Source organism: Thamnophis sirtalis, unplaced genomic scaffold (genome assembly GCF_051295495.1).
Source record: "Thamnophis sirtalis isolate CommonGarterSnake01/CBP01778 unplaced genomic scaffold, rThaSir2_p1.2 scaffold_13, whole genome shotgun sequence".
Classification (NCBI taxonomy): Eukaryota; Metazoa; Chordata; class Lepidosauria; order Squamata; family Natricidae; genus Thamnophis; species Thamnophis sirtalis.
In genome coordinates this window covers 17,632,325-17,704,249 of record NW_028261393.1, presented here as the reverse complement: position 1 = coordinate 17,704,249, position 71,925 = coordinate 17,632,325, and the positions used below count along the sequence as shown (strand labels likewise).

The window sequence follows — 71,925 nt, the reverse complement described above, 5'->3', positions numbered from 1 at the left end:
TGGCTGGCATGACTAAATGCCGAAGGCGCATAAAACGCTGTTACCTTCCCACCAAAGGTGGTGCCTCTTTTTCTACTTGCATTTTTTACATGCTTTCGAACTGCTAGGTTGGCAGAAGCTGGGACAATTAATGGGAGCTCACTCCATTACGCAGCGCTAGGGATTCGAACCGCCAAACTGCCAACCTTTCTAATGGACAAGCTCAGCGTCTTAGCCACTGAGTCACCATGACCTTTTCTCTCGGAAGAAAGAGGCAAGAGAAATCACTTCAAAAATCTTGCCAATAAAACTTTGAGCCAGTTGTTTTCCAAATATATTCTCATTAAAAGAACATGCACACATAGAAAGATGCTTAGATTGGAGAAAGTTTGTTTTGGATTTTGTAGAAAGCGTTTGGAGCTTGCCGCTCAGCTGAACAAGGTTCTCACATGAAGTCAGGGTCGGATGATCTCTAGCTTCAGTGATTCTATATTATAGATGCAGCATTATTTCATTTCATTTCATTTATTATATTTATATGCCGCCCTTTTCCCCCGAAGGGGACTCAGGGCGGCTGACAAATCAATCTGGGAAGGGGGGGTGGTACAGACAAAAAATAAAAAAAACAAACATGACAATACATAATTTAAAAACACACAACAGTCATACCATTCGAGACGGGGGCAACAGCTCTTTAGCCCCAGGCCTGTCGGAGGATGAAAAAATGCAAACTCAGACATTATCATACTAACGAGAAATTATTGCCTATGCTAATTATATTCCATGTAAAGGAGGAACCTGAACTTGATGGCATTCTGATTTCCCCTTGTTTTCCGGAGAAAAATACACCCTGTCTGCTCTCTAGTCTGTATATTCCCTCTCCTTGTGTTCTGACCGAGGCTTCCCAAGGGCCTGAAGCAAACTCCTCGTCCCGACAAAAACCCCTTTTATTAATTTGCTGTGAATTCTGCTCATTCACATCCAGCAAAGTCTTTCAAGGGAGGATTTACAGTCACAGACCTTATCTGGCTTGGAGAGCTGACAGGCCAATATCTGCAAAACTTGGCAAGGATTCTCAGAGAGTCACAAACCAATTAAGTGAACTAATTATCTTCTGCAACTCCACTCCCCTTTCGCTCCTCTTTTATTTCCGCTGTGAGGAGCCATTCATCGTCCACCTGTAGCCTTACTCTCAAGTTGACCCCTGTTCTTTAGCTGTTCCCTTTGTCAGGCAACTTTGTGCATTTGCACACTGGGAACAGGCTCCAGCTGTTCATCTGCCTCACAGATGTCTGACTCTGAAGGCAGCTGATAACTGGCATACGGCTCTGGCCCCCTTTCTGCCTCCGACACAGAGCCCTCATCAGAGCCTTCCTCAGACTCCATGACTGGCCCATATTCCTCCCCAACTTCCTAACTGTCCGAATTTGCTGCCAGCTCTGCTGGCTGCTGGTGGGCCACAACACCTTGTACAAAGTGGCTGAAAACAGACAAACTGCTTTCATAGCCACTTATTTCTAAACAACCAAGCAAAGAGCGCTCTGCAATGTCAGAGCGCCTATGGGTGCCAATAAATTTATTCCAAAAAGGTTCTTTTTCATCAAGACTAAAAACAACGGATGTTTGGAGGGAGGGAGGGAATGCAGAATTTGCTCATCCTTCCAGTGTCTCTTGTCTCTTTCTTCCCTTGGCTCACTTTTAGGAACAGTTGAGATGGAAGCTGCAACCTCACTTAAAGAAAACTGATTTCTACACAGTGGGGAGTGCAACTGGCAAGAATAAGAGAGGGGGCATTAGAATGGAGCAGTCATCAGCATTCCAAGTTAGTATCTAACTTAGTAAGTCCCCCGTTCCCCACCCAAAAGCAACTTCCACATAGTAAGCCCCCTGCCTTCCAACATACACACATTTTGGCTGAACTGGATACACACACACTAGACTACAAAAAACTATTGCAAATACAATGTAGATATGATAAAGACATGAAAATGTACGGCTTTTATAAAGGACAAACGGCCTTCGATCAGATATTGTTGAATTCTGATGAAAAACTAACTAAGAAAATATATAATTTCTTACTAAATTGGAAAATAGAGGATGAACAATTTTGAATTTGAATTTGAATTTACTTTATTTGTATGCTGCCCTTTTCCCTGAAGGGACTCAGGGCGGCTCACAATTCAAGGGATTGAATTGAATAAGTAAAAGACATAATGATGTAGTGGGCAAAATGTAACAATGGCAACTTATTATATAGAAAACTTACACAAAATGTTTTATAGATGGCAAAATGTTTTATAGATAACCTGCTAGGTTAGCTAAAACATTTAAAAACATGTCTAGCAAATGTTGGAAATGTAACCAAAAAATGAACACATATTTACCGTATGCGAATGGGGAATGGGCTTTTGCAAGAAACAATTTGTTCATTCAGTCATTTCCAGAGTGGAAAGTTCTGTTTGTGACTATAAGAGACTCTGTGCCAAGTTTTGCCTTGCTCTGTGTTTGGAAACTAGTTATCTGGCAGCTATCCAAGCGAGATAAGGTTCGTGTTGATAAATATTCTTCTGAAATACTGTTTGCTAAGCCTTGCTGACCGTGAATGAAAGGAATTCACAGACGTGTAAATAAAAGGGATTTTGCCAGGGCCAACTCTGTTTCTTGCCTTTTAAGGAAGCCTGGGTCAGAACACAGCTGTCATTTGACCTTCTCGGTGTTTCCTCCACAGCTCCAGTCCATTTTTAACTCAATCAAGGAGTGGGTTATTTGGTTTTTTTGCCAGTTTCTCCCTCCACATCACACGTTATGCTGTTCTGTTCGATTTTCAGAGAATTATTCTGCGGATGGGGTCTTAGGTCCTTTTTTTTCTTGCTTTCCAGCATCCAACAGATTGAAAAATAAATAAAAGCAAAGCAAATTCTATTTGATTAGCAATGCAAACCTGTGTTTGTTGAGCAAAGAATCCTGCTAGGAGGATGTGTAACTGCTTTGCCTGTAAATATACTTAAGGGGTTTATGTTCCGGTGTCAGATTTCCGTCACATTAAAAATGACAATTAAAAATGACAATGACAACGCTGTTACCTTCCTACCAAAGGTGGTTCCTATTTTTATACTTGCATTTTTTAGATGCTTTCGAACTGCTAGGTTGGCAGAAGCTGGGACAAGTAACAGGAGCTCACTCTGTTACGTGCAGTGATGGGTTGCCAATTTTTTGCTACTGGCTCAGGTGCGCTTGCATGCGTGCAACACTTCTGTGCATGCGCAGAAGCATCCGGGCAGGGGGGCGGAGCCTCCCACCGCCGCTACTACCAGTTCGCCCGATCCGGGCCGAAACGGGAGCAGCCCACTCTGGTTGCATGACACTAGGGATTTGAACCACCAAACTGCCAACCTTTCTGATCCACAAGCTCAGTGTCTTAGCCATTGAGCCATCCTGTCCCTCTAGAAAATACATACTTGGTTGGAAAAGATTATTAAGCAACATATAGATCTGAAACCAGAAATATTTTTGTTGGGTATAATGCTGGAGGGTTAAGATAAAGGGACTATATAGTTAGTTTTGCATGAACTGACAGCAGGAAGGGTTGTATTTGCACACTATTGGAAAAATGAGAACACTCTCATCCCATCAGATGAGAATGTAATTCGGAAAATATTAGATTGTGCAGAGATGGATAGATTGACTTTAAAAATAAAAGACAAAGAAGGCACAGAATATTACTAGATTTTATGAGTGGTTAGAGATAAGAGGTAGAAATTACAAGAATGATTATTGCTATGTATTAATTAAATATAAAGATGGTTTATAATTATAAACATGCCAATATAATTAACAGAATTATGAATAAGCTAATATAAAGAGAAATTGAGCCAAAACTATTCTGTTATATTATTACTATTGTTAGCATTATATGTGTTAATGTTTTGTTTTGTTCTCTCTTTGTTTTTCTTTTGTAAATGATATATCCTGACAACACTGCATTCAAAATATTTATGAATTATAAAAAAAGAAGATAAAATGGACTTTGATTGCAAGTTGGAGTACAAGTAATCCTCAACTTACAACCACAGTTGGGACCAGAATTTCTATTACTAAGCAAAGAAATTGATCAGTAAGTCATACTGGATTTTACAACCTTTTTTGGCCGCAGCTGTTAAGTGAATCACTGCAGTTGTTAAGTGAATCATGCGGTCGTTAGATGAACCTGGCGTTCCCCCCATTGACTTTGCTTGTGGAAACTGGCTGGGATGCTCACAAATGCCATCACGTGACCCTGGAAATCTGCAAACATCATAAATACATCTTGTGGCATGGAGAAGGTGCTGTGAAATCACAAGTGGAAGGACCAGTTGTAAGGCATTTCTTTTAGGGTTGTTGTAACTTGGAACGATCCCTAAACAAATGGTTGTAAGATGAGGATTACCTATATTTAAAACCAGCCTCTGTTGTGCTGAGGTTGAACATTTTGTAAATAAATGCAAAGATTACAAAATGTTGGGATGCCTCCAGCAAAACTGAACAAGTCTGACACCCTGGTATTTCTCTCCACCTGGAATAACAATAGCTAATAACTTAGCTATTTTTTCACCTTCATCAGCCAATCTGCTTTCAAAAAGGTCACCCAACCAGCGGCTGGTCTCAAATTTGAGTCTGGCTAGGCTAAAGAAAAGAAGAATTAGGGGGTGACATGATAGCTGTATTCCAGTATTTGGGTGGTTGCGACAAAGACAGGGTCAAATTATTCTCCAAAGCCTCAGAAGGCAAGACAATGGGTGGAAACTAATTGAGGAGAGAAGGAGAACCTGGAATTAAGGAGGAACTTCCTAACAGTGAGGGCAATTCACCAGTGGAACAGCTTTGCCTTCAGAAATTGTGGGTGCTCCATCACTGGAGGTTTTTAAAAAAGAAACTACAGTCACTTATCTGAAATAGTATAGTGTTCTGATCCCCTCCTCTGTCCAGTAACGAATGCCGAGACAAGCTTAACTGGAATGTACTTTAATTAGCAAAACACCAAAACCTCGGTGGCTGAAAGCCAAGCAGAACAAACAGATAAGGACCTTGGCAGCAACTCAGACAAACTCAGGCAGCAATAAACACACATAAAGCTTGACAGCAATCCAGCCTGCCAAGCTCACAGTACTGTCCTCCGACATTCAATCCTGCGTTGACTTCTACAAAGAGGGCTGTGTACACAAGTAACTTTTATAGTCTGGAGAGGAGCCTAATGACCACCAGCTGAGCGCAATTACCTCCTGTAATTGCGTACTTGTTCTTCAGCCGAGTAGCTCTTCAATGGTGTGCATCCAGGAACAACTCACTGCTGGTTTCTGGATCACTCTCCCTTGTCTCCTCCACACTGGTCCAAGGCTCAGGCACCACCTGGTGGCCAATCAGTCTCTCTGCGCCCTGCTCCAAATCGGAACCCTGTCCAGGGTCCTCCACATAGCAATAGCAGTAGACTTATATACTGCTTCATAGGGCTTTCAGCCCTCTCTAAGCGGTTTACAGAGAGTCAGCATATTGCCCCCAACAATCTGGGTCCTCATTTTACCCACCTCGGAAGGATGGAAGGCTGAGTTAACCCTGAGCCGGTGGGATTTGAACTGCTGAACTGCTGATCTAGCAGTAGCCTGCAGTGCTGCATTTAACCACTGCGCCACCTTGGCTCCAGGGCCAACTCATAGGGTCCCTCGCTGTTGGAGTCTGGTGGCAGCTCCAACGGCTCCTGCTGGGCCACAACAGTATAGGTTCTGCTTGAGCAGGGGGCTGGACTAGAAGATCTCCAAGGTCCCTTCCAGTTTCATTTCTGATTCTATTCTATTCTATTCTATTCTATTCTATTCTATTCTATTCTATTCTATTCTATTCTATTCTATTCTATTCTATTCTACTCTACATTAAGATCTTCCTGATGGATGTAAACCACTGCTTGAATCTCCCTTTTCTTAGAATTCATGGCTGTATCTTTCTTCTTCAGATTAGACTAAGGTGACCAGACGTCCCGCTTTCGGCGGGACAGTCACAATTTTTAATAATTTGTCCCGCGTCCTGGTTTTTTTTTAAAATCCTGATTTTTGTAGAAAGGGTGCCCCGCCCCCTTTTTGGCTCCACCACGTGGCTTCCTCTTGCAAACATTTTCACTCATTTTTCCAGGTCTAGCTATAGCGAGCTGGGTGGGCAACCCGCTTGCTGTTGAAGACGCGCTGGACGCGGCAGGGACCCGCGGCCGGGAGCAGAGCCAGCCACTGCTGCAGGGATCGGGTGCTGCTGGTTTCCTGCAGCGGCGGCAGCAGCAACAGCAACAGTTCCCAGTTGAGATCGGGCGCCCTTAGCATAGCAACCCTGCATTGCTCGTAATCTTGAGGCTCCACACAAAAGGGCCGAACGTGGAGGAAAGGAAGGTGCATCAGGCATCCAGATCACAGCGAAGAGGAGGAGGAGAAAGGGGAGGAAAAAGGTGAGGGTGAAGGGAATCAGGCAGAAGCAGCCACAGCAGCAACAACCATGCTGCCCGGGGTGGGCGTGTTCGGCACCAGCCTGACCTCCCGGGCCATCATCCCGCTTCTAAAGGATGAGGGCTTCCCAGTCAAGGCGCTCTGGGGTCGCACTCAGGAAGAGGCGGAAGAACTGGCCAAGGAGATGAGCGTCCCCTTCTACACCAGCTGGATAGACGAGGTCCTTCTGCACCAGGATGTGGATTTGGTCTGCATCAACCTGCCGCTTCCCCTCACCAGGCAAATCGCAGTGAAAACTCTGGGTGAGTCTCCGCGGAGAGCTTGGCGGGCAGCTGGCTGGACTTCCAAGAGGTGGGGGGGGGAGAAGGAGGCCGTGGAAGAAGCAGCAGCGCCTTGAAATGGAAAAAGGCCTGCTGCATTGCACACACACGCGGGCATTCAAGGAATCTGGAGGTTTTTTAAAAAAAAAAAATCCCGATCAACCCGATCGCTCCGGCTCTTCCCGCCCGGACGCCCACCGCCCAGGAGCCGCCCGAAGCTTTCCAAGAGGTGGGGGGGGGGGGAGAAGGAGGCTGTGGAAGAAGCGGCAGCTCCTTGAAATGGAAAAAGGCCTGCTTCCCCCGCCCCCCTCAATGGTGTCCCACATTACCAATTTTAAAATCTGGTCACTTTAGATGAGACCTTTCATGGTTTCTCATCTTTGGGAAAGTTCCAAAGCTGTTGTTTGTTGTGCCATCCCCATAATTGTTAATTTGCTGAATGGTAAATCAGAGAGGAGTAATTCAGAACCAAACAGGGCTACTTTCATCCCCCTTGTTCTCCTTTTGCTGCTCCAGAACAACCTTTGAATGTGATGCTGAACTATTTGCTTTAAGAATGACATACATACAAGATGTTTTATAGGTGGCATTTAGATCCTAAAAAATTAGCTTGAATGTATTCAAACTTACAACCGAAATGCTGGAGATGTGATTGTGTTGATGCTACGTATTATCATATATGGTGGACTTGTAAAAATGTCAAAGCATTTTGGATAAAAATATGGTGGATTATCCAAAATATTCTTAAAAAGAGGACAAAGTTTACTCCTCGGTTATTCTTGTTAGGTATAATTACATATTGTACAATTATAGAGACTAATTAGATTCTAAATTTAACAACGGCAGCAAGATTGTTGGTGGCGCAGTATTGGAAGAAGGAAGAATTGCCTACCATTCAAGAATGGACGTTAAAAGTAACAAATTTAGCAGAGATGGCTAAAATATCAGCAGATCTCAAGGACTATTCAGATGAGAAATACAAGCTGGAACAGAGAAGATGGATTGATTATATTCAAAATAAATATGGGACTAAGAAATTTCAGATAACTTATGAATGAACTAACAAGGAATGTTACAACTTATCTAAGGTTGGCTTTACAAAAGTGGAGTTAAAGTACAAGCGAGAGATGATGCTAAAGTTAATTAGTTTATTTTAGTGTATGGTTGCTAAATGTCTATACCCTGTATTTGCTCTAGGAGATTGGGGGGGGAGGGGGGATGTGGGATCAGGGGGAGGGAGGGAAGGGAAAAGGCATATAATTGTAAAACTCATTAAAACTTTTAATACAAAAAGAATGACATAAATCTGTTGCTGAAGATGATTATGAAACAAAGAGAAATCTTCAGGCTCCCTCACCTTACCAACACCAGGAACAAAATGAAGGCTATTTCTTCATTTGTTTCAAAAACGTACGGACAATCCTCAACTTACGACACAATTAGGGACAGAAATTCAATTGTTAAGCAAGGTGGTTGTTAAGTAAATCAGGCTCAACTTTACAACTCTTTTGCCATGGTTGTTAAGCAAATCAGTGCCATTATTAAGCAAATCACATGGTCCTTAAGCAAATTTAACTTCCCCTATTGACTTTCTTTGTTGGAAACCAGCTGGGAAAGTTGCAAATGGGAGTCACATGATCTGAGACGTTGGCAGCCATTATAACTACATGTTGGTTGCCTAGCACCAGAATCTTGATAATGTGGCTGTGGGGATGCTCTGATTATGATAGATCCCTTTTTAGTGCCATTGTAACTTTCAATGGTCCCTAACAAATGTAAGTTAGGGACCAAGGAATAACTTGTAAATAAATCAAGGACTATCTGTATATGGTTGCCTCTCTTACATATAATCACCCTACGCAGCTCACAATAACATCCAACCAAAAACAGAATAAATATGGCCAACCAAAAAGCCACAATAGCAGCCTGTATGGCAACACAATATCCCACTAATTCTACACTTACACTTGCATTTGCTGGCCTATGGAGAGGCAAATGCCACCCGCATCACGACATTAATATGACATGGCTTATGTCTTGATCAGATATAATGTCTCACGTACTGTTTCTCAACCTTGGCAACTCGAAGACGTGTAGATTCAACACATTGTCAAGCTGCCAAGACTGAGAAAGAGTCTTCTGAGCTGTATCTTTGAAGCAACGGCATCGCAGCCCAAGCATCTCATTTTGATGGCAACCATGGCTTGTTTCAAAGACTTTTTGTAGGAAATACCTACTCAGCCATCGAATGGCTTTCGTGGTTCCTCTCTGTTGTGGCCTGCCAGCTGCCAGTGGAGTTGGCGGCAGACACGGACGATGAGGAGGTTGGGGAAGAACTCGGGCCAGTTCTAGGGCCTGGAGAAGGTTCTGATGGAGCCTTCAGCATTGGACCCTACCTTTAATGCAAGGCAGCAAACATATCCAACACATCTTCCTCCTCCTGTTTTCCCAACAACCCTGGGAGTCAGGTTACTTGCCATCTAAAGCAAAAGCAATAGCAGTTAGATTTATATACCGCTTCATAGGGCTTTCAGCCCTCTCTAAGCGGTTTACAGAGTCAGCATATTGCCCCCAACAACAATCCGGGTTCTCATTTCACCCACCTCGGAAGGATGGAAGGCTGAGTCAACCCTGAGCCGGTGAGATTTGAACAGCCAAACTGCAGAACTGCAGTCAGCTGAAGTAGCCTGCAGTGCTGCATTTAACCACTGCGCCACCTCGGCTCTCTATCTATTTCTAACCAATTATTTTTCACTTGCAAATAACATTTTCCCATCATTGTTGGTGAGCCCAGATTGAGTTTGGCCATCCCTAGATTTCGGTTTCCTCCTTCTCTAGAAGCCTGATCTCTGGGAGGAAAAAAGGATTTACTATCGTTATGGCCTGCCAGCTGCCAGCGGAGCTGACGATGAGGAGGTTGGGGAGGAACTTGGGCCAGTTCCCCAAAATCTGGGGAAGACTCTAATGGATGCTCTGTGTCGGATGCAGAGATAGTGTCTGGACCGTCCAACATTTCCCAGCCACCGGAAAGGCAGCCACCTTTGGAGGCTGCTATGAGTGAGGAGGAAGAACAGCTGGGGCCTCTTCGAGATGCATGTATGCCCAGAGCTGTTAGGAGAGGAGAACCATTTGAGGTCAAGGAGTTGACTTGGGAAACAAAGCACATGTGGATGCTGAATGGCCCCTTCCTGGCTGGGGAATAAATTGAAGGAAAGGGGAGTGGTGGTTGTTAAATGATGATGATGATGATGATTGATTGATTGCCTGTTCTTGCCTTAGCTTGTTTTGCTATCCACATGTTACCAGAACGTTGCATAATTATTACTGCAGAGTGAATCTTTCAGGCATCCTGATTTCAGTGCCAGCTAAAATTCCTAGGAATTACTGTCTTGACAAATCTGGAAGACATCTGGTTTGGAAAGCCCCATTCAATTATAATGAGGTTAAATTGTTGTGTTTGCTGTCATAGGAACATACTTTCACTATCCTTCCAAAATCTGTTAAACTAAAACAATTTGAATAACGGAAATATTTACAGCTCACTTATATTTATAAAATTAGCTTGCTTTCCTTTCCCAAATATAATTTTAAAAGGAGGGAAACTCTTCACAGTTAAAAAATAATGGATCGATGTCATTAATCCATTTGCTTTTTCTTACTGGGGAGCTCATCTATTTCATTTTCTGAGTCTTTTTCTTTGTACTGTTTTCATTCTTCATTTGTTTGCACTGCCTCTTTGCTTTTCCAGTGCTGTATCTGATTAGTTCAGGCCAAACACTTTCTTCCCCAATACACTAAAACTGTGGTGGCGAATCTATGGCACGTGTGCCGGAAGTGGCATGCAGAGCCATCTCTTGCCCGTTGCTCAGGGGTTGCTCACTGCCAGTTCTAACCTCTTCTATAGAAGAGGTTCCACAAATCTACACTGCTGTTTAGCACCGGTTCCAGCTCCCTCCCCTCACCCGTCTGCACATCATCAAGATGGAGAATGAGAGGAGGAATTCTGGGAGTTGAAGTCCACAAGTCTTAAAGCTGTCAAGTTTCAACACCTCTGGGGTTTTTTTCTAAAGGGTTAGGGGTGCAAGGGTCTTGTAACTTGACAGCTTTAAGACTTGCGTGCTTCAAATGCCAGAGTTTCTGAGGCAACATGACTGGAGGAGGAATTCTGGAGGAGGAATTCTGGGAGTTGAAGTCCACAAGTCTTAAAGCTGTCAAGTTTCAATACCCCTGGGTTTTTTTCCCTAAAGGGTTAGGGGTGCAAGGGTCTTGTAACGACAGTTTTAAGACTTGCACACTTCAATGTCAGAGTTTCTGAGCCAACGTTTTGGTTGCTAAGCAAGAATGTTGTTAAGTGAGTTTCACCACATTTTACCAGTTGGCCACGCCCACCCAGTCACATGGCCAGCAAGCCACTCCCACCTGGTCACATGGCTGGCAAGCCATTCCCACAATGCAGGCCACACCTACAGAAGAGGTTCTAAAAATTTTGAAACCCACCGCTGTTGTTCTTCCAGGTTCTGGTGCACCGGCCAGTTGGTCTTCACATGTGTGGGAGTGCCAGAAGAGCAGCTGCCCGGCACGTATGCGCATGCTGGGTAGATGACCTTTCAGTTTCCAGGATGCACATGCACACCGGCCACCTGGTCTTCCGGTTTCTGCCATGCATGCGCACATGAAGACCAGATGGCTGGTGCACATGTGTGTTCTGGAAACCGGAAGATCATCTTCCCAGCATGTGCATGTGCACCGAGCATCTGCTTTTCCGGTTTCTGGCCCACTCCTGTGTATGTGAAGACCAACTGGCCAGTGCAAAGGGAAGCAGAGTTGATGGACAGGAGAGGTGGGTCAGGGCTTCCTTCCCTCTCCACCCGGGCAGGCTTCTTGTGAGGTCCCAGCCCTCCAGCCGCAGCACCAATGCACATCCGTGGTCCTGAGTTCCTGGCCGGTTTGGGCACATGGATCAGTGAGGCAGTGTTTACTGGCTGGGTGGCCAGCAGCATTTGAAGCCTTTAAAGCAGTGGTTCTCAACCTGTGGGTCGGGACCCCTTTGGGGGTCGAACGACCCTTTCACAGGGGTCACCTAAGACCATTGGAAAACACATATTTTCGATGGTCTTAGGAACCGAGACACCAATTTTATGGTTGGGGGTCACCACAACATGTGGAACTATATTAAAGGGTCGCGGCATTGGGAAGGTTGAAAACTACTGCTTTAAAGACATAGATGTGCATTAATCAGAGCCTCACACAATATGCTATTCATATCCAGACATTCCTCTTTTCACTCATTTTGAAATTAATTTAAAATGAACAAAAAAGCCAGTGCCAGTGGGATTTGAACTAGATGGCATTGAGTTCATCGGGGCATTGAGCAACTACAGAAAGGTCCTTTTGGTTCATGCCCCAAAGATGCCAACACTTTTAGAAATACAACAACAATTCTTTTTTTTTAAAAAAGATCTAAAATATTTTTAGGGCAGGACTTAAATAGGGCCTCTGTTTCCAGGAAGAGGACAAGGAGGAAGGATATGTTGCAACAGGTTATATTTCTTTTGTTTTTATTTTTATTAGTCCCGAAGGGACATACCTCCTTCAGTGTGAGACACAACTCTACACTCTGTACTGTACTCAGCTTCTGGCAAGCTAAAGCTTCCCAAAGATCTTAGATGGTAACTACCTTCATAGCCAGATGCTAACTTAGAGGGAAATAAGTCTACAGCAGATCCCAGCATATAAATTTGGAAGTGGGGCTTCCCACGGGAGGAATTTCCAAATGCAGGAGAATAGCTTTGCTTGGGCTCTATAAGATGAAGCATGACTGAGGGGTCTTTAGTGCTCTCTGAGCTTGGTGGTTTTCTTGCAGATGTTTCATTACCCAAACTGGATAACATCATCAGTGCTAGTAAGGAGTGGGGTTTGCTCTCAGTTTATATCCCAGTAGTGGCTTGCCCTGTCAGTCTTGGCAAGTTTTTTGATTTGTTTACTATTGGCTTGCTCAGAGGTGGGTCCTACCAGTTTGCACCTATTCGGTAGAACCGGTTTGTCAAATCTACCAAACCGGTTAGGTGCCACCAGTGGACCTGGAAAGCAGGCCACACCTACAGAAGAGGTTCCAAAAATTTTTGAAACCCACCACTGGTCCTTGGATATGATTATTCTACACAATCATGCTCATATTTATAAAACTCAGTGCCTCTGTGAAAGGTAAGGACGACTACTGCGTTTGTGGGGCAACCAGAACATTGCGTGTGTTGAAGTTGTTTTAACGCAAACCAAAGATGCCTTTTAAAAAACAAGTTTGCATCATATTCTTATACATGCCAGTGCTGTGTGGGAGGTAATTTAAGGTGGTTCTGACAAGTGTCGTCGGCATCTTCATATCCGGTCACATGGGTGGCAAGCCACTCCCATCCGGTCACATGGGCGGCAAGCCACTCCCACAAAGGAGGCCACACCCACAGAGTAGGTTCGAACAATTTTTGAAACCCGCCACTGGGCTTGCTTGACAGTTCATTGATTAGGATGCTGTTTACTTTTTGATTGTGGGTCTGATGTTAATCTATGCTTGGTCTTGATTGCTGGTGGCGAAGTGTTTTGCTGTTTTTTGTTGCCTTTTTGGCTTGTTTATTATTTCCTTGCACAGTATGTACATGTTATTTATGTCTATGTGTCAATCGATGGCCAATTTGCCTGCCAGAAATTCTCTTAAGAGTTTTTGGACTTGGCTTGGTTTGGGTTGGTCAGAGTTTTCCAGTTGAAACTATCATAAATCCTGTCCATATGTTGTCAAATTTAAGAGTTTTCGTGTCTTCTGACTGCTAGTTGGCATTCATTCTGCCCAGTTATGGGATTCAAATTGTTTTACTACCAGTTCTGTGGGCGTGGCTTGATGGGCGTGGCTTGATGGGCATGGCAGAGAAAGGATACTGAAAAATCCCCATTCCCTCCCAATCAGCCAGGACTCAGGAGTCAGAGAATAGATGGGGGCAGGGCCAGTCAGAGGTGGTATTTGCAGGTTCTCTGAACTACTCAAAATTTCCGCTACTGGTTCTCCATAACTAGTCAGAACCCGCTGAATAGCAACTCTGATTCTGCCAGTCTTCTACCTGTTTGTCCTACCTAGTAGCTGTTGCAGAGTTTCCACTGGAATTGTTATTATGTTATTACTCTTGATCGCCTCCTGCAGGTTTAAATATGCAGAGCAGGCTTTGCTTTTTTTTTTTTTTTTTTTAAATGGATTGATCCTGGAAGAGTTTGCGGACAGGAGCTTTGACAAGGAAATCCAAAAAAAATCAGGAAGGCTGTTTGATTGAAGCTTCATCCTGCCTTATGTGCATTGCATAAAATGCGCAGAGCTTCAGTCCAGGAACAGTTGCCAAGTTCACATTTCTGGTTCCCTTGCTCAAAAGAGAGTTAATTCTTCCAATGTTATCCTTCAGCAACCATTTTGGGGCTGGGGAGTGTTAGAAGAAATATCCATCTGGGTTCAGTTCCAAGTGGGGAGAAAGACACTGGAAACATGGAAGTTGCTTGGAAAGAAGGTTTATTGATGATGGACAAGACCCCATGGTTTGAGGTCCTTGGAGGGGAAGGGCAGAGATGCTGAGAGTGCCCTGGTTTTATGCCCTCTTTGGGCTTTTGAATTTGAGCTTGTATTCTGATTGGTTGTCAGACTCCCATGGGGCCATGCAGGGGCAACTCTGTAGGCTGTCCTGAGTCCCAAGCTTGGTTGAGCCTTGCTGGGTGATGATGTGATGAAAGGGCATTGGGATTCCCATTATGGCTCTGCCTGAAGGAGGTAGATCTATGTTATGTACGGTAATTGTGGGAAATGGAAATGGCCCAGTGGCATTGTGGGAAATTAAAATGCTTCTAGATACTAGGTCAGGAACAAAAAAGAAATTAAGGGGGGAGGGGAGGAATGGCAGGTAATAGCAATTAGCTAGACAGGCAGATTCCCAAGGATGTCAGAAGCTGACCGTGAGCTTATTTGGAAGTTGAGTCCATTAGATAATGTATGCATCCATCCTTAATAGTTAATAATCCTCTCCACAGGCTTTCAAATGCTCTAGATACCCATTTGAATGTCATAACCTCTTCCCCACTTAATTAGTAATCTTCCTGCACTTTAATTATGTAGCATTTTACTTTTCTGGCTCCCCCACCCTTTCTCTCCCCTTTTCCAAATTTAGGCTGCTATAAAATCAAGAGCCAATTTGGTGGAGGGGATGAAAAGGCATCTGGCTAGAAGCCAGGAGACTGTGAGTTCTAGTCTCCCCTCAGGCACAGAGCCAGCTGGGTGACCTCAGCCAGTCCCTTTTCTCTCAGGCCTAAGAAGGAGGCGATGCCAAACCAAACCGCTTCTGAAAAACCTTGCCAAGAAAGCTGCAGGGACTTGTCCAGGCAGATGCCAGGAGTCAGCATTGACTTCAAGGCACAAAAGCAGCCGCAAGGAAACAATGCAAATAGAAAACAGAACTTTTGCCTTTCCTGACTGGATTTACCCTGAATATGTTCTGATACTTTAACTTAAAGGGCAGGCCAAATTCCCACATCAGCCCCAATTACAGGACTGCTGAATGTATCCTGACATGGTGGCAAACCATCCCTGCAAATTTAAGGGCGGGACAAGATGGATTAAAAGGTGTTAAGGACCATTCTTCCCATTAGGTTCACTCTTTGCTTTCCAAGCTGAAGACGTCCAAAGACGTCTCCGTGGTCATGTGGCCGGCATGACTAAACGCCGAAGGCGCACGGAACATTGTTACCTTCCCACCAAAGGTGGTCCCTATTTTCCTACTTGCATTTTTTACGTGCTTTCGAACTGCTAGTTTGGCAGAAGCTGGGGCAAGTAATGGGAGCTCACTGCATTATGCGGCGCTGGGGATTCAAACTGCCGGAACTGCCGACCTTTCTGATCAACAAGCTCAGCATCTTAGCTACTGAGCCACCGTGTCCCTATATCTTCACTACTTGCTTTTTTTACGTGCTTTCAGATTGAATCTGGGACAAGTAATGGGAGCTCACTCGGTTACGCAGCGCTAAGGATTCGAACCATCGAACTGCCAACCTTTCTGATCAACAAGCTCAGCGTCACTGAGCCACTGCATTCCTGTTAAGGCCACCTTACCGGAGGGCTGGATGTCAGCCTCTGCTTTGCTGCTGCTTCGGCTGCCATTGAAATGGGGAGGGGGGCATGGTATTTGGGAGGGGATTCATTGTTGTGCTGGAGGAAGATTCTGGATTTTGAACTGTCCACCTTACTGCGCATGTGGAGGAGGAGGTTTCCCGCCAAGGCTAACGGATCAGCATTCCATCCTGGTAATGCCTCTTGAAGTTATCTCACACCTGACATTTGGGAGTTTTATGATTGGACTGTGCACGGGATGCCAAGGGGAGGGGAATGAAATATACAATATATTATTCGCTTTCGCGCATAAATAACCAGACTTCGCTTAGCTTCGCTTCTATTCATTTATAATTAGTGAAAGTACACTTTTCCTACCAGTTCGCATCTATTCGGTAGAACCGGTTCGTCAAATCTACCGAACCGGTTAGAAGAGGTTCCACCAGTGGACCCGGAAAGCAGGCCACACCTACAGAAGAGGTTCCAAAAATTTTGAAACCCACCACTGGTCCTTGGATATGATTATTCTACACTATCATGCTCATATTTATAAAACTCAGGGCCTCTGTGAAAGGTAAGAATGACTACTGCGTTTGTGGTGCAATCAAAACATTGCGTGTGTTGAAGTTGTTTTAACGCAAACCAAAGATGCCTTTTAAAAAAACAATGCATATTCTTCTGCATTCCAGTGCTGTGTGTGAGGTAATTTAAGGTGGTTCTGACAAGTGTCGTCGGCATCTTCATAGCTGGTCACATGAGTGGCAAGCCACTCCCATCCGGTCACATGGCAGCAAGCCATTCCCACAAAGGAGGCCACACCCACAGAGTAGGGTCGAACAATTTTTGAAACCCACCACTGCACCTTACCCAAAAGGAAATTTAAGCAATTGATTTTTTGCTAGAATCTTTGATGTGACACACAGATGTGACACACTCAGAGAGAGAGTTTTTATCCTCCATTTTAAGCCAAGGAGACCACCTACTACTTTTCTTCTTCACAAGTCAGGACATCTGTCAGGGTTCCAAGAAATAAATCTATTGCAAGCAAATCTCCAAGGCAGGTGAATTCCTCAGAGAATAGCTTTATTGGAAATATCATATTGGCACATATCTGGTAAAAACCGACTGTGAAGGGCCCCTTGGTGTTCACCTAAATAAAAAGTTCTTCCCTCAATCTCAAACCATCGGTCACATGGCCTAACCACTGCAGCATCTGCTGATCTGGTGACATCAAGAGCCATGGTGGTGCAGTAGTTAGTACTGCAGCTACTTCTGCTGATTGCCAGCTGCCAGCAGTTTGGCCGATCGAATCTTGCCAGGCTTAAGATTAACTCAGCCTTCTATCCTTCCGAGGTGGGTAAAATGAGGACCCAGATTGTTGGGAGACAATAGGCTGACTCTTTAAACCGCTTAGAGGGGGCTGTAAAGCACTGTGAAGCTGTATATAAGTCTAAGTGCTATTGGAATTTCTCCTTCCTTTCCTTGGCCCTGGTGGTGCAATGGTTAGAATGCAGTACTGCAGGCTGACTCTGCTCACTGCCAGCAGTTCGATTCTCACCAGGCTCAAGATTGACTCAGCTTTCCATCCTTCCGAGGTGGGTAAAATGAGAATCCAGATTGTTGGGGTCAAGAGGCTGACTCTGGATACCACTTAGAGAGGGTTGTAAAAGCACTGTGAAGCAGTATATAAGTCTAAGCGCTATTGCTATTACTCCTCCTCCACTCGGCCAGGTGTGAGAATGCCCTTGGTTCCCAGGAGAAAGTCTTGAGAAAGTATTTTATTTTGACTGCACAAGCCCAGCTATCTCTAATCCCCTTTCTCTATACCTTGCTTCAGTGTGGTAACTCTGAAGCTCCAAATTGGCTTCACCCAGGTCAGCTTCAGGGTTGACCGCATCCCTTTTCAGGGGGCAGAGTAACCCCTCGCCAGAAAGACCCACAATCTACACCTCCGCAGAAAGACAAGAACTGCAGCAGGAAACTTCCCGGCTCCTTCCCAACCCTGAGCCGTGAACATTTTCAGCTCTGTCACCAAGATAAGCTTTTTTCCAGCTTGTCAACCATCGCTCTATCACAATCAGTGACATTTTCGCCAGATTCCATTATAGCTGATGCCGAGCAATTAGGCACCGAAGCACTGAATCTCACGCCGGTTCTCTTCAGAACCCACATGGGGTGATGAAAAGATACACCGTATTTAATGGAGGGAGGAAAATCGACTCGTGCATACAGAGTAGTCTTTTTTTTCTTTTTCTCCCCCCTCCCCAGGTGAGCCAATAGATAGTCCCGACTATACCTCTCTAATGGCATCTTCTGAGAATTTGAAAGCCCTACTGGGCAGAGGGGAAGTGAGAAGGGAGAGGCATTTATGAGTATCATAGGAGAGGGGGGTGTAGGTGATGAGGATGGTGACGATAAATCAGATTCACTTTTCCCCCCTCAAGAGTTCAAGGCAGCTCGCATGGGAATTTCCCCACACATTTTTATTTCCGCCAAAAATGACCCTGTGAATGTGCATTGAGTGAGAATACTGTCTATGGCAGGGGTCAGCAAACTGCGGCTCTGGAGCTGCATGTGGCTCTTTCATCCCTTTGCTGTGGCTCCCTGTTGCCGGTCAGCTTCACAATTGATAGGGCTTTCGGTTAGGACAGGTAGAGGAAAAAGGATGCTACACTAGGAGGAGACTCTAAGGTAGGGGAACTGGACTTCCAGTTGGCTCCAGAATTGAAGGGGGGGGCTTCCGGTTAGGACCTTTGTGGCTCTTTGAGTGCTTAAGGTTGTCGACCCCTGGTCTATGGCCATTCGACGCAGCCAACTCACCATGGCCAACTTGCCATGAGACAACTTGTTACAGTAAAATTCAAAGAAACGGTGGAATAGAATCGATAAAGAAAGAATGCAGAAGGGGGGACCACGAATGACAAATGAAATGTGAATGACAGAAATTAAAATATTTTTTTATTTATTTGAAATAATTAAATTGAATTGTTAAACTGTCCCATGGCAAGTTGTCCTGCCATGAGTTGGCCATGGTGAGTTAGTCGCAAGTGAGTTGGCTGTGGTGACTGGTCCCCTTCTGTCTTGACAGCTTCCACAGTTGAGGGACAGACTTGTGCTGGAAGAAATACCCATCTGGTTCAATTCCAAGTGGGGAGAAAGACACTGGAAACATGGAGGCTGATTGGAAAGATGGTTTAATGGAGCAGAATCATCAAGCACATGGTCCTGGTATAGCTGATCACATGGAGAGTGAGTATACCCTCTCTTGGGCCTTGCCCTTGAGCTTCCTGTTCCTGTGGCAAGAGCATGTATTTTATTGATTGCTGTCAGATTCCCATGGGGATATGCAGGGGTCATAGCTGAGGTTGTCTGAGCTCCCAGATTTGGTTGAAACTTGGAGGGTAATGATGTAATGAGGAGGCTTGTGTCCTGAAAGGGTGTTGGGCCATTCCTATTGTGTCTTAATGGATTTGTCCTTACTTGGATCTTGAATGAGGGCTAATCCCATCACCCTGAGGCTGAAGACTTGTCTTGTAGATAGGCTGGCCAAGTCTTTCTCAATGGGCACCAAATATCTGCTGGGGGCAGGGAACCGAAGCTCTGAGTTTTTGTCTCCCTTAGGATTTTCATTTCTCTTTTAGGAGCAATATAAGATTCTGCCTTTTTAATATTTCTCAAAATATTTCATTCTTCTAGGAGAGGGGTGGGTGCTAACTTTCTACACTGGCAACTGATCTGTGCAGTTGTAGTCCAGCAGAAACTCCCTTCTCTTGCAAGCAGAAATCTATACCAGCTGTAAGCCATGCAAGACTGCCAAAAGCCAGCGGTACTCATATTGAGAAGCATATTTAATCACATTCGGGCTTCTCTTACTTGATTTGCCTGCCCGGGGAGAATATTGGTTGGGAATTTGTGGAGCATCGAATCCCAGTGTAGATGGGGAACAGTAGGCTGAGAAAGATAAAATACCAAGCAGAGGAATTTCCAAAGGCAGATATCCCCTACAGGGGTGGTTTTCACTTACCTTCCCTACCGGTTCGCAAATGTGCACGCACATGTGTCTGCGCATGCGCCTGGCCTTCCACGCATGTGCTTTGCTCAAAAAAACTTCCCTCAATAGAATGACATAGAGCCAGTGTGGGTGGGTGGGGACAATTTCCACTACCTGCTCAGGTGAACTGGTCCAAACCGGCTGAATACAAACTCTGATCCCCTATCGGTCCACTTGGTCTTAAGAGCTGCGGTGGCGCAATGGTTAGAGTGCAGTACTGCAGGCTACCTCTGCTGACTGCCGGCTGCCTGCAATTTGGCAGATCAAATCCCACCAGGCTCAAGGTTGACTCATCCTTCCATCCTTCCGAGGTGGGGAAATTGAAGACCCAGATTTTTAGGGGCAATAAGCTGACTCTGTAAAACTGCTTAGAGAGCGCTGTAAAGCACATAATTCTATGTCCTATTGCTAAGTGCAAGGTTTTGCATTTTCAGGTTTGGTTGGGGAAAACCCTGGCTTGAAATTTGGCCATCACTCAGGTTTGAAGAGAACGGAATCACCGGTCTGACCTGATGGAAGGCAACACCTCATGTCCAATCACTGTCCAAACAATGGGCTTTATCTGGACTTGTGTTTAGGTAACCGATGTCCCCCCCCTCCCAGTGTAACACCAGATCAAAAGCCCTTGATATCTGGTCTAAATTCATAGTCTTTATCCCAGAATAGTTCATTCTCCTCTCCTCCCTTCCTCCTTGCTCTTCATACTTGTTGGGAACAATGACATTTCAGAACAATTATCTTGGGAAGCAAACAAAAGATTTCTCACCATTGTTCAAATCGCCCCGAGTAACCACAATTTTTAAAGATATGGATCTCCGATTTCCCGAAAAGGCCAAGAGCAGACTGAAGTCAAACATTTGTCTCAACCGTTCAACATTCCTCAAATTTTAGACTAAGAGCAGTTCCATTCCAGTAGTCTGTAGAGAGTCTCAGTCATCCAGCTTGTGGTTGTCCCAAAGGTGCTTTTTTCAGGAGGCAAATGGACTTTCTTGTTTTTTTCTTTTGAAGACGTTTCACTTCTCATCCAAGAAGCTTTTTCAGCTCCGACTGGATGGTGAGAATGGAAGGATTTACACTCCTTGCAGACAGCTGGACATCTGCACCCTTTTAGAGCAGGGGTGTCAAACTCACATCGTCACGTTGTTGTCACGTGACATATCATGACTTTTTGCCCTTCACTAAACTGGGGGTGGGCGTGGCCAGCATGTGATGCATCCAGCCCACAGCCCACGAGTTTGACACCCATGTTTTGGAGGGCTGTTGAAGCACTTGGAGGTTTATCTGTGTCCTCAGGATTACCAGAGTGGTGCTAATGTTCCTTCAGTCTGCAATTTTTCTGGAAATCCGTTCATACTCCCACACCGTTCGTGTGGGGGGGGGGGTTCCATCCCAAATTGCATAGCTAAAAGTCTGTAGAGATCTCCTTCCAATAAATTGGAAATCCTGTAGTTCTTGTATTACCCCAGGACCATGATGGGAAACCTATGGCAGAGGTGCCAGAGGTGGCAAACAGAGCCTTCTCTGTGGGCATGAGCACCATTCCCAGCTGCTCTTCTGCATACACACCAGAGGTGGTATTCTGCCAGTTTGCACCAGTTCAGCTGAACTGGTAGTGGTGGCCAAGCTGACATCATCACACATGTGCAGAAGATCCTGCGCATGCCCAGACGTGCCGCGTGCAAGCGGAGTGAGCGCACTCTCGCTCCTGAACCAGTCATGAAGAAAATAGGATTTCATGCCTGATGCACACGCCATTCACCTAGTCTTCAGCTTTTCGGCACTCTGGCACATGTGAAGACCAGCTGGCCAGCACACATGTGCAGGGCAGAAACTCAAAGACCAGGAGGCTGGGTCGGTATGTCCATGCATTCCGGCCAGCTGGTCTTTGAGTTTCCAGGGCTCTAGCATGCGCAATGACCAACTGGCCAGGGCGCATGCACATGCCAGAAACCCGAAGACTAGGCGGCCGGCACTCGCATGCGCACCAGCCAGATGCTCTTTGGGTTTCCGGTGCTCCGGTGAAGACCAGCTGGCTGGTGTGCATGCACATTCCGGTTTGGGCACTTGGCACTGAAAAGGTTCGCCATCACGGCCCCAGGGTGTGTGAAAAGTTCGTCCCATTTCTCTCTGCTTGTCCAATGTAAGGCTGGGATGCAAAACATCCTGATGACCACTAGATGGCAGTTAGAAGATCTTTGCTGCCACCCAGTGGTTGCTTGGTTTATATGCGTGTGGGCAATGGGGGGGGGGGACGGGAAGAGATGTTGCAGCCCGAGAAGAGAATCCAGAAGCAAATTCAGTCGCAAAGCTTTTTGCCGCTGCTGAGCTGAACTGCTCTAGTCTCCACCCGACCTTGAGGCAGCCGAAAAATATGCTGGCATGACATTTGCTGTTCACAGCCTTGCTCCCTATCCTGCTTTTATTGTCTTGGTTCCCATTCACGGCTGTTGCCAGCTTTCCCTCCCAAGTAATGGGTGATTAAGCCTAACAGCTTTCACACGCCTTGAGGCTGTCCTTGGATGGTGTCAGAGTAGGGGGGTGGGTGGGATGCTTCTCTCTGACACTCATACAATTAATGAAGACTTCAGCTCCTCGCCTTTGTAAGCTGGAGGCAAAAATCGAGGAAAACAGGATGGAAACCCAGCCGGGGAAGGGAGGAAAAGACACTGGCAGGAGATACTGATCCAATAGTTGGGTGCAAGTTGGAACAAGCCCTAAATCTGGTTGCTAAAAGAGTTCTTCCTCATTGGCAGAGGTGGGTTCCTACCAGTTCAGACCGGTTTGGCCAAACTGGTAGTAACTTGGCGGCCTGGGTGGCTGGAACTGGCAGTGACCGAGGCCTGCCACCAGTGGTGGGTTTCAAAAATTTTTCGAACCTACTCTGTGGGTGTGGCCTCCTTTGTGGGAGTGGCTTGCCGGCCATGTGTTTTCTTTCTTTCTTTCTTTCTCTCTCTCTTTCTCTCTCTCTCTCTCTCTCTTCCTCCCTTTTGTCTCTCTGTCCCTTTTTCTTTTTTTTCTTTCATCTCTCTCTTACTTTTTCTTTCTTTCTTTTTTTCTTTCTTTCTTTCTTCCTTTTTTCCCTCTTTCTCTTTTCTCTCTCTGTGTGAGTCTGTCTGTCTGTCTGTCTGTCTATCTGTGTGTCAGTGGTGGGTTTCAAAAATTTGACGAACCGGTTCTACCGAACTGGTGCGAACTGGTAGGAACCCACCTCTGCCTGCCACGCACCTGAACTGGTTCTCCTATGGCGCCACCATCTTGATTTTCGGTTGTGTGTGTGTGCAGAGCAATTTTCATTGCACAAATTTAATTTTCCTTCGTGTTTTTAATGTTTTGCACATGCACTGAACCCGCAATAATGCCGGCAACAACCCACCCCGGCTCATTGGGCTTGTGTAGGGTTGTGTCTATTGAAGCCAGAGGGCACAGATAGCATTTTGAGAGTGTAAGAGCTAAGGGGAACGGGTTGGGTTGGTGAGGACGGTTTGCCCTCACCCAATGTGCCTGCCTAATGGTATGCCAATCCCAAAATTAAAAAGGCCAAAAGCAACAGTGCCACTCTTAAGAGTGTCAAGCCTTACCCAACATCCCAGAATCAAGAGTGTTTGAAGGGTATTGAGATGGTGGAATTGTGAAAGAAGCTTTGCCCATTTTATTTGTGCATTGTGTTGTGGCCTGCCAGCGGCCAGCATAGCTGGCAGTAGATTCAGACAGTGAGGAGGTTGGGGAGGAACATTGGCCAGTCCTACAGTCTGGGGAAGCCTCTGATGAGGGCTCTGTGTCAGAGGCAGAGAGGGGGCCAGAGCTGTATGCCAGTTATCAGCTGCCTTCAGAGTCAGACATTCTTGAGGCAGATGAACAGCTGGAGTCTGTTCCCGATGTGCACAGGCGCAGAACTGCCAGGCGAAGGGAACAGCTAAGGAACAGGGGTCAACTTGGGAGTAAGGCCACAGGTGGACGATGAATGGCCCCTCCCAGAGGAAATAAAAGAGGAGCAAAAGGGGAGTGGAGTTTACAGGAGACAAGTAGTTCACTTATTAGTTCGTGACTCTCTGAGACTCCTTGCCAAGTTTTGCAGCTATTGGCCTGTTAGCTCTCCAAGTCAGATAAGGTCTGTGACTGTAAATCCTCCCTTGAAAGACTTTGCTGGATGTGAATGAGAAGAATTCACAGCAAATTACTAAAAGGGTGTTTTGTCAGGGCAAGGAGTTTGCTTCATGCTCTTGGGAAGCCTCGGTAAGAACACACTGCATATAAAACCTGCATTTAAAAAATGGACAAAGTTTCAATTGCACCCTGGTCAGACTCCCAGGGGGTGGGGGCCTTAGCTAACTTTGTAGACTGTCTCCCAGGCTTGGTTGAGCCTTGCTGGGTGATGTAATCTTCCCAGGTGGTGAGATGGGTAGAGGGTTAATCCTATCATGTCGTGAGGGCCATGTCTTTTGTGTTGCAGATGAGCTGGCTCAGGCCTTAATGGCCCATTGACAAATGTAGTGGGGATTGAGTTTCTGCCTCCTTTTTAGGGAAAATATTCTGCCCTTTTAATAATTCCTAAAATATCTCATTTTCTAGGAGAGGGGTGGGTGCTAACTCCCAACAGTAGTCTGCCGTTTCCTTGCCAAGGTTTCAAAAGCGGGTTGCCATGGTCTGCCTTTTTTTAGGGCTGAGTGCGCGTGACTGGCCTCAGGTCACCCAGCTGGCTTTGTGCCTCAGGCAGGACTAGAATCCGCAGTCTCCTGGTTTCTAGCCTGTTTCATTAACCACTCTACCAGATTGGTTCTCAGCAACTGGGATAGAGGGGCAGAATTCTCCTTCCCCATATTGCAATCGCAAGCGCGGTTATTTCCTGGTGTAAGGTAAATACCGAGGACAGAGGGCTCATCGGGACATCTGGACGACATGCCCAGCTTCAAAGAAACTGAGAAAATATATGAGGGAAGCTGCAACTAGCCCTGGCAATAGTGAGACCGATTGTGTTTAATTAAAGCACTTAATCCCAGCATCCGTCTTTGCAATGGAAACCAAGGTGGCCTTGAGACTGCAGAAATGAATTGGGGGAGAGAAAAGTTGGTCACCTTCCTAAAGGAACATTTTGAACCAGGATGGCAAACCCATGGGACGTGTGCCAGAGGTGGCATGCAGAGCCCTCTCTGTGGGCACACACCACCATGCCATCGTCAGCTGCTCTTCTGGTTTCCGGTGTGCGCATGCACGGTGGCCAGCTGATCTTCGTGTGTGCTGCAGCCCTGGAAACTCAAAGATCAGCTGGCCAGCATGCCTGCACATTCCGGATTGGGCACTCGGTGCCGAAAAGGTTGGCCATCACTGATTTAGAACATTTAACTGGAAGGACCCAGTGTGCTGTGGATAAAAGCAGAATGCCCGTATCTGTTTTTTCTATGCTGCAAAAGGTTTGTGTGTAGACCAGGGGTGGGTTCCTGCCAGTTCTAACCTCTTTTATAGAAGAGGTTCCACAAATCTACCGTGCCGTTTAGAACCGGTTCCAGCTCCCTCCCCCTGCCCGTCCGCACCACGCCTGCCCCGCCTGCCACTCACTGATTGGCTGGCTCACCAATCGCCCCACTCGCCTCTAAGAGTCTTATCTAAACTTTAAAGTTTTAAAGCTGTCAAGTTTGAACACTCCTGGTTTTTTTTCTAAAGGGTTAGGGGTGCAAGGGTCTTGTAACTTGACAGCTTTAAGACTTGCACACTTCAATGCCAGAGTTCCTGAGCCAACATTTTGGTTGCTAAGCAAGAGCGTTAAGTGAGTTTCACCACATTTTACAAGCTGGCCACGCCTACCCAGTCACATGGCTGGCAAGCCACTCCCATGCAGTCACATGGTTGTCAAGCCACTCCCACAAAGCAGGCCACACCTACAGAAGAGGTTCTAAAAAAATTTGAAACCCACCACTGGTGCAGACTCTAATTTGGATTGACATTTAAAAATATATGCAAATGACCAGTTGTCTGCAAGGAGTATAAATCCTTCATTCCCCGCCATCCAGTCAGAGCTGAAGAAGTTTCTTGGATGCGAAGCGAAACGTTTTCAAAGAAAAACCAAAAAAATCCAGTTGCCCCTTGGGGAAAAAAAAAGCACCTTCAGGACAACCAGGACCTGGATGACTGAGCATCTCTACAGACTTTTAGCTATGCAATTTGGGATGAAGACCCTTGGGATGGTGTGGGAGCAGAAAGGGATTTCCAGAGAGAAAATTGCAGATTACAGGAACCATTTGCACTACTCAGTGACCCTGAAGACACAGATAAGCCTCCAAGGGCTTCAAGGACCCTCTAAAAGGATGCAAATGACCAGCTGTCTGCAAGGAGTATAAATCCTTCCATCCCCCACCATCCAGTCGGAGCCAAAGAAGATTCTTGGATGAGATGCAAAATGTCTTCAAAGAAAAACCAGAAAGTCCAGTTGCCTCTTGGGGTGGGAGGGTGGGGGAAGGAAGCATCTTTGGGATAACCATGACCTGGATGACTGAGAATCTCCACAAAGTGGAGCCTTCGTTTTTAATTTTCCCATTCAGCATTTTGCACACAAGGTGGCAGTGAAAGGCAACCCAATTCTTCCATTAGGTGCTTTAGAGGAAAGGAAAGATTTGTGTTTGTGTGTGTGCAGGCGTGTGTGTGTGTGTGTGTGTGTGTGTGTGTAGGGGGGGAATTTGCTGAAAGGTGAGTTTCTCACTCATCACTTTATGGCAGGGCCATTAGCCGCGCTCATGCTGAGCTGGCCTCAGCGCCTAGCAATTGAGATCTTCCTTTTAAAGCAGGATAAGTAATCTTCTACCTGCTTTTATCCTTCCCTGGGCTTTTAGTTCAGCCTCCGAATCTCTCTACCATTTTGCCAGTCCAGAGATGCGGCATTAAGGGGCAACCCGCTCAGCTGAGGACTCTCCCTGTTGTGTTAGTTGTGCAAGTCGTTTTAAAAGGAAACCCTCGGGGGTGAAAAAAATGACCCTCAACATGATACAAATTCATTTCTTAGAGATGTAGGAAGTTAGCACCCAGCCCTCTCCTAGAAAAATGAAATATTAAAAAAGCAGAATATTTCCCTGGATGAGAAATGGAGAAACATGGTTTTAGGCAGGAAACAGACTCACTCTTCATAGCCCCCACCATCCTCAATAATAGCCCACAGCAGTTATCCACACTTAAGAGATAAAGAGATAGCTAGGTCAAGGGTAAAGATTCCTCTCGCACATATGTGCTAGTTGTTCTGTTCCCGAATCTAGGAATCTAGGGATCGGTGCTCATCTCTGGTGCTCATCTCCGTTTCAAAGCCGAAAAGCCAGTGCTGTCTGAAGACGTCTCCATGGTCATGTGGCCGGCATGACTAAATGCCAAAGGCTCACGGAACACTGTTACCTTCCCAGCAAAGGTGGCTCCTATTTTGCTACTTGCATTTATACAAGTTTTTGAACTGCTAGGTTGGCAGAAGCTGGGACAAGTAATGGGAGCTCATTCTGTTACGTGGCATTAGGGATTCGAACCGCCGAACTGCCGACCTTTCTGATTGACTAGCTCAGTGTTTTAGCCACTGAGGTACCACATCTCTAGCTAGGCCTATTCATAGGCAAATGCCCTCACCCAAGATCCAACAAAGGTGGGATTAGTGTTCTACCCATCTCACCCCATGGCACCTGGAAAGGTTACATCACCCAGCAAGACTCAACCAAGCCTGGAGCTCAGGACAGCCTACAGAGTTGCCCCTGCATGGCCCCATGGGAGTCTGACAACCAATCAGAATACAAGCTCAAATTCAAAATCCCAGAGAGGGTATAAAACTCAGCATCTCTTCCTTTTTTCTTCTTCACACAAGATCTTCAAGGCATGTGATCCTGCCCACCATTAAAACCGCCTTTCCAAACAGCCACCATGTTTCCAGTGTCTTGGAACTGAACCCAGAAGGATATTTCTTCCAAAAGAGACGAACGTTAATATCTTCAGGTTCACTTTGGACCGGTGCTTACTCTTTGAATCTGCACCTTTTAAAAATCTTTCCTGAGGTTCCTATGGATGACCAACGCAATGTTTCTGTACATAAAAAGACGAGCACGCACAATCTCCATAAATATTGCATTTTATTTGAAAAAGCCTCTTGTTTTCTCCCAACCCCTCTTGCTTTCACTGCCGGTTTGTAGCAAAGGATCTTTCCATTTCTTGAAAAGGCCTGAAGGACAGGTGCTTTGAAGAATCCATTCTTTAAATAAGCAGGCAATTTGAGAGAAGCGCAACTGAAACTGAACTTCCGTTCGGTTTCACAAAAACCTGCTGGGTTCGTGGCCTGCAATTCGGGTCTTTTCCTGTGTAAGATTGAGATTGTCTTGGCAACGTTTTGGCGAGGACTCACTCGCCATCTTCAGGCTGGAGTTTTGGGCTTAAAGCGTGGTCAGAGCTGCCGTCTTTCTATAAATCTTGGTGGGGGTGTGTGGAGTGCTGGTATTGTTTCAGTAAGTGGATTGATTGGCTGTATGGCTGCATCATGATTGGTAGATTGGTGCTGATTGGTGCTGGCTGTGGGTCCGTTGTTGTTTTATGTTGTAACGGACTGGGTGGTGGGTGGGGCTCGTTTGTTAACCAGTGCTGGTTTCTAGATGTCTGGCAGGTGGGAGGCATCATCACGTTTATTCATGTTGTGGGGGTGTTTCTCTATTTTGATAGCTTCCATAATTATTCTCTTGTTGAAGTGTTCAGTTTTGGGGATTAATTTGGTTCCTTCAAAATTAAAGCTTTAAGCCGAAAACACCAGCCTGAAGATGGCAAGTGAGACCTTGCCAAAACGTTCCCAAGACAATCTCAATCTTACACGGGAAAAGACCCGAATACAACAAGACCAGCATACTTACACCTGTGAAAATCTACGAATATATATATAGTCTGTGAATGCATGAACTGTATCTATTGTTCTGTTGCAGTGGTGGGATTCAATTTTTTTTTACTACTGGTTCTGTGGGTGTGGCATGGCTTGCTGGGTGTGGCAGGGGAAGGATACTGCAAAATCCCCATTCCCTCCCAACCAGCTGGGACTCAGGAGGCAGAGAATAGATGGGGGCAGGGCCAGCCAGAGGTGGTATTTACCAATTCTCTGAACTACTCAAAATGTCTGCTACCGGTTCTCCAGAACTGGTCAGAACCTGCTGAATTCCACCCCTGTTCTGTTGTAGTGCTGCTTACAAAACTTCTTTTTCAGAAAGAAATTTAAAAAAAAAGATCAGAGAAAAAAAGATTTCCAGGGTTAAAGTAAATTCATAAGAAATGAAAGTCAGGACTTGATCTGTCCTATCGAGAAAGAGATAAAAGGCTTTTTGTGGGCTTAGGATAAGAATAATTACAATGAAGAGAGAGACTCTAAAGAAAAAAAGTCCAGTCGGTTGAAGAGATTCTTAATCTGAGTTACATACATCCACAGTCAAGCAAATGACATTTCCTGCAGCCCTAAGTTTGGTCTTGTGGATATGCATTTACACCGTATACATTACCACTTCTGCATAGAGGAGCCATATATCCAAGCCAAGCACCATGGGCTTGGGAACAGGGTGCCGAGGTGCAGATGTTTGAATTATCTCCTTCAGAAGTTCCATCAGATGGAAAGAGAATGTCTTGGCTTCCAAACATGGCCAAACCGGCCTCTTCTCCAAGTGAAACTTCCAGCCAAAACGATGTACGTCAAAACACCTCCCTGGAGATCAGCCTTTAGATCCTAATGCGATGGAGCAAAGGAAAGTAAAGGAAGGGGCGGGAAAAAGACTTCACCAGGCCAGAATACAAGGGGGAACCTTAATCTAGTTCAGTGTTTCTCAACCTTGGCAACTTGAAGATGTCCGGACTTCAACTCCCAGAATTCCCCAGCCAGCGAATGCTGGCTGGGGAATTCTGGGAGTTGAAGTCCGGACATCTTCAAGTTGCCAAGGTTGAGAAACACTGATCTAGTTAGTTTACATGACCACTTTTGCTAGAAATAGGAGCTGTATCTGCAAAACAGAGAAAGCAAAACTTGCCACTTGCAATAATTGGAACAGAAGAATTGTGCTTTCCCCAAATGTCCATTTTTCACTATTCATCTCTTTATGTGCTGAAAAGGCACCGTGTTTTCCCCAAAAATAAGACAGCCTTGGAAACTCCCACAAGCTTTAATTCAAAAGTCAGGATCACAAATCTTCACTCAAGATGGCAAACAGCACTCAATTAACCTCTCCCCCTCCAATCCTTCCCACTGGAAACCCCCCACCCCGCCCCCAAGAAAGCTTCAACAGCACAAAATCACACAGCAAACCAAAAGAGACCCAGCATGAAGGCCCTCAACTGGTTGGATAAAGAGCAGCCAGCTGCGGGCACCTCCCCATATCCATTCACCGCAGAGTCTGCAAGTTTTGGGACTGGGAACAGAGGTGGGACATACTTTGAACTGCTCTATAATCTCTCCAGAGAACTCTAGCTGTTGGGAAGGATTAAAAAGATGAATTCATTAAGCAAGAAGCCGAAAAGAAAGAAACCTTTTTAAAGAATATTTTTAAACGGCCAGTTCTTGCAATTGGTACTTCCGACAAACGGAGGAGGAGAAAGAATTGGCAGCGTCTTGTTGGTATTCTGAAGTCAAACTCGCGGCTTACTTTTTAAGCTGGTCTGCTGTCTCATCGGCGCCTGGTTTCAGATCTGGCAATTTTTTTAGAAACCCAAAGAATCCAGCTGCTGCCAGGGATGGTTTTTAAAGTGGATGCTTATCTCTCAAGAACCCTAGTGGTAATTCCTCCGTTTGAGTAGCAGTTCCAATGAACTGTACAATTCTTGTTATTGGAAAGGAAAGGACCACTTCCAAATCTGGATGATTTCAAGAAGGAAGGGAGGATCGATGCTGAAGTCTGTAAGAATTCACTCCAGCAAAGCTTCGATAGGAACATTTGTCTGCATCAAGTTGGGCGCTTCCGAACATGCCCTAAAAGTAGTACTAAAGCTGTTGTGGCCCACCAGAGGCCAGCAGAGCTGGCAGCAGATTTGGACAGTGAGGAGGTTGGGGAGGAACATGGGCCAGTCCTGAAGTCTGGGGAAGGCTCTGTGAGGGCTCTGTGTCTGATGAGGGCTCTGTGTCGGAGGCAAGAGAGAAGGCCAGGGCCGTATGCCAGTTATCAGCTGCCTTCAGAGTCCGACAGCAGTGAGGCAGACGAACAGCTGGAGCCTGTTCCCAGTGTGCGCATACGCAGAGTTGCCAGACAAAGGGAACAGCTAAAGAACAGGGGTCAACTTGGGAGTAAGGCCACAGGTGGACGATGAATGTCATCAACATTTTCTTGCAGACCACCAGTGGTCCACAGACCACCAATTGGTGACCGCTGCAATATACTACTTGGAGTTCTAACTCCCCGATTTCAGCACAATAAGAACAAAAGATCTGTCTGGGAACAGAATGCGCAGTGGTACCTTGCTAGTCTCAGAGTTTAGCTAGTCTTCAAACATTCAACAAATATTCTTGATGTCCTCCTAAGTGGCAGATGAAGCAGCATAGAAGTTCTGCTCCCCAGGTCAGTGTTATTTATTTCTTATTTCGCCATTTGTTTCCTCTTTGGAGGCCGGGCAGCAGGCAGTGGCTGCTCCATTCACTGATCAATTCACCTTTTCCCCGTGATGTTTGGGAGCCAAAAGGTCAGCTTCTTAATAGATTGTGCTCCTCTCAAATCATGAGCCCTACATTCAGGCCAAATAGGTTACAGAGGCCGACTCTGGTCGCCTCTGAACAGTTCTCCCTCACTCTTGATTTTGGGCAATTTCATTTCTAAAGACAACAGAACAAGATGATTGTGTGTTTTTACACACATACACAAATCGATCAAACAATGTACTGGGTTTGGTTCAAAGTTGTCCATGCACTTCTTCACACAGAGCAAGAGAGAACAATTAAAGGAGATTCTCCAAAGATAAATTCTTGCATCAGAAGGAAAGAATGTTTTGCTACCTGCATTATCCCATATCTCTGAAAACAAAAGATTGAACAGCTTGAGGAAATCAGCCTATTCTCTCTCGTAGGACATGGTATTTTTCTATATGCCCATCGTCCAGGAAATGCGCCGTCATTGTATATTCAATGTATTCAAGCGGCCCTACAGTCTTCATGATTCTGAAGGATAAGTCTAAATTGGGGGTTGGCAACCTGTAGCTCTAGAGCCGCATGTGGCTCTTTCATCCCTCTGCTGCTGCTCCCTGGCACTGCTCTGTGCCACAATTTTGAGAGGAGCTTCTGGTTAGGGGGGGGGAGGGAAGCACGGTGCGCCAGGAGGAGAATCTATGGCAAGGGGTGGGTTTTCCGGTCAGCACCACAATTGATAGGGCTTTCAGTTAGGACAGGTAGAGGAAAAAGGACGCCATGCTAGGAGGAGACTCTATGATGGGGGAACCAGACTTCCGGTCAGCTCCAGAATTGAATAGTGGGGGGGCTTCCGGTTAGGACCTTTGTGGCTCTTTGAGTGTTTAAGGTTGCTGACCGCTGGTCTAAATAGTGGAATAATCTATGAAAAGAGTGAATAGGTTTTGTTGGTTCTGGCGGCAGCCCTTAACTTCCTTGGTGGTTCACACACAAACACACACACACTTCTACACCTACTGCTGGTTCTCCTCTCTGATAAGCATGGGGGGAAAAGTGGGGAAAAGTGAACATGTTATGATATGACATATTTCTGATATAATACAAAGAACCCCCAAAATCAATATCCCTATAATACCACCTCTCTATCCTTACAGGTAGTCCTTGACTTACAACTATAATTGAACCCCAAATTTCCTCTGCTAAGTTAAGTGCGTCTTGCCCCATTTTATGGCCTTTCTTGCCATGGTTATTAAGTGAATCACTGAGTTGTTAAGTGGGTAAGAGGGTTGTTAAGCGAATCTGGCTTCCCCATTGACTTTCCTTGTCAGAAGGTTGCAAAATGTGATCACATGACCCCGGGACACTGCAATTGTCATAAAAATGAGTTGGTTGTTAAGCATCTGTACTTGTTCATGTGTCCATAAGGATGCTGCAACCATAGTAAGTATGATGTAAGTTACATAACTTCATAACTCCCTAAACAAATGGTTGTAAGTCAAGGATTTCCTGCATTTTCTAAGCAAGTAAGAACATAGGTTGATCTCAATTCAATAAACAAAGAGATAACTTTTTCCATAGCTATAATCACTGCAGGAACAGGGAGATGAATAATTTTTTTCTTTTAGGGTCAATATAAAGGAGTTAAGACAGGAGAAGACATTGAAATAACAGATCCGAGTTACTGTTATTTTGAAAAGAGTAAGTTAAAATTCCAGAGGGTAAAAGGAGACAGAGAGTGGAGAACTATAAGTTTCCCTTATCTGTGAAAGGAGAAAAAGAGCTCTTAAGTGGTCACATTTTAGGGAATAGGGAATAACAGGGTTGGAAGGGACCTTGGAGGTCTTCTAGTCCAACCCCCTACTTAGACAGGAAACCCTACACCACTTCAGACAAATGGTTATCCAATGTTTTCTTAAAAACTTCCAATGTTGGATCATTTACAACTTCTGGAGGCAAGTTGTTCCACTGATTAATTGTTCTAACTGTCAGGAAATTTTACCTTAGTTCTAAATTGCTTCTCTCCTTGATTAGTTTCCACCCATTGCTTCTTGTCCTGCCCTCAGGTGCTTTGGAGAAATGTTTGACTCCCTCTTCTTTGTGGCAGCCCCTGAGATATTGGGACACTGCTATCATGTCTTCCCTAGTCCTTCTTTTCCTCAAACTAGACATAACCAGTTCCTGCAACCGTTCCTCATATGTTTTGGTCTCCAGTCCCCTAATCATCTTGGTTGCTCTTCTCTTATAGTTTAAGGATTAATATTCAATTTGTGAAATATTTGCCCTGTGTAGGGTTTGAACAACAGGACAAACACCCTTTCTCTTGGAATATGAATAATCTCGAGTCATAGCTTAAGACATTTCTAACGTTCCAGAAATGATTGGACTTCAGCATCCATCATGGCTGCCCATGGTTAATCCAACAGAATCCAACCACCAACTCTGGAGAGAAACCTTCCCTTATTGCTGGATTGCCTTATCTACTGCGAAGGGTATAACTAGGACAGGTTGGGATGTTCCCTAATCATTCATCCTATGCCGCTAGTTAGTTAGCTTCCTTCCCACAGGAACATCAGACAAATTTCTTCTGAGGTAAGCCTGCGATGATTCAACAACCCATTAAGTGCAAACGGTCCGTGTGCCTCATTTAGAAAGTGGAGGAGATTTGCGTATGGCCACAATTGTGCCAGTTAGTGATGAAGGATTTCAGTGTCCAGAATTATTTTTGCTGGGCTGGCTTGACGGGAAAGTCACCCGCTTAAGGAGGGCGGTAGGGAAGAGCAGCAAAGAGGGAACATTAAAAGCAAAACGAATGGGGAGTCAAGGTTGGGGAAGAAATAATTACACTGCCTTATCTTGCTGCAAATTCCTTCCCTGGACCAAATTCGTGGCCGGCTCATCCTTTCACTCAAGTTTAAAAAGCAAAGGACACCATTACCTACAACTGCATCGCTAAGCAAGGATATTATTATTTTTTTTAGGTCAGCTTTCCCAGCTTGGTGCTGTTTCTTGAGAATTGGAGGGCAAGGCTCACAATTCCCAACCAACATTTGTGCACTCTAACCTGCTGGAAATTGTAGGAAGCTGACAATGGGATGTCATTGGAAAAGATGTGTGTGGGGTGGGTGAGTGTTGAGTGGATTTTAAAGATGAGGACGAGCTGGGAGGCTTCCAACCAGTAGATGACTCCCTTCTTACCCTTAGAGGGCAGATTCCTGGAATTTATCCCTACACTAGCCGATAACCCGGATATTTATTTATAGGGGGAAATGTCCGGACCAAATGTAATTTCTAATGCTGGATTTTCCCCCTTACCAGAAGTACTCCCTTGTGGAGTACTTTGAAGCTATTACCATGGCAACTCCATTGCACTGTACAGTAGAAGCCATTTTACGGCAGTACAGTAGACGCCATTTCAAGGCACAACAGGCTGTATCATAACAGAACACACACCCCAAGGGGTGTTAGGGGTGTCTTATCCCCACAGTATTTTTCTCCAAAGGATAAGTCATCTGTGTACCAAGTTTTTTTTGGGCATCAACAGACCCAGGACAGATAGTCCTCAACTTATGACCACAATTAAACCCAAAATTTCTACTGCTAAGCAACCCAACTATTAAGTGAGCTTTGCCCCATTTTACAAACTTTCTTGCCACAGTTGTTAAGCCAATCACCCCAGTGTTTAAGCTAGTAGCCCAGTTGTTAAGTGAATCTGACTTCCCCATTCACTTTGCTTGTCACAAGGCTGCAAAAGGAGATCACATGTGCCTGGGATTCTGCAACTGTCATAAATATGAGCCAGTTGCCTCATAAGCGGCCTGAATTTTGATTGTGTGACCATGAGGATGTTACAAGGGTCGTAAGAGTGAAAAATGGCCATAAGTCACTTTTTCCGGTGGCGTCGTAACTTCAAACAGTCATTAAATGAAAGATTGAAAGGTTGAGGACTACCCGTAATGGGGAAATGCTAGCCGGAGAAGGAAGCGAAGAGAATGAAATTGCTTGAGGGAATAAAGAGAAGGAAAAGAAAGTTTGCCAAGTAAGAACATCCCGCTACCCAGGGGTGAAATGCTACCGGTTCAGCTGAACCAGTAGCAAAATATGCTACCGGTTTGCCCGAAACAGTAGTAAAAAAATGCTACTGGTTCAGGCAAACCAGTAGTTCCGACAAACAGCTGTGCAACAATCAGCTGCACCGCACGATTAGGAATCGCATGGCACAACTGATTGTTGCACTGCTGATCATCGGAACTACTGGTTTGCTAGAACCAGTAGCACATTTTTTACTACCGATTCAGGCAGTGCGCATACGCACGCAAAGTGAACCAGTAGCAGACTTCAGAGTCTTTCACCCCTGCCCCTACACCCCCCCCCCCATTTCTGTGCTTAGAGAACTGGAGCTGATTTGCCTCCTTTTGGCCTCTCCATCCTAAAGCAGCAGTTGTGTTAAAACTGGCTTCAGCAGCCATTTTGTCCTTGTTCAGCTCAGGCACACAATGATGGCTTCTCCCAAAGAAAGCCTGACCTCCCTGATTCTGAAACCTGGTTAGTTGAAAAGCCTAGCAGTTCCTTTTCTGGTGCTACCTTGGCAACCCCCAGTGGTCCCTGGGAAACTTACAGCGTCTGATAGGTGTTGTCCTTCGAGCGGAGGAACTTCACAACAAAGAAGGCGACAGCTTGGATGCTGAGCACCAGGACGATCCCTCCAATGAAGCTGGCGGAGTCGAAGCCGGCTGGGTAGAACTCGGGTGGGAGGGTTTCTGGTGAGCCGGTGGTCGAGCCTAGAGGGAACCAAGACCAGGGACTGAGAAGAAACAAAGCAAGGAAGCTCATGTTGGACTTTACCCCAAAGTTTATTGCAGACGCTGGGTGGAAATGATGGGGGATGAAATATCCGTTTGCTTTCAAGGACATGAGCACGTGGGAAGTTTAGATTAGATTAGATTAGATTAGATTAGATTAGATTAGGTTGGGTTGGATTGGATTGGATTGGATTGGATCGGACTGGACTAGACTAGACTAGACTAGACTAGGTTGGGTTGGGTTGGGTCGGACTGGACTGGACTGGACTAGACCAGACTAGGTTACATTAGGTTGGGTTGGGTCGGACTGGACTAGACTAGACTAGTGGCTGTAAAAAAAAAAGGGGCTGGCCCACTTATCCTTGTGCCCAAGGCAGGATTAGAACTCACACTGTCGGGTTTTCCTGTCTAGGCAGGGGGTTAGACTAGAAGACCTCCAAGGTCCCTTCCAGCTCTGTTATTCTGTATTCTGCCTCCTGGCTTCTAGCCTGATGCCTTTGCCACTACAGCAGCGTGGCTCTTGAGTACCGGAGTTCATATCGTCTAGCAAATCCGATTCCACATCTGTACTTTGAAAGAATATGGACATGGAAGTGTTGGACGGCATCCAGTTTCAAATCAAGGGAGAAAATCTTCCTTCCTACCAAAGTTTATATTAGCATTGATGGAAACGGTGGATACTCAGAAGGTGCTAGATCTCAGTTTGGGTGAGATCCGAGACCCATCAACATATACCTTACATTACAAGCTGCATACACCCTTGTACCCCACCCCACCCAAACATGCACTGATGTTGTTACCTAGTTGGGTAATGAAATGTCTGCAGGAAAGCAAGGAACCTAGAGAGTGCCAAAGATCCCACAATTCATCCTTGAGCCACAAATATTCTCTTCTATTGGTCCAAGCAAAGTTTACTCTCTCTCCTCTCCCTCCCCTCTCTTCTCCTGCCCTCCCCTCTCTTCCCCTCTCCTCTCATGATCCTTCCCCTCCTCTTGCCTCCCCTTCCCTCTCCTCCCCTTTCCTCTCTCCTCTCTCCTCCCTACTCCTTTTCTTTCCTCTCTTCTCTCCTCCCCCTCCCTCCCCCTGCCCTCTCACTATCCCCCTTTCCTCTCCCCTCCCCTCCCCTTCCCTCTTGCAACCCCTCTCCTTTCCTCTCTCCTCTCTTCCCTTCCCCTCCTCTCCCCTCTTACAACCCTCCCCTCCTTTTTCCTTTCTCCTCTCCTCCCTTCCCCTCTTGTAACCCCCTTCCCATCTCCTCTCTTCCCACCTCCCCTCCTCTTGCCTCTCCCCTCTCTTTCCCTCTCCTCCCTTCCCCTTTTGCCAGCCCTCTTCTTTCTTCTCTCCTCTCCTCCCTTCTTCTCTTGCAACTCCTCTTTCCCCTCTCCTGCCCTCCCACCTTCCCTCTCCCCTCCTCTCCCCTTTCCTTTCTCTTCCCCCCTTCCCCACTCTTCCCTTCCCCTCTTGCAACTCCTCTTCTTTCCTATCTCCTCTCCTCCCCCTCCCTTCCTCTCCCCTTCCCTCTTGCCACCCTCTTCTCCTCCCCACTCCCTTCATTTCCTTGGAGAACAGAGACTGATTTCAAAACAGATCTTCTCTTTTTCTCCCAGGCATATTTTGCCCCAGAGTGAAGACGAATGCCAATAAACAGGATGGCTGACAGGGGTTTCACGGGGATGCAGCAACATCCTCTGGTTGGGCCAGAGCTTCTCTGCACAGATTCAGTGCTGGAGTCTCAGGACTAAGGTGCCTGCGTATGTATCAGCTACGCACCTCCTGTATCTCTCAGGGCCTTTGCACCTGGGACTGCTTTGTTGTTTCAAATGAAAGCCGCACCTGTTGTTCTCATTACGTGCCCAGGAGCTGAGCTGATGGATTGCCACCTCCCTTGCAGGGAATGTGGAGTCACAGGACTCAAAGGAGGTTTTTTCCCTTGAAACACAGCAGCTCTGAGAGCTTGCAGGCAGCTTCTGCGGTTTTCCTCTCTTCCCTCTTATCATCGTTAAAGGTAAAGGTTCCCCTCGCACATATGTGCTAGTCATTCCCGACTCTAGGGGGCGGTGCTCATCTCTGTTTCAAAGCTGAAGGACCAGCATGGTCTGAAGAGGTCCCTGTGGTCATGTGGCCGGCATGACTAAATGCCGAAGGCGCACGGAACACTGTTCCCTTCCCACCAAAGGTGGTTCCTATTTTTATACTTGCATTTTTTTATGTGCTTTCGAACGGCAAGGTTGGCAGAAGCTGGGACAAGTAACGGGAGCTCACTCCATTATGCGGTGCTAGGGATTCAAACTGCCAAACTGCCGACCTGTCTGATTGACAAGCTCAGTGTCTTAGCCACTGAGCCACCGTGTCCTTCTTATCGTTTTATCTTATCTTCTCTTTATGTTAGGATCCTATTAAAGCTTAACCCCAAATGGGGCCCCAGATTGTGGGGGGCAATCGGCTGACTCTGTAAACCACTTAAGAGGGCTGCAAAAGCCCTGTGAAGCGGTATGTAAATCTAAGTGCTGTTTCTATCCAAGGTTCCTATTTTGAGTCTTTGGTGGGAAGAGGGGGGAATCTTCTGAATCAGCAGGAAGTCCTTTTGAATGGAGTACAGGTAGTTCTCGAGTCATGACCTCAAAATTTATGTTGCTAATGGAAACATTTGTCAAGCGACTTTTGCTCTATTTTACGACTTTTCTTGCCACACTTGTTAAGTGAATCGTTGCATGAGTTAAGTTAGTAAAATGGTTGGTAAGTGAATCTGGATTTCCCCATGGACTTTGCTGCTCCGAAGTCCGCAAAAGTTACAAAGGTCCAGTAGGCACCCATCATAAAGAGGCATCAGTGGCCAAGCATTTGAATTTTTATCCTGTGACTGTGGGGATGCTGCAATGGTCATGCGAAAAATAGCCATTAGTCACTTTTTTCAATGCCATTGTAACTTTGGTCACTAAATGAACTGTTGCAGTGGTGGGTTGCAGGCGGTACACCCCAGTACGGACGTACCAGATACTGCCTGGAGCACCGAATACCATTCTGTTCCGGTGCTCCAGAGGGCCTGCCCGCCAGAGCTCCTTACCTGTGATTTAAGCTTTTGGCACTTCCATGCACGTGCATGGCGCATACGTCACCTGCACGATGCTCCGCCGAGCAGCTGGAGCATCACAGAGGCTTGCTGAAGCGTCGCAGGCAAGCATGATGCATGCACGTGCCGCACGCCCCACGTGGAAGATGCTGGGGCCATTCCAACCATACTGGTTGGAACGGAATCCGGAACCCACCACTCAACTGTTGTTAAGTTGAGGACTGTGTCCTTTTTTTCTGAACAGTTACACAACTCAAGGAACAGAACCACACCTGGTGAGAAAGAAACGGGACTCTATGGCAGAGGTCACCAACCTTTTGGACCTCAGGAACTACTAAATTCATAATTTTAAATCCCGCAGACCACTAAGATGATCTCCCTAAGGACTGGGTGGGCGTGGCCAACTCGATGTCACTCGCATTGAGGGCCCCCTCACTGGTCTCTATGCATCCCTCCCCTCCCAGCCACTCCTCACCTTCCCGCCTAGGCTCCTTAGAGCCCTAACAGGAAGCAGTTGCTGGATCTAAGCAGCCACCATGAGAAAGAGTTAGCAAAACAGCTGGCTCAGTTCAAATTGGATTTGACTGAGAAGGAGGCTCAGCAGAAGCACCTCACTGAGGACTACGAGCATAGGCTTTCCGAGCAGACCTGTGGGAGTGCAAGGCCAGGTACCGGTGCCTGCCAGCTCAGTGGGCTGAGATAGTCAGCCAGCTCCAGGCCATGATGCAGTCCAGGGGTGGGTTTCTCGCCCCGTTCCAACCGGTTCGGTTGGAACGGGGCCGGTGGCGTCCTCGTGCACGCGTGCAGTGCATGCATGCGTACTAGCATCTGTGCGATGCTCCAGCTGCTCCTGGAGGATCGCGCAGGTGCTGTATGGCTCCTGCGCATGCGTGGAAGCGCAGAACTCGTCAAAACCGGGTAAGAAACACGGGCGGGCGGGTGGACCCTTCGGCATTCCCGGAAGTAAGTTACTTCCGGGTTTGCCAACCAACCGGTTTGCGGGGACCACCACGAACCGCCTGAAACCCACCCCTGATGCAGTCCCACTGGAACAAGGCCCTCCGGCTCTTTGCCACCAGCAGCACTTCCCTCTAGCCTTCGCCCAAAGCCCCACACCAGGAGGCTGAAGCAGACCCCAAGTCCGAATTTCTGCCCCTCTCTGAACCACAAAAAAAGACCTTGAAGGGGGAGACTCTCTGCAGCAACACAAACGTTCATTGCACCTATCCAACCCAGGGGCCGTAGTTTGAGGACTCCTGATTTAGTGCAATATAAAAAATGCAAATAATTTTTCTGCGGACCACCAAAATTTTCACACGGACCACCAGTTGGTGACCACTGGTCTATAGAATCATCTCAGGATTCTGCTACTTTATTCTGCGTCAGTCCAGAATGAAGCTGTTCTCCTAAGGAAGATTTGCCTTAAACGCCAAGCAAAGGCCTTGGAATCAGAGTGTGACAGCAGTTCGCTTATCTCATAAATCAACCTTCTCCAGACCAGCCACTTGCATGAGTCCTTCTGATTGATCTACCTGGCCTACCCAGGTGAATAATAAAAACACCTGAACAGCAGAGTGATTTGGCTATGACTTGCTATCCCCAACTGTAAGTAGGCATCTATTTATTGATTTCTAAGATTACTACCTTTCTCCTTGCCAAACTGCAAATATATTACTACAAGAACATCTGCACCTGCTCCATTTCCCCCATGGGGGCTCATTTAAAATGTTTCCATTATCAGAGTCCTTGACTTACGACCACAATTGGGACCAAAACGTCAGTTGCTATTTACAACCTTTTTTTTTTTTTGCTGCAGTCACCTTGGCTGTTAAGTGAAGCATATGGTGGTGAAGTGAATTTGGCCTCCTCCGTTGACTTTGCTCATTGGAAGCTGGCTAGAAAAGTCTCAAGTGGCAAACACGGGGCGCAGTCATGGGACAGCCGAGGTGGCGCAGTGGTTAAATGCAGCACTGCAGGCTACTTCAGCTGACTGCAGTTCTGCAGTTCGGCTGTTCAAATCTCACCGGCTCAAGGTTGACTCAGCCTTCCATCCTTCCGAGGTGGGTAAAATGAGGACCCGGATTGTTGGGGGCAATATGCTGACTCTGTAAACCGCTTAGAGAGGGCTGAAAGCCCTATGAAGTGGTATATAATTTATTAATTAGACTTCTATACCGCTTAATAGGGCTTTCAGCCCTCTCTAAGCGGTTTACAAATTTTTTAGCAAATTGAGTCAGCAATTTGCCCCCACAGTCCGGGTCCTCATTTTACCCACCTCGGAAGGATGGAAGGCTGAGTCGACCTTGAGCTGGTGAGATTTGAACCGCTGAACTGCAGATCACAGTCAGCTAAAGTGGCCTGCAGTACTGCACCCTAACCACTGCGCCACCTTGGCTCCTAACCTAAGTCTAATTGCTACTGCTATCATAAAATACACGCCAGTTGCCAAACACCAGAATTTTGATTATGTGACTGTAAAGACACTGCAATGGTCATAACTGCAAGGGCTAATTGTAAGCCCCTTTTTTTCATTGCTGTTGGAATCTTGAAGGGTTGCTAAATGAATGACTTGTTAAGTCAAGGGCCACCTGTATTATAATAACGATTGAATAGCAATAGCATTTAGACTTATATACCACTTCACAAGGCTTTACAGCCATCTCTAAGCAGTTTACACAGCCAGCCTCTTGGCCCCAACAATCTGGGTCCCCATTTTACTGACTTCGGAAGGCTGGAAGCCTGAGTCAACCTTGAGCCTGGTGAGAGTCAAATTGCTAAATTGCAGGCAGCCGGCAGGCAGCTGAAGTAGCTGCAGTACTGCATTCTAACCACAGCACCACTGCAACTCATCTCATCTCATCTTTTCTCCCTGTTACATATTCTAAGAAACTGGTATATGCTTAAAACAGGACTCTCCAAACTTGGCCACTTTAAGACCTGTGGACTTCAATGCCCAGAATTCTTCAGCCAGTCTTGCTAAGGAGTCTACAAGTCTACAAGCTGCCAAGTTTGAAGCCCCCTGGCCTAGAAGGTCAGTGTAGATATTTTCATGATTGGAAGAGACATGGCAACTGGGTCAGCCAATGAGGACTGTTTGGAAACTGAAACAGTATTTGCTGTGTGAGCAACAAGGAGACAGCAAGGAGCCTGGTTGTGGCTTATCTGTGCAACTCTGAGTCTGTGCTGAACTCTAAACTAGTCTACTGCTCTGAACTGAAACTGTTCTCTCCTCTGCCTGCGTTTGCTTGCATTTACTACCACGTTGGAACACCTACTTTTGGTATTGTATATTTACTTCATGTGTTATATTATCTATAAAGAGAAGTTAATGAATCCTGCTGAATCAGTTACCTGTCTGTGCTTTCTGGATGTGATTGCTGCAACAAAGAAGAGGGTAACTTTAAAGGAGGGACATCACGTCCTGCACTACAGTGGAAGGGCTTGAGTTTGTTAAGCCAAGAGAAGACAAACTTGGGTAAAGAGATTAAAAAAACACAGTTTTCAACATTGCAATGCGCTGACGTGCAGAAGAATAGAACAGAGGTGTCTGTTTTGCTTCAAGGAGAGGATAAGAAATAATGAGGTTGTCGGGAAGCCGATTTGGGGGAAACTTCAGGTGAAGCTTCCTAATTGACAGTGGAACGAGTACTCCAGAAGTCAGGATGACAGTGGAACTCATAAGCTCTGGAGGGCGACTGGTCAGGGATGCTACAGCAGTGTCAGATGCAACATGGCCAAGGAGGGGGTCAGACCATTCAGCCTTCCTCCTCCGGTGCTCTCCAGATAGGCTGAGAAGGAAACCTTCCAGCCAACAGACTGCAAGTTGGCAGTTCAATGCACAGACCTCAGACTAAAGGCGGCTTGCGCGAGCGGCCTCCAAGCTACCTTTGAATCCCATTGTTCTCCTTCCTTCTCCTTCCCCTGTCCAGTATAAGTTAAATTAGGCCCATATGGAAGGAAGGCAAACACAGACTCACTTCCCCCCCTCCCCAATGCCTCCCGCTATTTTCCCCTCCCGCTCTTCCAGCGGTTCAGATTCAGAGCGATATGCTCATTGGGGCTTCGAGATCTTGGTTTGCTCGTTAAACTTCATAAACTGCCACATGCACCGATAGCATAGAGTAAATCATTCTTATTTTGGCAGGCAGGCGCTCACAATGCCGCCTCTGCTGCTGGTTTCCATTATCTGTTTTCAGCAAAGGATCCCTTGCTGGCAGAGTTAACAAGCGAGAAGAGCCAGCTCTTTTAAGCAGCAATTCTGGCTTCCTGGTAGTGGAAGAGATGCATCGGCCCCTCCAGCAGCCGAATCAGAGGAGGAGGAGGAGGCGTGGGAGTCAGGGTCAGCATCAAGGCAACCTGAGAACTCCGAGGGGGAAGAGGGAATTGAGCTGGCAAAGAGAGAGGGAGAGAGGGAGAGGAAGAGGCTCGGCCATCCATCAGCCCTGAGAGTCAACAGCCCCCACGTCTGGAGGTGGCTGATGAGGAAGAGGAGGAAAAGCTGGGTCTAGTGCCTGGTGTGTGGATGCACAGAAGGCAGAGGAGAGGAGAGCAGTGGAAATGCGTGGGCTGATCCTTAGGACCACTTCTAGCAAAGCCACACCATAACTCTGGGGATAAAAGGCAGGGGGCGGAGATGAATGGATGCGGCAGACAAATATTCATTGTCAGGCCTGCAGTTATATTCCTTTTAGGATCTTTGGCCTGCCACACTCTCTATTATTTTACTATGCTGTTTCATTAGTGTAGTAATTGGGAGGGGGAATAGTAACGAGTAGAATTGTAGAATGTGTTGCTGTCATTCCTTCCTAGAAACCCAAGGTCATCTTTTGTCTCCGCACTCTGCAACTGACCGGAACTAGATGGGTGGAAATGCCAGCGTGGCAGAGGAAGATTGGACCATGTGATGGACTTGTGAGTGTGAGGACAAGATCATGAACTTTCAACTGGGTGGAAATCCCAGGAAGCTTTCAGATTCGGGATTCCACAGTTTGTGCCAACATGTCTGTCTTATTAAATTGGAACTTTAAGGATAGCTCTGCCTTGGACTCATTTAATTCTGAATGATATTTGGAACGCTGACATTCATCCTCCGTCCGACTTGTTAACCTGCATTGAGAGAAACTTTTTTGCTGGGGATGCTGGCGCTCCTAATAAAGGAATAAATGTTTTAAATACAGAAGGTTTGTCCTGTTTGGGAAGTGGCATCAAAACAAGATTAAATGATGCCAAAGGGGCCGAGGGTGGAATTTCCTGGCCAAATCCATGCTTGGTTTTAAGAGCAAATGCTCTTACGGATGTTTCCCTTGCAAGCTTCAGGCCCCCCTCCCACTCTGGCCACCCACCCAACATGAGTCAACTCGGCTGCAACCTCAAACACACGGTTAAAAGAAAACAGCCTTTTCCAGAAAGAGGTCCATCCTACATGGAGAGGCAGCAAAAAATGATGGCGACGGTGAAATGCCTAGGCGTGAAGGAAGGCTTCCAACAGGAAATGCAGAGGAAGAAGTGACGCGGTTAGGACATGCCAGAGAGGCTGGCATGAGTGCCCCACCAAAGCTGCGTCTTGTGCCCTGTTGAGATAAATGCACAGGCAATGGCCTATAGGGAGCCTCTGGCAGATCAATAATTCAGGAGGTTCTGGGATAGAGTTTCTCACTTTAATTAGCCCAAAGCTCCTTACTGCCTGCGCTTCGTTTCGGCAGGAAGATTCATCCTCCAAGAGAGCACCCACCCCTGCTCGCACGCCCCCATCCATCTCCTGCTGGCTTCTTTATTAAAGAGACATTTCCTCTGGCCTGCCTTCTTAAGCTTTGCTACCCAAGCAGGGCAGGTCTGGCTAGAGCTTTCCAAGAGGAGAAGGGATCCTTTTTTTATTATTAAGTCTCTTAATTTCCACCTGCAGTTGGTTCATGAAAGGCAGTAGGAGCCTTGCAGGCTTGGTGCCATGACAAGCCTACGTGTTTTGAAAGCCACTGTGATATAATCTTCCAAGCCAACATTTGTAAGAGGGGGAACAGGCTCGGGGGCTGCTTCTCCACTTCCCCATTCTCTCTCGTATCCAGATTTTAACTGAAGTTAGACATTTTAGGAAATGTCAAGAGTTGCCGAGAGACAGGTAGCATATACGTAACATCACAACCATAATACACACCGGCGGTGGTGGCCCCTGGGGGTTATCAGCACACTGAGAGCTATACCAAAAACTCTTGGGTGTGCAAAATCTGCACATTGAGAAAATTTCCCTCTGTCAATTGCACAAGGCTACACTTCTAGGATACCCAAATATACTACACTGGTACATTATGATATTCTAGGTTCTTGGGAAGAACTCAATGCATAGGAAGGCCAACATCAGTTAAAGAACTGGCAGTTGTGATTTCACATGGCTGTATATCTTACCTATCTATATAAAAATATCTCTGTATGTTTGTATGTATGTTCCAGCACAACTATCCCTCTGTTTATGCAGCCTAGAAAGCCAACACAGTTCTAGGCTGCATAAACAGAAGGATAGAATCAAGATCACGTGAAATGTTAATACCATTTTATAAGGCCTTGGTAAGGCCACACTTGGAATACTGCATTCAGTTTTGGTCGCCATGATGTAGAAAAGATGCGGAGACTCTAGAAAGAGTGCAGAGAAAAGCAACAAAGATGATTAGGGGACTGGAGATTAAAACATATGAAGAACGGTTGCAGGAACTAGGTATGTTTAGTTTAATGAAAAGAAGGACTAGGGGAGACATGATAGCAGTGTTCCAATATCTCAGGGGTTGCCACAAAGAAGAGGGAGTCAAACTATTCTCCAAAGCACCTGAGTGTAGAACAAGAAGCAATGGGTGGAAACTAATCAAGGAGAGAAGCACCTTAGAACTGAGGAGAAATTTCCTGACAGTTAGAATAATTAATCAGTGGAACAGCTTGCCTCCAGAAGTTGTGAATGCCCCAACACTGGAAGTCTTTAAGAAGATGTTGGATAGCAGTTTGTCTGAAACGGTATAGGGTTTCCTGCCTAGGCAGGGGGTTGAACTAGAAGACCTTCAAGGTCCCTTCCAACTCTGCTATTGTATTGTATTGTATTAACTCTGGAATGCTTTGAGCAATTTCGACCAAACTTGGTACACAGATGACTTACTCTCTGGAAACAAATATTGTGGTGGTAAGACAACCCTAACACCCCTCGGAGTGTGTGTTGTGTTGTGATACAGCCTGTTGTGCTGTAAAATGGCTTCTATTGCACAGCGCAGTGGAGTTGCTATGGTAACAGCTTCACAGTACTCCACAAGGGGGCTCGCTCTGGTAAGGGGGAAAATCCAACATTAGAAATTACGTTTTGTCTGGACATTTTCAACACTGTGGTATCATTTTTCTTGACCCTTCTGGGGGCACAGGGAAAACATTTTTAACTAATTTAATTGTTGCCGAAATCAGGGCTCAGGGAGAAGTTGCTCTTACCATCGCCTCTTCAGGAATTGTGGTGACATTAATGGAAGGAGGGAGGATAGCCCATTCTGCAGTTACGTTGCCAATTATAATTCATTCCTTTTCCCTGTCTAAAACAGGATAAATAAATACCCAGGCAATGCTGGGTTATCAGCTATCATAATATAAAGAGTAGACTGTCAGCCTTCCCAAGTAGACTTCAGGAAATACAGCCAATCACTTAATTCTACTTTACAGAAAAACTTGCAAATCTGAAAAGTACTACTCTCCCATTGTCACTTGATAACACAATAATTGAGGGAGGGTCTTTCTTGAGCCTTTTGCTTTGCCCAGCATGCAGCTGTGGGCTATGCTACCTCTTATCTAAGTGTTCCCTCTGCAGCATCTCTTTGCCCAGTTATTCCCACATAGTATTACATGGACACATTTTTACCATAAGCATGCTGGTTGGGGAATTCTGGGAATTGAAGTCTTAAAGGGAGGAGGGAACAGATGAATCTGATTCCTTTTCAAACTGTTAATCTAACAATGTTGGTTGCCATGATCTCTAAACCGCAGCAAAACACATTTTTGGGATGGAAGACTCAGTTCAACATCTGACCCAAATGAATTTCGCTTCTGTATTTGCCTTATTTTATTTCATATTTTTCCACCCACAGGAACGGCTTCTTTTAAGTATGCACCTTTCACTGTGTTTCACCTGAAAGCTGACATTTCCAAATTCAGCATTTTTCTTGTGTCTTTTTAAATGCTTGTTAATCATCCGAGTTGAGGACTCTATTCCCATCCTTTAGAGAAATGTGAAAAATCCAACGGATAAACCAGAATCCAATTTATACGTTGAGCCCAAGAGGTCAAGCCGGCTTCATCTCTGAATTTGCAAAGACGGAATCCCTTGAACATCCCTCGTTAATGCAAAACCCTAAAAATAGACTCTCTCCAATTTTCTCCCTTTCACATGTCTGGGAGCTGCCCTTCCGGAATCCCACTCCCCTTTCAATAAATCCATCGGACCCGCTTGCTAGAAAATAGATGAAAGAGGCAATTTAGTACATCTGGAAGGCAGAGTCTTAGGTCAAGCCCGCGCTCACAAATTTGCCCAATTCCCACAGAGCTTCTGCCTGCGCTCTCTGCAGCTTTCAAGGCAGCACCAAGACAGCGTCTTCGGCTGCCCGGTTTGAAAGGCAGAGAAGATGAAAACATTTCAGCAGGAATATTTCCCATGCCTCTAAAAGCTACTAAGTACAGCCTCTCCTTAATCTGCATGCCTCCAATTCTTGGCCTACATTTTCTTCTAGGTCTCTTTATGCATTTGTTAGTGCAGGGGTCTCCAACCTTGGCAACTTTAAGACTTGTGGACTTTAACTCCCAGAATTCCTCAGCCACCAATGCTTAGGCCTGAGGACGTCAACTCCCAGAATTCCTCAGCCACCAACTTTAAGACTTTGGACTTCAACTCCCAGAATTCCTCAGCCACCAACTTTAAGACTTCAACTCCCAGAATTCCTCAGCCACCAACTTTAAGACTTCAACTCCCAGAATTCCTCAGCCACCAACTTTAAGACTTGTGGACTTCAACTCCCAGAATTCCTCAGCCACCAACTTTAAGACTTTGGACTTCAACTCCCAGAATTCCTCAGCCACCAATGTTTAGGCCTGAGGACTTCAACTCCCAGAATTCCTCAGCCACCAATGTTTAGGCCTGAGGACTTCAACTCCCAGAATTCCTCAGCCACCAACTTTAAGACTTCAACTCCCAGAATTCCTCAGCCACCAACTTTAAGGATTGTGGACTGCAACTCCCAGAATCCCATTGCTTCTTGTCCTGCCCTCGGGTGCTTTGGAGAATAGGGTGACCCCCATCTTCTTCGTGGCAGCCCTTAATGTAAGCACTTGCCAGAAATATCCTGATTAGGAGCATTTGGAAGAGCTTTGACGTCACTTGACATTTTCCATGTGAATAGTTGCAACCCAGCCTTTCCTCTTCCAGTGTAAACAAACTTACACAGGGGACTTACCAAGCGTGGGAATCTTCGGCTCCTTAGAAGATGGTTTTGGAGGCGCCTTAGTGGTTGGGTGGGGATGCTCTGTGGTGGTAGTTAACTTTCGTTCTGTAAAAAAGGATTATTTTTTTAAAAAAAGCCTCCACTGTATAGCAAGGGGGTGGGGGAAGGATTAGAGAGAGTCCTTCAGATTAAAACAAAAACTGTTAAAATTGCCCAATGAAAATACAGTCATGGTATTCCAAGATTGCTTTTTCAAAAGGCAACTGGACTTTCCTTGAAAACATTTCCCTTCTCATCCAAGAAGCTTCTTCAGTTCTTCGGTTCCGGTATGGGGATTTGTACCCTTGTCAATTGTATGATAGAGATGGAAAGAGTAGAGAAGGGAACAGATGGCTAGAGAGCTCAAACAGCCTTCTTATAAGAAAGTTTGGGAGTATTTAGCTTGGAGAAGAGGAGAACACAACTGAGGTCTAGGACAGGGGTGGGTTTCAAAAATTGCAGCAATGGGTTCGCTGCCCTCTTGCTGGGTGGGCGTGGCCATGGTGGGCGTGGCCTAGCCATCCTCCTGCACCATGGTGGGGGGGGGGCATTTTTTGCCCTCCCAAGATTCCAGAGGCTTTCCTTGAGCCTCCGGAAAGGGAAAAACTGCTTTCCCCAGGCTCTGGAAACTCCTGGGATGGGCATGGTGGGGCGAGAGGGGCAGAGCATGGTGGGCGTGGCCAGCCAGGGTCACTGAACTGGGCAGAATCCTAGCTATAGGATCACCGAAACCCGTGCGAACCCTAGCCCTACACCACCCCTGGTCTAGGAGGCCATGTCTATCCTAGAGAAAGTAGACAGCGAGATTTTTTTCACACTGTCTCCAAGGTGTCAACCTGCAAAATGACTTCAACCGAAGCCATGCTTACTTCTGCTTTGTTTCTTGGTTGCCACTCAAGGGTGGGGGATGGGATGACTTAGGAATGTGGTGACTCAGCCGGCTAGTCCTAACATCTACAGCTGGCAAGTTCATCCCAATGGACAATCACTGTGATTGTGGAGTGAATTTGTGCTTGTTAAGCAAGCCAGTGTTTCACAATGGGTGCAGTTTTGCTGAAAATCAGAATTAAACGCCGGGTTTTGCTGAAACTACCGTATCATAATACACCGTCATGGGACCATGGCAAACATCCATAAATTGGCCATGTTGTTAAGTGTCCAATGTTTGGTCAATTGACCACAGAGGGCTCCATCGATCTTTGAAGTCAGGGAAGTCCCCTCTTTCAAATCGATCATATCTTTGAAGGCTCGCTAAGTGACAAGGCATAAGTCAGGGACTATCTGTAAAAGAGAAGCCAGAGAAGGATCTTAAACCAGTCATCTAATCTTGGGAGATGCTTTGAGATGGGATGGACCTAACTGGCCTCAGATACTGATAAATAAGTTTCCCCTGCCCTTTTTGCGGTGAGCCAGAAGAAGAAAAGTAAGGGGCGGGGAATCAGCTGTGCCAGAAAACATAATAAATTGGGTTTAAATCACATTGTGTCCAATACAATACTTAAATCACATTAAAAAAACAGAAAAATGAGTGACAATTTATGAAGAAGCCCTGGGTGTATCTAAACATTTTTTTTCTGGGGTGGTGGGACATGCAGCTCTGGGATGGACCCCAACTCAGAATTTCTCTGCTAGGACAGTCCTAGTTACTACAATGTTTATGCTAGAATCACTGTAGAGAAGTTTTCATCTGATTTCTAAGGTTGCAGTAGACAAAAGGGTTATAGGTTCAGACTTTCTATATGCATTTGCTTTATAGTATGGTAAACCTGAAATTAATCATACGAGAGCTGAGCACCAGCCTATTATCCAACACCTTGGTCCAGTTGTTGTTCTCCATGGCAACTGACAAAGCATTCTGATTCGGGAAGGAACACAAAACCAACGTGGACAAAGGACAATCCAAACCATAGTCTTTACTTCCATGAATTTGTATTCTGGATATTGCTTGTTGTCTGATCTCTTTAAAAAATCAGTAAACTTAGAATACAGACAGTAGGTTTTGCAAGGCCTTCTAACAAATCCTTGCCCAAGGATTACCTTCACAGCTGACAGTAGTATTGAAAAACGAACATTTCTCCTTCAACGCTTCCCCATTCTTCACGCAGCTCCCCGTACCTACAAATGAGGGAAGTGTTGAAACAGAGCACAATAACAAGCAGCAGCTTTTACTTCTTCTTCTTCCATATATGGGCAATACAGAATCAGGTGGGCTGGGTTTGCTCATGACAATAAGCTATGGCATGTTTTAATTGTGGTTTGCAGGGCCATCACCCTTCATCCACAGAATGCCTCCAGATGCCAGTTGCAAAGGAACGGTGGTGGGAAGGGATGAAGTCTCCATCTTCCGCTTGGGAAGCACCTGGTCTGGGGGTCAAGGACAACTTGCTATTGCCAACTCGCCACAAGGCAAATGGCCACAGCCAACTTCCTGCAGGATAATCCGCATGGGATTACTCAGTGCAATAAACGTGATCGGCCACTGTTTCTTCTAAATTCCTTCCATTTTTGTCAATGAAAATCATGTCAAACAAACAGTGGTGGATAATAATTATCACATTGAGTTATCACATGTGGATTTGCCCTGTGCCAAGTTGACTGTGGCAAGATGACTGCGGCAAGAGGGCCGCACCGGGTTGGCCAGGACAAGATGGCTGCAGCTAGTTCACCATGACGAGATGGCCGTTGAGTTGGCTGTGGTGAGTTGCCCCATTCCTCCTGGTGAGCAACAACCATGTGAGTTGGGGAAAGACCAATAGACATTCCCTCCACATGAAAGACATGGTTGCTACCTCATTCTTGACTTAAAGTGAGCCTTAGAATTATTTTGTTTTGCCTTAAGCCAGGGGTTGGCAACCTTAAACACTCAAAGAGCCACAAAGGTCCTAACCGGAAGCCCCCTGTTCAATTCTGGAGCTGACCTGAAGTCCCACCATAGAGTTTCCTCCTAGTGCGGCATCCTTTTTCCTCTGCCAACCGGAAGTCCAATTCCCACACCATAGAGTCTCCTCCTAGCATGGCGTCCTTTTTCTTTTGTCCTAACCGAAAGCTCTATCAATTGTGGAGCCGACAGGTGACAGAGAACCCAGCAGAGATGAAAGAGCCACATGAGGCTCCAGAGCTGCAGATTGCTGACCCCTGTCTTAAGCAAAAGCAATTCTATCAGCTACTTCTGTCCCCAAAATGGCACTGAAGCAGTTGTTGCCAGCAAAGTGAAGAACTAACTCCTGTTGTTGGTATGCTGTCCCTTTTTCACAAAATAAAAAGAATTTTTCTAGTTAGGTTTGTTTCTGCAAAACACAGAAGCACTAAAGGGCTTCTGCTCTGGATCCACGGAAAGTCTGGAACTTGTGGCTGTCATTTTTTTTAATTTGTTGTGACTTAAAAGAAAAGCCATGTTGGGGATGATGTAAAATATTTCTTCTCCTTCTAAGATTCAATGTTCATCACTATCATAAACCATTCAGACTTAGACAACAGGAAGATGGAAATACTAACCTGTTCTACAGGATTAATCTAGGAACTACTACACAGAGCAACTTAAAACAGTAATACTCTCAGACTCAATTTAAAGGTAAAGCTAAAGGTTCCTGCACATATGTGTGTTAGTCGTTCCTGACTCTAGGGGGTGGTGCACATCTCCGTTTCAAAGCCAGCACTGTCCGAAGACATCTCCATGGTCATGTGGCAGGCATGACTGAACGCCAAAGGCACCCAGAACACTATTAGCTTCCCACCAAAGGTGGTTCCTATTTTTCTACTTGCATTTTTTACGTTGCTTCCGAACTGGTAGGTTGGCAGAAGCTGAGACAAGAAACGGGAGCTCACTCTGTTATGCGGCACTGGGGATTCGAACCACCAAACTGCCGACCTTTCTGATCAACAAGCTCAGCATCTCGGCCAATGAGCCCTTGAGACTCAACTTAGGACAGAGTAAAACCTAGGAAAGTAAAACTCTCCTTTGTGCTCCCTGCAACTTCATTGATTTACCCTTGCAGTTTTCTAAGCACCCAAAAGGAAAATAACCTCATTTTCATCCACAAAGCACATAAAACCAAGAAACCCCAAATTGCCTTTCGAAAAGCACCTTTGGGACAACCATGACCTGGATGATTGAGAACCTTCATAGACCCAAAGCATTGAAAACCATTCTTAAGAAGAAACAGAATATTACCAGATATGGGATAAATGGTATAGGTGGATGGAGAAAAGAAACAAGGATCAATGAAATAGTGAAGGAGAATTTTTATATATGTGGCTAATACAACTGCCTAATATGTAATACAGCCCAGGTTCGAATCCCAGTAAGGATATGGCTAGCTGATGAGAGCTAAATAGCTTGAAATAGATCTATACTAGTCTCTCTTTATTTATCAGCACAAATGCAACACAAATGTAACAAAGGCAACAGTAAAAATAATGGCTTTCTGTTTGGATGGTCTCTTGTGATGAGCCGATAGAGAAAGGAAGCAGTATGCTTCCTCCCATATTTGGGCATACCAGGGGTTGTGACACAATACATACCTATTTCCTTGGCTTAGCTGATAAAGGAGGAGAGCCTGTGGCTTAGTGGCTAACACAACTGCCTAATATGTAATACAGCCCAGGTTCGAATCCCAGTAAGGGTATGGATAGCTGATGAGAGCTAAATAGCTGGAAATAGATCTATACTAGTCTCCCTTTATTTATTTATCAGCACAAATGCAACACACACACACACACACACACTCAGAGAGTTTAAATGTACTAGAGGTAATCACCCAATATAGTAGATGAGTAAAATAAGAGGGTTAAAAATGGTGAAATGCAAATGAAATATACTAGAAGGGGAAATAACATAGGGAGAATTGTATCGATTGGTAATTGCTATTAGAAAGAACAGGAAGTTCCTGTTCATACTGTATTGTGTAACTGTATTGTATGTCTAAGTTTTGTGTGCGTGCATTTTGTTTGTTTGTATATATATATATTTATTTATATTTTAAAAAACCATTCTTAAAAATTGAAACAACGGCAGGGGCTGACCTATTCCCATTCTGATAAGCTATCCAAGATGGGAATAGCTAAGCTCCTACTGTTGTTTCTTTTAGGCATTTTTTAAGAATGGTTTCAAATGCTTTGGGGATATGAAAATGCCCATCTTTTGCTTGGCTTGCTGAGTGCTAGAAGAAGTCTGGAGTCTGTTAGAAGGAGGTGGAATTCTTATCCTGAAGCTAGATAAGAAAATAGGCTAATCTAAATTAAAAGATGCTTTCTCCTAGAGAGAAAAGCTATGGCAAATCTAGACAGCATACTAAAAAGCAGAGACATCATCCTGCCAAGAAAAGTGTGTATAGTCAAGGCTATGATTTTCCCAGTTGCAATGGATGGCTGTGAAGGTTGGACCATAAGAAAGACTGAGCGCCAAAGAATGGAGGCCTTTGAACTCTGGTGCTGGAGAAGACTCCTGCGAGTCCCTTGGACTGCAAGGCGATCAAACGGGTCAGTCCTAGAGGAGATCAACCCTGACTGCTCTTTAGAAGGCCAGATCCTGAAGAGGAAACTCAAATACTTTGGCCACTAAATGAAAAGGAAGGACTCCCTGGAGAAGAGCTGAATACTGGCAAAGATTGAGGGCAAAACAAGAAGGGGACGACAGAGAATGAGGTGGCTGGATGGAGTCACCGAAGCAGCAGGCGTGAGCTTAAATGGACTCCAGAGGATGGTAGAGGACAGGAAGGCCTGGAAGAACATTGTCCATGGGATGCGATGGGTCGGACACAACTTCACAACTAACAACAACAGATGGGCTCTTTGTTACTCTCTTGGCTGTTTTCTTGCAAACTGTCCTTTACCAAACTAGGTAACATTATCACACCCCTGATAGTGTTACCTAGTTGGGCAAGGAAATATCTGCAAGGAAATAACCAAGCTCAGAGAGGAACAAGGATCCCACAGTTCAACCTTGAGCTACAAATGTTGTGTTCTATCAGCTAACATAATTCTCCCTGCTTCTTGAACGCAAACTCTCAGTTTCTAATCCATACTGGCCAGAAATTCTCACTAGCAACAAGCACCAGATCTCAAAAACCAACAGCAAAGGCTGTTCTTTGACAGCTCCGGGCTATTCTTCCCTTCCTGGAACTGTAGCCAGGGCAACAAGTCAGGTGCAAACCAAAAGACATTCAGATCTTGAGATGGCTTAGCAATATTCCCATAAAACAGAAGGATTTTCAGAGTGCTGGCCTTAACGTGGCTCTTGTGGACAATTACAACTTTCAGCATCTGTCACCATTGGCCATGAAGACTATTCTGCTAGAAGTTGCAGTCTGCAAGTTGGTAGCTCATCCTTGCAAAAAAAAAAAAAAAAGGTTCCTCAGAAGGAGGTAGTAGTAACTGTGAGAGGGATCTTGGAGTCCTAGTGGACAACCATTTAAATATGAGCCAGCCGTGTGCAGCAGCTGCCAAAACAGCCAACACAGTTCTAGGCTGCATAAACAGAGGGATAGAATCAAGATCACGTGAAGTGTTAACACCACTTTATCATGCCTTGGTAAGGCCACACTTGGAATACTGCATCCAGTTTTGGTCGCCACGATGTAAAAAAAGAAGGTTGAGAGTCTAGAAAAAGTGCAGAGAAGAGCAACAAAGATGATCAGGGGACTGGAAGCTAAAACATACGATGAACGGTTGCAGGAACTGGGCAAGGCTAGTCTAGCAAAGAGAAAGACCAGGGGGAATATGACAGCAGTCTTCCAATATTTGAGGGGCTGCCACAGAGAGGAGGGGGGGGGTGGCTCAAGCTATTTTCCAAAGCACCTGAACACCATACAAGGAATAATGGATGGAAACTGAAAAAGGAGAGATTCAACCTGGAAACAAGAATAAATTTCCTGACAGTTAGAACAATTAATCAGTGGAACAACTTGCCTCCAGAAGTTGTGAATGCTCCAACACTGGAAGTTTTAAAGACAAGACTAGATAACCATTTATCACTCTGTGGTGTTTCCTGCCTAAGCAGTGGGTGGGACTAGAAGACCTCCAAGGTCCTGTTCTATTCTATTCTATTCTATTCCTATTCCTATTCCTATTCCTATTCCTATTCCTATTCCTATTCCTATTCCTATTCCTATTCCTATTCCTATTCCTATTCCTATTCCTATTCCTATTCCTATTCCTATTCCCATTCCAGTGGTCGGTTGCTGGAAGTATGCTCCAGTACGGGTGTACCAGAGCCTGCCCGGAGGACTGGGTACCATTCCAGTACAGTGCTCTGGAGGGTCTGTCTGCCCGCCCACACTCACCTGTCCTTTAAAGCATTCGGCGCTTCTGCACATGTGCATGGTGCGTACAGTGCCTGCACAACACTCCGCCAAGCAGCTGGAGCATCATGGAGGCTTGCAGAGGCATCACTGGAAGACACATGCAGACACTGCCTGTGTGTGTGCACGCACCGCACATGTTCATGCGGAGGATGCCAGGCCCCGTTGCAACTGTACCGGTTGCAATGGGATCTGGAACCCACCACTGTCCCATTCCCATTCCATTCCTATTCTACAGCATCCATCAATTCTGGAGATTGGTGACCTGAACCTTGACCATTCGGAGCAGCATTTCAATTTAGATAAGGTGCCAGTAAACTTTGACCAAAATTCAAACCTGTGCTGATAAGACAGAGACGTGCACTCTCTAATAATGGTCTTAAAATAGTCACTAAAACTAATTTATGGCACAGGTCATCTTGTGACGTAGTTTTTGGGTGCTGCTGCACAAAACCTAGCAACATTATATGTATGTTGTCATGGGGTTGGTATCCAAGAGCAGCAGGGAGGTGTAAAATTGTATCCTGAGCATTTATGCAATAACGGTAAAGTGGCAATAATGGTAAAAGGAAGTAGGCAATGGAAATATTTGGCCAGCATTTTTTTTATTGACTTACCTCACAGGTGGAATTCAGCAGGTTCTGACCAGTTCTGGAGAACCGGTAGTGGAAATTTTGAGTAGTTTGGAGAACCGTGGCTGGCCCCGCCCCCATCTATTCTCTGCCTCCTGAGATCCCAGCTGATCAGGAGGAAATGGGGATTTTGCAGTATCCTTCCCATGCCACGCCCACCAAGCCACCCCCACAGAACTGGTAGTAAAAAAAAAATTGAATCCCACCACTGGCTTACCTGGCTTCTCATGCGATTCCTGACAGTGTTTCCAAATGCAGTTTGTAATATTCTGGGAAGGAGAACCTTCAATGCATTGTTTGCATGACTCCAGATCTTTACATTCCCCTGTTTTTGGGGGGAAAAAACATAGAAAGGTTGTTTTCCTTCCGGTCTATAGATGTGATCCTAAAGGGTTGGTTGAAGTGAAAGAAAAATGTTAAGCTCTAGTTATTCAATGACCAGGAACTGTCCAAAAATTGCCCTTTGCCTTTTGTCTCCCGCCCCCAAATTTTCAGATATTTAATTTGGATTCCACAGGAAATCCTACAACTATTCATTAGCAACTGTTTGAAGTTGAGACTCTAGAAAAAGTGCAGGGAAGAGCAACCAGGATGATTAGGGGACTGGAGGCTAAAACATACGATGAACAGTTGCAGGAACTGGGCATGGCTAATCTAGGGAAGAGAAGAACCAGGGGAGGCATGATAGCAGTCTTCCAACATTTGAGGGGCTGCCACAGAGAGGACGCGGGGGTGGTGTTGTTCCAGCTATTCTCCAAAGCCCCTGAAGGCCAGACAAGGAATAATGGATGGAAACTGAACAAGGAAAGATTCAACCTAGAAATAAGGAGGAACTTTCTGACAGTGAGAACAACCAACCATGGAACAGAAGTTGCCTTCAGAAGTTGTGAGAGACTCATCATTGGAGGCCTACAAGAAGAGATTGGACGGCCATTTGTCAGAAATGGTGTAGAGTCTCCTGCTTGAGCGGGGGGTTGGACTAGATGACCTACAAGGTCCCTTCCAATTCTGTTAATCTGTTAAAAAGTCACAACAGCTCTGAAAAAAAAGCTATTTATTACCAGTCCTTGTACTTAGGGACTCTCATAGTATTCCCACAACCACATAAACAACACTTGAGTGTTTGGCAACTGGCATGCATTTATGACGATTGTGGCATCCAAGGGTCATGGAATCATCATGTGTGGCCTTCCCCACCCAAGAAGCAAAATAAGCTGGATTTGCTTAATGACCGCTTGGTTCACTTAACAACCACAGTGATCTGCTTAAGAACTGTAGCAAAAAGTTATAAAATCAAGCGCAACTAATTTAACGATCACAATGCCCATTTAGTAATGGACATTGTGAACCCCACTGAAGTCATAAGTCAAGGACTCCCTATGTATACAGAAGTTGCCGTGCTACTTTCAAAACTGTCTTTTTAAAAATTGATCCCTAACATTAGAGGCTTAAGATGGAGTGGTACAGTAGCCTAGAGGTAGAGCTCTCGCCTCACAATCAGGAGGCTGTGAGTTCGAGCCTAGGTAGAGGCAGATATTTCTCTCTCTCTGGGCACACTAAGAATGTATCTGCTGAACAAAACTCTGCATTGGCGACAGGAAAGGCTTTTAAACACTTTTGTTAGCTCCATTCCGTTGCCTAGACGCCACCACGCAAGGGATTATGGGGTCGTTAAATGAAGATGATTAGAGGCTCAGCATAAACTCAGATCAACTTAATGCAGGGTCCTACACTGCTAAGACGCTGAAGTCTTCATCCTGGACGTCACCACCTTTGGAAAAGGGACCGGAAGCACCAAACATGTTTTGGGTTTGGTGTGAAGAAACCGTGACACTATCGGTTAAACTTTAGAGAATTTAAACGATCAGACGAAAGAACCAATGCAGCAACGATTCTAAACATTGTGAGAATGATGAACGGTTGGGTGCACACAGGGAGTTGAGCCCAAACCTGTCTTGTTTTACTTGCTTTTGTTTATCTTTGTTATTTTCAATGCAAGAATCCAGCTGAGGCTTCCTTTCTTTTGAAAACTGTGCTATATATCGACTGAATCTGGCTAATGGTGATTTCTAATAGGAACAAACCTCAATGAACAAAATAATTAGCCTGATGTGTAAGCCGTAAGCCAAACCTGTATTTCTGTCACTTTTGGGAAGAAATATTTTGATCTTCTGGTTTTTCTACTCTTTCAGCATTATATCCTTGGGCTTCTTTGTACCTACTAGCTTGCTAGCCTGCAGGCAGTTCCCACATGTCCAGGTGCGTGTTTAGTTTTCTGTATAAGGTAAGGTAAAGGTAACGGTTCCCCTCGTCCATATGTGCTAGTCATTCCCGACTCTAGGGGGCGGTGCTCATCTCCGTTTCAAAGCTGAAGAGCCAGCACTGTCCGAAGACGTCTCCGTGGTCATGTGGCCGGCATGACTAAACACCGAAAGTGCTCGGAACACTGTTACCTTCCCACCAAAGGTGGTTCCTATTTTTTCTACTTGCATTTTTTACCTGCTTTCGAACTGCTAGGTTGGCAGAAGCTGGGACAAGTAACGGGAGCTCTCTCTGTTACACGGCGCTAGGGATTCGAACCGCCGACCTTTCTGATCGACAAGCTCAGCATCTTAGCCACTGAGCCATCTGTATATCGTGTAGAAAATAATATTTTCCGCTGACTACAGTCGATGCACCGGATGAGGTAGACAGGGAGCTAGAAAAGCTCATGCAAGGACAATTAGACTTTAAAAGTGCCACAAGATTCTGTGTTGTGTTGTTCTGTGTTGGCCATAAAAAGTGAATGTAGTTTTCATGCTGGAAATGTTTTTTTTTTTAATGTTATCGTTGCAATTTACAGAGCTGCTCATTTCATAACACAATAACAGTGCAAGATCACCTAACAGTGAGAAAAACGTTGACCGTGTGAATGATTGTCCAAGGATAATTGTACATAATTAGAGCCTTGTGCTCAAGCAAGGGGCTGCACCTTAGTCGATCTTGAAATGCTAAGTGGGGTCAGAGCTGATTAGGACAAGGGACCACTCACAAATCCCTAAGCTGTAGGCACACCACCTCCTCATAATACTCATCTATTGTTAACATCAGTCATTTAATCATAAACCATACACTATCAGTGATCCACTTACCCACCAAGGCAAAAGAATGGAATGGAATAACAGAGTTGGAAGGGATCTTGGAGGTCTTCTAGTCCAACCCCCTGCTTAGGCAGGAAACCCTACACCACTTCAGACAAATGGGTATCCAACATCTTCTTAAAGACCTCTAGTGTTAGAGCATTTACAACTTCTGGTGGCAAGTTGTTCCACAGATTAACTGTCAGGGAATTTCTCCTTAGTTCTTGCTTGCTTCTTGTCCTGCCCTCAGGTGCTTTGGAGAATAGCTTGATTCCATCTTCTTTGGGGCAAAAAAAGTTGCAACAATGGGAATGGGGCAAAACTCCCTTAGCAAATTAGCAATACAAATTTTGGGCTCCATTGTGCTGTAATTCGAGGCCTACCCTTACAAGGTAACCCCATGATTTATGACCGCAATTGGGATGAGAATTCCCATTGCGGTTGTTAAGTGCATCGTTTCATGTGTTAAATTAGCAACATGGTTGTTAAGTGAATCTGGCTTCCCTATTCGAGTTTGCTCATCAGAAGGTTGCAAAAGTTGATCCCATGACCCCAGGACACCGCGACCGTCATAATGATGAGTCAGTTGCCAAGCATCCAAATTTGCATCACATGAGCACCGGGAGGCTGCAAAGGTTGGGTGAAAAACATCCTTTTGTTTCAGTGCCTCTAACTCTGAATGGTCACCAAATGAACTGTTGTAAGTTGAGGACTGCCTGTTATAGCTCTTCTTAAGTGAGTGGGATCGCTCACAACCTCTGCAGATTTTTCTAATCTGCACAGGGTAGAAAGATTTCATATCTGCCATGCAACTCAGGCAAGTTTACTTAACACCTAACTAACCCCCCCCCCCCAAAAAAAAACACAGGCAGACAATCAATACAGACTCAAGGTAAACCGCTCCAAGCTCGATTGCAGAAAATACAACTTCAGGAACAGAGGGCTCAATGCCTGGGATGCTCTCCCTGACTCCATTGCTACATCCTCAAACCCCCACAGCTTTGATCTTAAATTATCTACCTTCAACCTCACCCCATTCCTAAGAGGTCTGTAAGGGGGCGTGCATAAGCGCACCAGCGTGCCTACCGTCCAGTGGTGGGTTCCAATTTTTTTAGAACCTCTTTTGTAGGTGTGGCCTGTTTTGTGGGAGTGGCTTGCTGGCCATGTGACTTAGTGGGAGTGGCTTGGTGGTCATGTGACTGGATGGGTGTGGACAACTTGTAAAATGTGGTGAAACTCACTTAACAATGCTCTTGCTTAGCAACCAAAATGTTGGCTCAGAAACTCTGGCATTTGAAGCACACGAGTCTTAAAGCTGTCAAGTTATAAGACCGTTGTATCCCTAATCCTTTAGGGAAAAAAAACCCAGGGGTGTTCAAACTTGATAGCTTTAAGACTTGTGGACTTCAACTCCCAGAATTCCTCCTGTCGCTCTTCATCTTGATGATGGGCGGATGGGCAGAGGGAGGGAGCTGGAACCGGTTCTAAACGGCACTGTAGATTTGTGGAACCTCTTCTATAGAAGAGGTTAGAACTGGCAGGAACCCACCCCTGCTACCGTCCCTGTTCTACTGTCCCCATTTATTTGTACGCATTTCCTTTGTTCGTGTCCATGTTTATACTTATACCTGCTTTCTTGTACATGTTTGACAAACTAAATGAATAAACAAAAGGAGGCCAGCTTGGAATGCAGCTCGGGAACCGAGCCGAGAGTGGGAGGCAACCACCAGTAGTGACAGCCAACTCCTTGCAACCAGCTTGCCAATAAGGAGACCGTGTCCAACTTAGCTTGGGAGCTTTTTTTTGTTGTTTACTGAGACAAATACACACGTTCTCTCTTTCTTTCACTTTCTCCCTCCCTCCCTCTCTCTCTCTCTTTAGTTAACCAATTATCTTTGTATAGTGGAAGGTTGATGGGCTCTATTGCCATGGAAACAGTGCTCTGGTTATAGCACTTTAACTAGCAGTGAGTGACTTAACAAGAGCCAGTAAGAAAGCAGGACTTGGTTCCCCAAATTCTTAGCAGGTTGGTGTGTGTGTGTGAGAGAGAGTGTGTGTGCATGCGCCTGCATGTTGTTAAAAGAGCCCAGCTATTTTTGTCACCACACACAAGCGGAGAGAAATTGGATGCTTTGCCCAATGGTTTCAAATCTTGGCACACTGTGCCATCGGACAGGGGGGAAAGAGAGGGGAAAAACACTGCTTGCTTCAAGATCTCCTCCCATCTGTTCCAACCAGCCCATTTCACGGAGGCTTGTTCACACATTTAACAATAGCCCTGCCTTGTCCCTGCCATCAGCGACTCTTGGGCAAGGGACAGGAGAAGCAAAGCTGCCCACTTTCCCATCTGCTGCACTAGGGAGTCTTTCTCAGCATCTGGAAAGGCCGCTGACCTCCAAAATCAGCATCCTAATAAACAGGAGCGCGATTTATTTCCCCCCCCCCAAAATAAAGCTCACTCCTGAGTAAGTGTGCTGGCAAGTGTGATCTGCAAGCACAGCTCCAAGTAGACCAGTGTTTCTCAACCTTGGCGACTTGAAGTCCTATGGACTTCAACTCCTAGAATCCCCCAGTCAGCACAGCTGGCTGGGGGATTCTTGGAGTTGAAGTCCACAGGACTTCAAGTCGCCAAGGTTGAGAAACACTAAAGTAGACAGATACGGAAATGCTATTATTAGCATTGGTTGCATGGTGAGCCAGATGTTCAGACTGGATTTGGCATTTTTATCCATCCAGCGAGTCCTTCCCAGGGACCTGGGAAAGGCAGACATGGATGCTTGATGATGCTATTAAAGGTATTGTCTTGGGTTGTTCTGAGTACAGCTGCATCTTGCAATTGACTGGCGGCGATATTGTCAATGCCAGTGATTTTGTGAATGCCTCCATTACTACTGTCAAATGCATGTGCCACCAATAACTCTGCTCCCAGAGGAAGACCGTAGCTTAAAAGGAAAACTGCAGCTCAATGAGCGAGCATCTCAACGAGCTAGTTTTTCTAGCTTCAGCTAAGAAATATTTGGATCTGAAATCCTACAGAATAGTTACCATCAATGTACAAGTCCAGGTTATTACAGGGTACATTCCTGATTTGCAAAGAAACCCACTCCAGTCACACACACACACACACACGTGCATACACATATGTGTGTGTGCGCGTGTGTGGGTGTGTATCAGGAGGTATTCAGCCAGTTCTGACCACTTCTGGAGAACCGGTAGCGGAAATTTTGAGTAGTTTGGAGAACCGATAAATACCACCTCTGACCACCCCTGCCCCCATCTATTCTCTGCCTCCTGAGTCCCAACTGATTGGGAGGGAATGGAGACTTTGCAGTATCCTTTCCCTGCCACGCCCACCAAGCTACGCCCACAGAACTGGTAGTAAAAGTTTTTGCAGTAACCTTCCCCTGGAGTGGGGAGGGAATGGTGATTTTGCAGTATCCTTCCCATGCCATGCCTGGGAATATGTGTGTGTGTGTATGTGTATATGTGTATATATATATATATATATATATATATATATATATATATATATATATATATATATATATATATATATATATATATATATATATATATATATATATATATATATATATATATATATATATATATACATACATACATATATATATATATATACATATATATATATATACATATATATATATATATATATATATATATATATATATATATATACATACATACATACATACATACATACATACATACATACATATATATATATATATATATATATATATATATATATATAGCATTTGTGCTGATAAATAAATAAAGGGAGACTAGTATAGATCTATTTCAAGCTATTTAGCTCTCATCAGTTAGCCATACCCTTACTGGGAATCGAACCTGGGCTGTATTACATATCAGGCAGTTATATTAGCCACTAAGCCACAGGCTCTCTTCCTTTATCAGTTAGGCCAGGGAAATAGGTATGTATTGTGTCACAACCCCTGGTATGCCCAAATATGGGAGGAAGCATACTGCTTCCTTTCTCTGTCTATCGGCTCATCACAAGAGACCATCACGACAGAATATATAATAAAATAAGCCCTAGCATGATTTTTCAGGATGCTCGTAATATAAGCCCTCCCCCACCCCCTAAAATAAGCTCCAGTTAAGATCATCAGCCAGAAGGAGGCAATTCGTGTCATATTTTCCCCAAAATTTGCTTGCTGGGGAATTCTGGGAGTTGAGGTCCACCCATCTTAAAGTTGCCAGGGTTGGGAAGCCTTTACCTTACAGCAGGGGTGTCCAAACCTGGGAACTTTAAGACTTGTGGACTTCAACTCAGCCAGCCAAGTTCCCAAGTTTGGACATCCATGCCTTACAGGATGGTGCTTTCAAAGTTGCCAAGATTGGGAAACCCTGCTGTGAGGCAAATATGATCCAGTCTGCTTAAGACATTGTAGATAACTGGAGTAGAAGCTCGGCCTTCTTTGATATTTGTGCACACACAAACACACCGATCTTGCAGCGCGTCCAGCAAGCGCCACCTCTTTTCCAAAACAGCCTGCCCAGGTCCCAAGCTTTGCCTTGCAAAACAGTTGCTGGCATCCCTAATCTCCAGGTCACCCACATGCACTTCTGCACGTATTCCCAGAGGGTGTTTTATAATTGATAAAATAATAGTTTGACATTTGACTCTGCCCTCAAGGCCTCATTTGGGGAGGGACGCCGATTGGTAGACTCCAGGACTCGAATGGAAAGACGGAACAAAACAGGTCACACCAGCATGAAATCCACCCGCTGCTGCCCCAGGGGAGAGACAATCACAGGAGAGCAGGTGTTTCAAAGAGTCTGCACAACACTTTCCATTCTTGCCTGTAAAGCACATGGACTATAAAGCTTCAGGAGGAAGGCATCCCTGCTTTCTTCTCCTATTTCCATGGATTCAGATTACACGACGTGCATCACTAATTTCCTTTCTCAGATAACAACTGCCCTGAATTAATACCTGGACGATAGTGAGTTGAAAAGATCCATGCTCGCAAAGACCCAGATTGCCACAGATGCCTCCAAAATCTCGCTTACTATATTGTTTTCAATGTGATCTAGTGACCTCCCAGCATGCTAAGCTTGGTAGTGTTAACTTCATGTTTTTTGTTTATATTTAGGCAGGGGTGAGATTCAGCCAGTTCGGACCAGTTTGAATGAACCGGATGCTAATTTTACACCTGGTTTGCCGAGGATTGGCTGACCCTGCCCCACCTAACCCTCCTCTCATAGGTGTCTCCGACCAGACTGGGTAAGAGCAGAGGATAAGTCTGACCAAGATTTATACCCCCTTTGCAGAGGTGGGATTCAGTCGGTTCACACCTGTTTGGGCGATTTTACATCTGGTTTGCCGAATTGGCAGTTGCAAGGACTGGCTGGCCATGCCCTGCCCCGCCCTCCCCTCCCAGGAGTCTCCACACAGCTCATTTTGGATGGCAGGTAAGTGTAGGGCCGCACGGAGGCTCTGGGAGGGTGAAAAATGGGCCTTCTGGAAGTCCAGAAACAGGCCTGTTTCCAGCCTCCGGAGGACCTCCGGAGGTTGTGGGAGGCCATTTATGCCCTCCTGGAGGCTCGAGGAAAGCCCCCAGAGCCTGGGGAAGGTGAAAACATCCCGCCCTGTTGTGGTGCAGGAGGCCGAGTAGGCCCTGCCCATCATGGCCACGCCCACCCAGCAACTGGGCAGAAAACCAGTTGCTAAATTTTTTGAATCCCACCCCTGTAATTTAGCCTCTTATAGGAGAGTCACTTTGGGCAGTGTGATAGGTGGCATAGAAATTTAGCAATACTGAGTGAAAACATCTAGGCTTGCAAAGACCCAGGTTTGCACAGATGCCTCCAACATCTGGCTTGCTCCATGGTTTTCCATGTGGCCCAGTGACTTCCCAGTATGCTATGTTTATACTGCAACCAATTTTGGTCACCATAGTACAAAAAAGATATTGAGACTTTGGAAAAAGTTCACAGAAGAGCAAATAGGTTGATCAAAGGCCTGGAGACTAAAGAAACGGCAGCAGGATTTGGGTTTGGCTAGTACTCTAAAGGAAAGAAGAATTAGGGGTGACATAACAACAGTTTTCCAGTATTGGAGGGGCTGCCACAAAGAAGAGAGGGTCAAATTATTCTCCAAAGCCCCAGAAGGCAAGACAAGAAACAATTGTTGGAAACTAATCAAAGAGAGAAGCAACCTGGAATTAAGGAGAAATTTTCTAACAGTGTGGAGAATTAACCGGTGGAACAGCTTCCCTCCAGAAATTGTGGGAGCTCCATCACTGGAGGTTTTAAGAAGAGACTGGACAATCACTTGTCTGAGACGGTATAGGTTTTCCTACTTGAGCAGGGAGCTGGACTAGAAGACCTCCAAGGTCCCTTCCAGCTCTGTTCTGTTGGTGTTAACCTCATTTTTTCATTTATATGTCCCATGTTTTGGGAACCTAGCTTATTTAATTAGTTGATAGGTCAATGTCCCAAAGCTGCTTTTTCAAGAGGCAACTGGACATTTTGGTTTTTCCCTGAAGACATTTCGTTTCCCACCCAAGAAGCTTCTTCAGCTTCTTGAATGAGAAGCAAAACGTCTTCAAAGAAACACAAGGAAGTCCAGTTGCCTCTTGAAAAAGGGCTCAGTACCCCAGTTCATCACGGTCTGTGAACCCAGCTAGTTGCGTGACACATTCTGCATTGCTGCCTTATTTGCAAGGTCTCGTGAGCCATCCCCCCAAATGTTAAATGTGCCCATCGGCTATGAAAATGTTACGCAGCCCTGCGCTACTGACTTGTTTGCTGCATTAAGCCCAGTTGAATTGAGCTCACCCAACCCGTTAAGGCAGAAGTCATACAAAGTGTACAACGACACAACGTTCAGCCGTGGAACACATACAAAAAAATTCCTGCTCAACAACAGGTTGGTGCAAGAGGGATGTGCCAGCGTCTATCAGACTGTTCTAATGAATGGGCTGATAGCTTTGAAAGGGAGGGGGAAACAAGAGTAGGCGAAAAACTAAAGTATGACTCCATCTGTATTACTAAACCACTTTCCTAAAATACTCCATCTCCAACACCAAGACAGATTGGCATTAAGCATGCTACCAAGTGAGGGAGAAAAAGAATGAATATGAATATATGTTTCTGCAGCACGCCCTGTTACAGGAATCACTGGCAGGGGGTTGTGGCCCGCCAGCGGCCAGCAGAACTGGCAGAAGAGTTGGACATTGAGGAGGTTGGGGAGAAACATGGGCCAGTCCTGGAGGCTTGGGAAGGCTTGGATGAGGGCTCTGTGTCGGAGGCAGAGAGGGGGCCAGGGACGTCTGACAGTTCTCAGCTGCCTTCAGAACTAGACATTAGTGAGGCAGAGGAACAGCTGGAGCCTGTTCCCAGTGTGCGCATGCGCAAAGCTGCCAGAAGAAAATAACAGCTCAGAAATCAAAGTCAACTCAGGAGTAAAGCCACAGGTAGATGGTAAATGACCCCTCCTATAAGAAATAAAAGAGGACCGAAAGGGGAGTGAGCTTTTGCAGCAAACAATTTGTTCATTCGTTCCAGGAGTGTGAAGATCTGTCCGTGAATCTCAGAGACTCTGTGCCAAGTCTTTCCTTGCACAGCACCTCATTTGGAAAATATTTACATGGCAGCTTTCCAAGCTAGATAAGGTCTGTGGTCATAAATTTGCCTTTGAAAGACTGTTTGTCAGGCTGAATATGAATGAGAGGAGTTGACATTTGTTTAATAAAAGGGGTTTTGTCAGGACCAGGAATCTGCTTCGTGCTTTTTGGGGAAGCCCAAATCAGAACAGTAGGAATGAGTTTGTGGACCACATGGGCATTTTGTGGTACAAACATTGCACACTGGCCTTTTTGGAAGGGACTATCAAACCCAGGATTCCCCAAATTTGGAATAAATCTGTCCTAAATATGGAGACAATCCTCGACTTACAGAAGTTCATTTAGTGACCATTCAAAGTTACAACGGCACTGAAAAAAGTGAGCAGTGATCGTTTTTCATTCTTACGACTGTTGCAGCATCTCCATGGTCACGGGATCAAAATTCAGCTGCTTGGCAACTGACTCATCTTTATGACAGTTGCCGTGTCCTGCGGTCATGTGATCCTCTTTTGCAACCTTCTGACAAGCAAAGTCATGGAAAATCCAGATTCACTTAACCACCATATTACTAACTTAACAAATGCAATGATTTACTTAACAACTGTGGTGAGAAAAGGCATAAAATGGGGCAAAACTCACTTAACAAATGTTTCACTTAACATCAATTTTGGGCTCAATTGCAGTTGTAACTCGAGGACTACCTGTATAATAATTATATTAGACCTCTTCAGTTGCATATCAATACTATCGGGTGCCCATACTGAAAACTCTGCATTTGGGGTGGATTTAGGCTTTCAAGATCTGTAGGTTGAAAAAGAAATGAACTCATCACAGGTCTTCACTTCTGTAGAAAAGATTCACCATACTTATTACTTTTTCTCTAATTAAGCCGAACTCTAGTTGGATTACAGCTATCTTGACCAAAGGACAAAAGTAAATTAAAAAGGAATCTTGGTTGGTGGAACCAAGCCTTTTCCTACCCCCCCCCCAAAATCTGGAGGCTTTTAGCCTCACAACTAGTTGCAAAGTGCTATGTTCAAGGCTTAACTTCCCCTACAGTCTTGCATTATATTACCAGGTAAATAACTGAGCTGCCAATGTCAAGACAATTAAGAATTCAACATATATTATTCATGTATTAACTGCAGCTAGAATTGCATTTGCACAAAACTGGAAAAGTGAAGAGATTCCTACTGATGAGGATGTGATTAGGAGCATATTAGAATGTGCAGAAATGAATAGGTTAACACTTGCAATTAAAAGAGAAGGAACAAACTGAATATTATACCATATGGGAACTATTCTACCAATGAATAGAAAATAAATATGAAAGTTGGAAATAAAAGTAGATTGGTGACATATAGAAAATATATCAATAGAATTAAATGAGTTAAACTGAAGATTGCTACAATATTAGATATGTTAAGTATATCACTAATAAGTTAAGAGTAGACAAATAATGAATATGGCTGTAAATTTTAATTACTATTGCACAAGACATTTGTACCCAGATGACACAGTTTAATGGAAGATGGATTGTTTGTATTAAAATAAAATTTAATTTAAAAAAAAAAAGAATTCAACATATACATGTGAATCAGAGGAATGGGTGATCTGGGAGAATGACCATCAGATTTTCACCAAGAAGATCTGGGTTCAAACCCAGAGACATCAATAAAGCCTATTGGCTGTGTTCCCATATCACATTTAGTGATAGTAGAAGTACCATCCTGAATTAATATGTGGAGTATGCAGCATAGTAATTTTGTAATTATTACCTGGATTTGGGCAAATAAGCTCTCTTCGCACAATCTACCATGTCAGGAAAAAAGTTTAATTTAAACCAAGTTCGGGATGTGGTGCAAACACAAGCATTGGGGTGTTTACTATATCAAGTTGCAGGACTTCAACTATTCTGAGATTTCAAAAGAACCAGTTTTATACTTATTCTCACCTCACTGCTGGGTTTTTGTGAAAAACAACGTGGGAGGGGGGAAATCTTGGAGGAAGGGCACATAATAAACATTAAGGTAAAGATTAGGACCCTCCACAAGAAAGCAATTTCTGCTCTCTAGAGTAAGGAGAGGGACTAAATAGAACTTGATGCTCTTAAGAAGGCAGATGACCTAATTTTTACAGCATGCTCTGCCGAAGCCTTCAACAAGTTTTCCCAACCCGTGGACAGGGATGATTGCAGTTATAGTCCAATCGCTCTCTCTAGAGCAGGGGTCTCCAACCTTGGCAACTTTAAGCCTGGTGGACTTCAACTCCCTGAATTCCCCACTCATCAAAGTTGCCAAAGCCAAGCTGGCTGGGGAATTCTGGGAGTTGAAGTCCTTCCAGACCTAAAGTCACCAAGGTTGGAGACCCCTGCTCTAGATGGCCCCAGATAGTTGTTTGGGAGGGGCAGATAGACTCAAGGCAGAGCATGTTGGGGGAAAGGAAAACTTTGCATTCATTTATCTCCCCACCTTTCCCATGTACTTCCCAGCACCCATTGCAAAGCCACCCTGAGGCCAGAGGTCGCCACAATTTTGCACCCACCCCTGAGTCCCCAACCCTGAGAGCAGCAAAGCGACAACCAGCTGGGCGTCCCAAGTGGATGGGTGAGAGAAAATGGAGGGCAGCAGATGAGAAAGAGAAAGAGACAGAGAGAGAGAAAATAGAGAGAAAGAGAGACAGAAAGAGACACACACACACAGAGAGAAACAGAGAGAGAGAAACAGAGAGAGAGAGAGAGAAAGGAAGACAGCGAGAGAGACAGAAAGAGACACACACACACACAGAGAGAGAAACAGAAAGAGAGAGAGAGGAAGACAGAGAGAGAGAAAGACAGACAGAAAGACAGACAGAGAAAGAGACAGAGAGAGGGGGAGACAGAGAGAGAGAAAGAGAGAGAGAGAAACAGAAAAAGACAGAGAAAGAGAGAGAGAAAGGAAGACAGCGAGAGAGACAGAAAGAGACACACAGAGAGAGAAAGAGAGAGAGAGAAACAGAAAGAGAGAGAGAGGAAGACAGAGAGAGAGAGAGAAAAAGAGAGACAGAAAGACAGAGAAAAAGACAGAGAGAGGGGGAGACAGAGAGAGAGTGAGAATGAGAGAAAGAAACAGAGACAGAGAGAGAGAGAGAAAGAAAGAAAGAAAGAGAGAGAGACAGAGACAGAGACTACCTCGATCTCACCCACCTGCCTGGCTGGGGAGCAAGCCTGGCACCCACAGCAGAGCGCAGAGCAGCGCCGCCCGGAGCTCCCAGAAGTGGGCCGGGGCGGGCATGGCTGGGACTTCTCCGGCGGGCCAAGCCAAAGCGGCAGCGACTTGAGCGGTGCTTTTTCCAGTCACTTTGGAAACGAGGCTCGCCTGGAAAGCGCTCGGCAGAGGGGGAAGCGCCGGTGGCGGGGCGGCGAGCAAGCACATGCGCGCAGGGCGGAAAAAAGAAGGGGAAAAAAATAGCAAAGCTGGGGGTGGGGCAGGCAGGTGAGTCGGCTGGGCGGGGCAGGGGGCTCCTCCCCTGTTTCCTGCCCCTTCCCGCCCCCTCGGAAAAAGGAGAAGCGCTCGGTGGCGCTCGGTGCCAGGAATTGAGCTGGGATGCCCGGTTCGGAGTTTAACCTGTTGGGTTATAACTCCCACATGCCTCACATAGCTGGAGGGTCGGGGCAAGGGCTGGGGCACATCATTTAGACCAGTGTACGGAGAGTCTCAGCCATCCAGGTCATTTGCCTCCTAAAGGTGCTTTTTCAAGAGGCAACAGGACTTTCTGATTTTTCTTTTAAGACGTTTCGCTTCTCATCCAAGAAGCTTCTTCAGCTCTGCTGGGATGGTGGGGAATGGAAGGATTTATACTCCTTGCAGACAGCTGGTCATTTGCATATTTTTGGAGGGTCCTTGAAGCCCTTGGAGGACCCTGTCCTCAGGGTCACCTGAGTGGTGCAAATGGTTCCTGTAGCCTGCAATTTTTCTCTCTGGAAATCCCTTCCTGCTCCCACACCATCCCAAGGGTCTTCATCCCAAATTGCATAGCTAAAAGTCTGCAGAGATGCTCAGTCATCCAGGTTGTGGTTGTCCCGAAGGTGCTTTCTCCCCCACTCCCAAAGGGGCAACTGGCTTTGCTTTGAAGACGTTTCGCTTCTATAGCAATAGCAATAGCAGTTAGACTTATATACCGCTTCATAGGGCTTTTAGCCCTCTCTAAGCAGTTTACAGAGTCAGCATATTGCCCCCACAGTCTGGGTCCTCATTTCACCCACCTCGGAAGGATGGAAGGCTGAGTCAACCCTGAGCCGGTGAGATTAGAACTGCTGAACTGCAGATAACAGTCAGCTGAAGTGGCCTGCAGTGCTGCATTTAACCACTGCGCCACCTCGGCTCTAATCCACCCCGGCTCTAAT

At 45.6% G+C, this 71,925-nt stretch overlaps 1 protein-coding gene across 1 annotated transcript; it reads right to left on the bottom strand.

Moving 5' to 3' along the window:
- Positions 1–28,275: 28,275 nt before the first annotated feature.
- Positions 28,276–70,967, bottom strand: CD164L2 (CD164 molecule like 2). The gene is made up of 6 exons (XM_087727153.1): positions 70,726–70,967; positions 57,024–57,131; positions 50,914–50,991; positions 48,850–48,942; positions 36,135–36,297; positions 28,276–29,644 (listed from the first exon to the last, which is right to left on the bottom strand). The coding sequence occupies exons 1-6, from the start codon at positions 70,952–70,954 to the stop codon at positions 29,638–29,640; spliced, it is 678 nt and encodes a 225-aa protein (XP_087583279.1). The 5' UTR covers positions 70,955–70,967; the 3' UTR covers positions 28,276–29,637.
- Between the last annotated feature and the right edge of the window lie 958 nt (positions 70,968–71,925).

Bases quoted from the DNA above. Each gene is read 5' to 3' on its own strand.
- CD164L2 (XM_087727153.1), bottom strand. From the start codon at position 70,954: ATGTGCTTGCTCGCCGCCCCGCCACCGGCGCTTCCCCCTCTGCCGAGC. The intron at 48,943-50,913 runs GTAATCCTTGGG...CCTTTTTTACAG, and splicing joins TACTACTGTCAGCTGTGAAG to AACGAAAGTTAACTACCACC. The intron at 36,298-48,849 runs GTAAGTCCCCTG...GGTTCCCTCTAG, and splicing joins GCCGAAGATTCCCACGCTTG to GCTCGACCACCGGCTCACCA.